The 71568-nt window shown below is 43.7% G+C and overlaps 2 protein-coding genes and 1 pseudogene across 6 annotated transcripts; 1 reads left to right on the top strand and 2 right to left on the bottom strand.

Annotated features, from left to right (window-relative positions):
- The window catches only part of LOC138993031 (large ribosomal subunit protein eL32-like), a 1913-nt pseudogene extending 1831 nt beyond the window's left edge, over positions 1 to 82 (top strand).
- A 1307-nt stretch (positions 83 to 1389) lies between these two features.
- ANKRD46 (ankyrin repeat domain 46) lies at positions 1390 to 19772 on the bottom strand. Its single transcript, XM_070392125.1, has 4 exons — positions 19684 to 19772; positions 10255 to 10585; positions 8692 to 8850; positions 1390 to 3395 (listed from the first exon to the last, which is right to left on the bottom strand). The coding sequence occupies exons 2-4, from the start codon at positions 10563 to 10565 to the stop codon at positions 3179 to 3181; spliced, it is 687 nt and encodes a 228-aa protein (XP_070248226.1). The 5' UTR covers positions 10566 to 10585; positions 19684 to 19772; the 3' UTR covers positions 1390 to 3178.
- A 9084-nt stretch (positions 19773 to 28856) lies between these two features.
- SNX31 (sorting nexin 31) lies at positions 28857 to 70318 on the bottom strand. 5 transcript variants are annotated; one of them, XM_070391834.1, is made up of 14 exons: positions 70030 to 70318; positions 69861 to 69935; positions 63649 to 63763; positions 61830 to 61894; positions 56789 to 56899; positions 54365 to 54455; positions 52934 to 53021; positions 49667 to 49736; positions 48816 to 48908; positions 47671 to 47874; positions 42552 to 42665; positions 39624 to 39701; positions 32968 to 33024; positions 28857 to 29930 (listed from the first exon to the last, which is right to left on the bottom strand). In XM_070391834.1, the coding sequence occupies exons 1-14, from the start codon at positions 70093 to 70095 to the stop codon at positions 29835 to 29837; spliced, it is 1323 nt and encodes a 440-aa protein (XP_070247935.1). In that variant the 5' UTR covers positions 70096 to 70318; the 3' UTR covers positions 28857 to 29834. The 5 variants fall into 5 exon arrangements, with proteins under 5 accessions (XP_070247935.1, XP_070247937.1, XP_070247938.1 ...); XM_070391836.1 differs by having other exon boundaries at positions 28857 to 29927; XM_070391837.1 differs by lacking the exon at positions 32968 to 33024.
- Between the last annotated feature and the right edge of the window lie 1250 nt (positions 70319 to 71568).

Genomic DNA, 71568 nt, shown 5'->3' with positions numbered 1-71568 from the left:
AGCCATTGTGGGAAGAGCAGCCCAGCTGGTCCTCAGAGTCACCGATCCCTATGCCAGGCTGCGCAGCGAAGAAAAGGAATAGACAGGTTGTGTGCACATTGTATTTGTGTTAATAAAGCCATAAAATTCGGCCCAAAATAAATAAATAAATAAATTTGCTTTATGTCACTTTGGGGTGACAACCTCTGGACTTCTAGTTATACAAAGCAGTACACTTCCTATAGTGTGAGCCACTTAGAATTTGGATTTGGGTTTCTTGCAGCTGAAGGCACTTTGATACATACATGGTTTCACAAGGCAAAGACCGAGGCCTGGTTAAAACATCACCACCAGGGGGCACTGCTCCGGGACGTCCATGCGAAACGGTGGAGAGCAGTATGCGGGCCCACAGCCTGATGCTCTCAGGTAAAGGGGCTTCACAGGACAAGTGGCAGGCATACTGTGGGAGGAGGACTAGCACAGTTCCCACCTGCATGCAGCATGTCGAAGGACACATGGGAACGATAAAAGCTATTTAATCTGAAAAGAAAACATGTAGCTACAGGTGACAACGTAATGCTATTAGTACTTGTGTACGAAGAGTTCCATAGGAGGCACTGTGGGCAGACAGGGTAGTAAAACTTGACCAAGATCCTGCTCTCGTGAACTTACAATTAAAGAGACAAATGAAAAACAGAATACCTGCTCATGACTATGGTAAACAATAATGGGACAGGAGTGGGCAGTCAGATAGGGTTAACTACAGGAGCTTTTCTGATCATGCCAGGGGTTTGAGCTTGAATTTTAAAGATGAGTAATATTAGGAGGATGTGGGGAAATGGCACGTTATAGAAAGAGGAAAAGGTAAGTATTTAGGAACAGGAGTGGAAATTCTAGTAACATGCTGCTGAGACGACAGCAGGCGAGGTTCTGGATGGCTCCACCGCCAGATTTATGACAGACAGCGGGGCTAAGAAAAAGAAAACTTACCGTTGGGGATAGAGCCTCAATCTGGAAAACCTGTTTCTCTATAGGCCCTAGCTTTGACCTTGGACAAGCTACTTATCCCTCCCTGTGTCAGTCCCCTCATCTTATAAAAAGGGGAGATGCAGTGGGGCTGGGGGGACATAAGGATGAAATGAAATGAGGCATGTAATGTGACTTGTATAACTGGGAGGTAGTTAAGCACCAAAGTTATTATCACTTTAAATCCACAAGCAATTCACCCAAATTAGTTTCAGAGCAATTATAAGGCAAACATATAAACTTGATATAACTATTAAACCACATCTGAAAAAAACCTCTGTTTTCTAAAAAAATTACAACCCATTTTTTAAAAAACAAACCTTAAAACAAAACAAACAAAAAAGTACACCTTAAATTAAAAGAAAAACTATGATACACTAAAAATTGGATTGTGATTAAGAGATTATATTTACATTTATTGGTAGTGTCACTAAATTCTGAATGCAGAGAATAAAATACAAAGAAATCAGTACTTAAAAGGAAACATAAAAGTGCAACATATGTACATATATATTTAGCCAACTTGCATATCTGTTTAGATTTACAATCAAATGTAAAGCTAGTTCCACAGCTTTCATTACGAATATACTTTGATGTCTAAGTGTTCTAGTGTTCTCTGTTCTAAAATCCAGTTTTTATTGTATTTACATCAAGTAAGGTTTATTTTGTTATCTAACCTAAAAGCAAGACTCTGAAGCAGCCAGATAAATCAGGAATTTTAAAACAGCTCTTTAAGAGAGGAAAGAGACACAAGAAAGGGAGGATAAAGCCTCCTCAATCTTAGATATGTAAATACAAAAAAGCTAATAACAAGAAGCAACAAGAATCACAGAAATACTAATTCTATTCTAAACTAAAAGTTCGAATTCTAGCAACAATTCAATTAGCAGTAGCTTAGAAGTCTTTGTTCTAAAAAGTAGAACCATTAGTTCTTTCATTATAGTTTTCTGACTATACCCAATGAACAATTATCAAGTCTTCATATTCTTTTTTAATAGCCCAAGAACATTTTTTATACATAACAGAATCATTAACAAAAGGGGCCTTCAATCATACTGCAGAATGCTTCAATATAGTTTAGGAGCCAAATTTCAATTTTCATAATATTACCATTCATAAAACATTTATGACACCCAGTACAATCGTGTTGAGATGTTAACTCAGACACACTCCATCCGTTCTTGCCTCTGGAGAATTACTGACATGGCTGAAAATTGTTATGACAATCCTACAGGGCCTCGACAAGGCTGCACATAAAATGAAATAAACATGAACTACAATACAATTGTGACAACATGGCAAGCTTATGGAACTGAATTTTCCACTATCATAATAGCACTACAAAATTACAGTGACCATTAAATATCAGTTATTTTCCCCTGCTAACTACTGAACAGAAAAAGTTTTCTGACTATATTTTTGATGAACAGACTGTCCTTGAAATAATCTCTAGGGGAAATTGAAAAATAAACAAGTTCACTTGTCACACATATTACAACAAGCAAAGCAGTTTACAAAAACAAACAAACATACAAAAACACAAAATTATCCTAAAAACAAATAAATATAAGATCAAATCAATAATTTTTGAAGAAAATATAGCTCACTTTCAAAAGTTCTATTTGGTTTGTGACTAAACTTGAAAGTACTAAAATAAACCAAACAGGTTCAACAATACTGATTTACTCTGTGGGATTTGAAAAAAGCACTTCAAGTTTTAAGCTGAATATTTCATTCTCTCCTCTATTCCAAGACTATAAATAAAGAGAGAAAAATAAACAAAAAACAAAATAAAACCACCAACCAAAACTAACCATGCAAGGAAACCTTTTTTCTTTTTGAGCACGTCACTTTGGTCCTATATTAGAGTTAGGTTTCCATAGCAAGGACTTCCCTTATCTTTCTTTCTTTAGTCATTTCCATGTTTTTATCACACAAGGCTGTGTGTTCCTAAGAAGTCAGGCTGAGTCACAGGTAGCTTTAGGATGCAGTATACTGACTACAGTATGTAGTTAGTTCAAATGAACATGTCATTCTAAAAGGATTACAATATGTAGAAATGCAAAAAGAAAATCATGTACAGACTCACTGCCTTGCACTAAGAGAACAACTTTGAGAAACTGAGAAACACTGACGCCGGGAAGCAAGCGTGTGCCCATCTTCCATGAGCTCCTTAATGCACCAGTTCCGGCTGGTTTTCCACGAAGGGCAGCACCCCACTCACATAGTAGGCAATTCCAAGAGACAGCAGAGCAATGACAAAGATCAAGAGCAAAACCCTCCAGAAGCCCAGATCCTCTACAAACTCCTGCCATGTGGTGCGGAAGCTGGACAGGACGCCTTCACCTTGCTGTAGGTTGGGGTTGAGGAGGGAATGGCTTTCCATGGCGCTGTGAAAAACACAAAGAGAAAAGAAACAGGCATGAAACAACACATACACCCATTTCAAAAACATAAAACAACAGAAACCATTATTTAGAAAAGAGCAACTTTACAACACAATTCTCACAAGAAGAAAACTGACGTATGTACATTTATATCTCACACACTCATGCTCTGATTTATGTATCTGGACAAGCTACCTTGAACTGTAAGTTGCTAAACTACAATAATTATGCTTCCTGGATTTGTATCTAGCAGAGTCAAAGTTAAAAGTCTTTTTCTAACAAAAAGTCCCAAGCAGGAGTCTTGAAGTAGATCAAATGAGTTGTTTCCATCATATACTAAACCAAATTTATTTTAAATTTAGAAGAATTCAAAACAAAGATTCATAATTTGAGAATTTGTGTTAATGAAAATAAGCAAAGATGGGCAAATCTAAAAAATCATTTAATTCAGTATGTGAAACTTAAAGTTAAAAGTGGATTATTTAGTTTAATAATCTGATCAATGAAGGAATTTCTTCTTTTATCTGTAATTCTCTAATAATGGAAGCTTACTTCTCAATCTGTTGTACATTTGAACCGAGTCTACTCATTAGGAATTCTTTTCAATAGTTTCCTCCCACTGGTTTTAGTTTTAGTTTGTACAATAATCCTATATAATAAAAGGCTAATATGCAAATCGACCAAACAGCAGAATGACCAGTTGCTATAACACACACTGACCACAAGGGGGGAGACACTCAATGCAGGAGCTGCCCCCGGTGGTCAGTGTGCTCTCACAGGGGGAACGCCGCTCAGCCAGAAGCCCTGAGCCAGGCTCACGGCTGGGCGAGTGCAGCGGCGGTGGCAGGACCCCCTCCCACCTCCGTGGCAGCACTAAGGATGTGCGACTGACCGCCATCAGTCAAATTTCGTGCACCGGGCCTCTAGTACAGAATAAGATTATTTCTCTTCTGCATAATGGCTGAACCTAGCTGAAATAAGGTAATACAAACACCATAAAAGCATTGACTCTGGCTTTCAGAACTCTATCAAGGAGAAATATGACTGCTATAAACAGAAAACAGTATATCTGACTTCCGTATCTGAAAGCCCGCACTATGATGAGTTCAAAGCTCGAAGGGATTAGCACCTGCAATTACATCACAACATGAAGGCCCAGCAGCAGGCTATCATTTAGATTAAAGCCACAATGACCATAATCATATGTTTCAACTATCTATTGCTTAGAAAAAATCATTACTACCCTCCCTAAACCCTTTCATATTCTTCCAACCACCTGAGTACAAAACAATGCAAACAGCATAAAACGATGTCTTAGAGTCTGGTTCACTATGTAAAATTAGCAGTTTTTTTTTAATCTACAGCTTAATTTTACTTCTTGACACTGTCAACCAGAGTCCTTCAGCCTTTCCTATGAGAGGCCTTCTCTCATCACGGGAAGCTGACTTCCTACTGAGCCAGTGTGCTTCACATCCACAATTTCTCATATTAAAAGATGTTATTCTCTGAATACAAGAAGACATTTTCAGTGGGAATTTACAATACAAAAATTTAGGAAAACCGAAGCAAGTTAAAAATAAGATTAGAACCTTAAGGTTTAAACATATAAAACCATGAACAGATAAAGAAGGTCAGAAGTTAATTCTGACATAAAATTTATTGACTATACCTGAGCTGACATGCTCTCATACTCAAAGTTGTTAGATGTGAAATGGGAATTCATTGAGCCTTCTCTAGGAGTTTATCACGCTCTGCCCATCAGCATTTTCTATAGTGACTCTATTCAACAAAATGTTTCTACTGTCCTCAGAATACCCACTTCTAGCATGACGGTGTGTGTGCATGTGAATTTTTGGGTACATTTGTCATCTACACTGTCTTAGTCATCCTGTACCTACAAAAAAAGGAACTAAATTAAACTTAGGATATAGGGAGAGTAGGGAAATATTTCTCACCAACTCGATTTATATAGGCCCTTAAGAAATTATGCTTCCTGGCCAGTGTGGCTCAGTGGCTGAGCACTGACCTATGAACCCGGAGGTCCCCGTTCGATTTCCAGTCAGGGCACATGTCCGGGTTGCAGGCTCTATTGAGGAGGTAGCTAATTAACGATTCTCTCTCATCACTGATGTTTCTCTCTCTCTCTCCCTCTCCCTTCCTCTCTAAACTCAATACAAATATTTTTTTTAAAGAAAGAAATTATGCTATGTCTCAAAGCCTAAGGGAAATGGAAAATACTATCATAAATGCATTCAAACTCTTGGTTTATTTTCTGCTCTAGAAAAGGTAAATTGTTACACAGCTATGTTATAATGCCATGTGCAAGCCAATTCTTTAAGCTTTTTCTCACTTTTTAACTAATATACAATTCTGATAGCACAAAATTTATCTTTTTAATGTGCACAATTCAGTGGTTTTTAGTATATTCACAAAGTTGTACAACAATCTCCATCTAATTCCAAAACATTTTTATCATTTCTGCAAGAAACTCCATACCCATTAGCAGTCATTACTACCCACTGTCCCTTCTTGCAGCTCCTGGCAACCACTAATCTACTTTCTATTCATCAATTCTGGACACTTCATATAAATGGAATCATAAAATACATGGCCTTTTGTGACTGACTTATTCTCATGTAGCATGTTTTCAAAGTTTTCCCATGTTGTAGTTTGTATCAGTATTTCATTACTTTTTATGGTGGGATAATATTCCACTGGATGGATAAGAAGACACTTTATCTATTTATCAGTCGATGGAACTTTTGGGTGATTTCCACCTTTGAGCTATTTGAATAATGCTGCTATGAACATTAGTATACAAGTTTTTGTGTGAACATGTCTTCAATTTTCTTCAGTATACACCTAGAAGTGAAATTGCTGGTTCATGTGGTAACACTGTGTAACTTTTTAATGAACTGCCAAACTGTTTTACCTTCCTACCAGCAATGTCTGAGGGTTCCAATTTCTCCACATCCTCACCAACACTTGTTATTGCCCATCTTTTAGAGTAGAGCCATCCTGCTGGGTATGAAGTGGTATTTCACTGTGGTTTGATTTCCATTTCCCTAATGACTAATGATGTTGCCTTTAAGCTTTTTAATTGAAGCTTAAACCACTGCATTTTTATCATGATGCTGAGGGGCAGAAGTAAGACAGGACAACCAAGATAGGACAACCAGGTAGAACAAATATTAAAATTCAATTTCTGAAGAACTGGCTTTACACATGATGTAAATAATATAAATTCTCGTACTGAAGTGAAATGGATATATGAAAGAAGCAGGAATACTGAGCTGCTCAAAAGACTAATTACTGCCGAAACCGGTTTGGCTCAGTGGATAGAGCGTTGGCCTGTGGACTGAAAGGTCCCAGGTTCGATTTCGGTCAAGGGTATGTACTTGGGTTGCAGGCACATCCCCAGTAGGAGATGTGCAGAAGGCAGCTGATCGATGTTTCTCTCTCACCGATGTTTCTAACTCTCTGTCTCTCTCCCTTCCTCTCTGTAAAAATTCAATAAAATATATTTTAAAAAAAAAAGACTAATTACTTCTTAAGTAATCACAACTGAGGCAAAATGAGTTAAAAATCCATTTCTGATAAAGAGATGCCAAGAAACGAGCTATTAACGAAATACTCCAAGCAAGATCTCAAAAATATACCTAGCAAAAACAAAAGCACATTCTTGGAAATTTCTCATGGGAAGAAAGCTTGAAGTAATTTACTACTATTTTATAGAAAGATGAAAATAACTTTCAAGTTATTCTGGAAGAACATAATCTGTCACAAATAATAGATAACAATGCTATTAAATTGTTTATGGCATTCTGACAGATCCAAAGTACACAGGTGAGAGAAGAAGGCCTTGTAAAAGCACCTCTGACTTCCTGCTTATTTTATCTACTTGTCAGCTTCCAATGATAACTCATGAGAAACATGCACTATTCTACAAGTAAAACTCGTTCATCTTTTTGACAGTAATAAATATTTGAAAGTATGTGAACAATACAGTCCTAAGAGTGGAATTAATGGTCCAAATGAATATAATACCAGCCCCACCCGAAGAGGGAGGAAAGCAATCATGTGGACAAAGGAATTGCAGGGTAAACTATGAAAAATAGAGAGGATTTCATGTAGAACTCAAAGAAACAATAGTCCTGATGGTCTAGGGCAGGGGTGGGCAAACTTTTTGACTCGAGGGTCACAATGGGTTCTTAAACTGGACCGGAGGGCCGGAACAAAAGCATGGATGGAGTGTTTGTGTGAACTAATATAAATTCAAAGTAAACATCATTACATAAAAGGGTACGGTCTTTTTTTTTTTTTTAGTTTTATTCATTTCAAATGGGCCGGATCCGGCCCGAGGGCCATAGTTTGCCCACGGCTGGTCTAGGGGGATATATATAATCCTAAATCCACATCTGATCACTCAGCTACTGGGTCAACACCTGATGAGAGCCCTTGAAATATATTCCACTGAACACTGCGGGGGGAGACTATTATAAGCCCATGGTGCTTCTTACCTGGTAAAATCTAGAAGGCTTACAGTCCACGGTGGTCAATGAAACTACATGCTAGCACAACAACATCTGGCTCACTGACTATCTGCTGAGCCAGTGAGGCCAGGAGAAAAAATGGTTTGTCACCTTTTCAGCACCCCCTGAACTGTGTTCTGAACTGCTTATAGATGAGAAATTAAGAGAGACTTAACGGCCCAGTCAGTCACTGTCTTAGCTTCAATTACTCACAGGAGCCCAAATTTTAGTTGTTCCAACTCATGGAAGAGTCACTTTCACTTTCACATTCACATTACTGAATTGTGTACATGTTAAATTTTGTCTCCTTTCTCTCCTCTTGTTTTACTTTTCCTCACCAGTCCACTTCCCTACCCTTGAAACTACCTTTTGGTCTTTTCTAATTGTCCAAGTTCTCAGCCTTACTTACCCTTCTCTCCCTTTTGTGACTTACCCTTCTCTCCCTTTCTGACATTCCATTCCTTTTGTGACTGTATTAAAACCCTGAAACTCCAGTGGCTTCCCTCACCTTCAGTTCTAACCACCTCTGCTCCCTGGCACTGCTATTGCAGCAGATTCCCTTGCACGGAACATTAAGAGCATGGGGCACATAGCGCTTCCTGTTAAGAGCTTCCCAACTGTAATCGGGAGCCACAGGGACCCATAGAATTCAAAGGAAGTATCAAAGCTCTGTACTTGAAAGCAAATAAACAGAAAACTCCAAAGTTATCATAAAAGATCCAGGGACTTAAAATGACTTGTCCATTAAAAAATTGTATCTTAAGTACCTTTCACTCTCAGCTGTCTGCATGGTCTCCAGTTTTGAGTGGGTTCCTCTGTTAAATCCTTTGACCTCCTGTTCTTCCAAAGATTCCAGCAATCGGATGACATCTTTATTCACTCCCCTGCGCTTTGCCAGAACTAAGGGTGTAGCACCTTGATGATTGCTAAAAAAAGGTAAAAAAAAATAAAATAAAGAGGTCATCACAGTAATTGCATGACATTGCTAGTACCTACTTGTGTAGATAGTGAAGAAAGTACAAGCCGAATTAAGTCAAAATTAAAACCCAGAGCAGAACCAATGATCAAGCTGAAATCTGAATTTTGAGTTAGGGAAAAAGGAAAAGGGAAGTATAGGCAAAAGAATGAATAAATGAGAATAAATAAAAGAAAAAGAGGGCATCCTCCCAGAAATTGATTGGAAAATCTAATTCTAGATCCATTTTCATTTGACATTTACATTTTATGGGAAGGATGTTTATATTTTTTAAAGTCTAACAATTAGCCTGGCAGGCGTGGCTCAGTGGTTGAGCGTCGACCTATGCCCAGGTCGAGGGCTCAATCCCCACTGTGGGGCATGCAGGATCAATGATTCTCTGTCATCATTGATGTTTCTATCTCTCTCTCCCTCTCTCTTCCTCTCTGAAATCAATTAGCATATATATATATATATATATATATATGTGTGTGTGTGTATATATATATATATATGTATATATATTTAACTCTAAGAATTAAAAAAAAATCCCAAAAGCAACCAAAATAAACTGCTTTGGTTTACCAAGCTATTTAACACTAACAACAGGAAGAGCCTGAATAACTGAATCCTGTAGTCAATTCCCACCACATACTGTCTTTATAGTAGCAGAACCACTTACTGTCTTATTCATATTTAGGGACATTAAAGCACCAATAAATTAGGGCAACATGTAACTGTGGTTTAAAGGCCAAGCTCAGCTTTAAAGGTGGCCTGACATCTTTCCCACGAAAGAAAGTATCTCTAAAACAAATAAAGAGAACCACTTCTTCAAATGGTTCAGTATAAAAAGGACTCTGAGCCTCACAGAGATTATGAAGCTGGCATAGAATATTATAGGATAGAAGGCAAACACGTTTTGGAATCAGGTGGAACTAGGTTCAAATTCTAGCTATGTGACCTTTGTCAAGTCATTTAATCTTTCTTGTCACAACTATTTTATCTGTCAAATGAAGATAATACCTACTACAAGAGCTATTCATTTTGAGCTAAGATAAGTAAACAAGAGTGCCCAGCCCATAATAGATTTTCAACAAATTTTATTTCTTCTTTTTCTCGTCTTACAATACACAATTAATAGCAGAACCTAGCCACTACTTTCCTAGAAGAACGTATACTGCTTCAGCATAAATCTAAAAGTCAACCCCTTGTTCCCTCATTCCCCTAACAAGACTCCATTGTTCTCAATGCCCTTCTGAATGTATCCCTACAGTTGATCAATGAGGAAACAAAATCAACAGACTCCAAGATTAGCCCACTGGGTGGAGATTCATGGGAAGAAATGACTCGACTTCAAAAACCACAGAGAACTTACCAAATATCAATTTTGAGTCCATTGGAAACTAAGAATTGAATAGTATCCACATGACCACAGAGATGAAGAGCTGTGTTCCCTTGATAATCTGTGGCCAGAAGATCCGCACCAAATTTATGCAACAACTGGCAGATGTCTACGTTCCCGCGGGCTGCAGCAAGGTGAAGGCCTGTTCTGCCCCTGCTGTCACGGATGTTGGGGTCAAAGCCACTCTCCAGAAGCCGCTTGGAATAGTTAAAGTCCCCGTCGATGCAGGCTTGCAGCAAGGGCACGTTGGTCTGAGAAGAATCATTTACAAAAACGTAGGACATCGTTCTGATGAGGTGGATGCCTGTAATGAAATATGAGGTAAGACTCAGTGAAGCCAAACTAAATCAAGACAATGAAGTCATTTAGAAAAGCGCTTTTTGTTATCCCTCTTGGCCTCCTGCCTCCAATGAATTACCTCTCCAAACAGAAACTGCAACCAAGTTATCAATTACCTTTTATTTTCCATTAAAATGTCTTATTTCCTTTGTATCTGTTGGGTCAAATTTGCAATTAAATTACTATAAAGCTTTATTTTGCTTTTCACCATGTAAAAAAGATTAAGCTATTTTTAAAGTTAAGCAAGATATAACTGCTTAGATTTAAGTTTAAAAACAAAGATACATGTAGGAAGATGCATTTAGAAAACAAAGATACACATCCTTAGACTTCACACACACACACACACACACACACATGCATGTACTCGCTCCTCATATTCTTACTTAAAACAAAGTAATTCCATATATTTGCTTCTTATTGTATTTGAGATATTCTATATGGTAAACAGAACTACCTGCTCAAAAGTTAACTAATCAGCATTAAAAAAAAACAAAAAACAGCAAAATCAATACCCAATAAGTTCCTGCTAATTGTTGTTAATAGTACAAACTTCAAATTTTAATAGAAAGAGAAAAGCTAAAGAAAGCAACAAACTCAACTTAAAAATTGGAAATATCATAAATTATTTCAGATTGTCCATCTTTTTTACAGTTTTCAACCTTTTCTCCTCTGTTCTATGGTTATCTAAATATCTGATTTTTTCCCTGGCCGGTGCGGTTCAGTTGGCTGGGCGTTGTCCTATGCACTGAAAGGTTGCTGGCTCTATTCCTGGTCAGGGCATTTGCCCAGGTTTTGGGCTCAATCCCCAGTAAGGGGTGTGCAGGAAGCAGCTGGTCAATGTTTTGCTCTCACATCCATGTTTTTTTCTCTCCCCCTTCCTCTCTAAATCTTTTTTTTAAAGCCCTAGCTGGTATGGCTCAGTGGATAGAGCATCAGCCAGTGACGGAAGGGTCCTGGGTTCAATTCCAGTCAAGGACACATGTCTGGATTGCAGGCTCCATCCCCAATAGGGGGCATGCAGGAGGCAGCCAATCAGTGATTCTCTCTCAACACTGATGTTTCTATCTCTCTTCCTCTCTAAAATCAATAAAAATATATATATATATAAAATAAATAGAAATTTAAGAAAAGATTTAATAAATAAATTAATTAATATCTGACTTTACCAAACTCCCATTGTCTGAAGACTCAGAGATGAGGAAAACCAGGTCTGTCCAGGAATAGAGGTGGGAAAAGGCAGCAATCCCACCTGTGTCCTCTCTAATAGTTCATCACCTGAGTAGTGCAGCTTCACCAGTCAGTTTGTCCACATCTCTTTCATTGATACTTCCCTGCCTCAGTAGTCTCTCTCTCTCGCTCTCTCTCTTTTTCAGTGTCTCTCTCTTAGCCCCCTCTTGGTTCATGTAAGAATAAGTTAAAGCCTGACTAATCTTTACTAAGAAACTGAAGAGAAAACAAACCAAAACAAGAAAACAAACCAAAACAGGAAAACGAAAGCGATGCCTCCCACGCTAAGGTGACTGGAGCTCAGTCAGAGAGGAGCGTGGCTTGTTACTTAGCAGCCAAGTCTTTCCTCCTGGAACACGGATGGAACTGGATGCAAGACCAATCTGTTCTTGGGCCTAACCTCCAACCTCCAGGTCTCAGGAGAGCATGGCTGTGGTTTGATGAGATTCTTGGCTCCTACACCTTTTAGCCGGGGCTCCCAGCAAAGCCACTGTCCCTCTAGTCCTGGGCTTCCTTACACGGGAGCTCTGCTGCTGCCATAGGTTCTTTGTGCAAAGGGAAAACATTATCGGATACTCAAGGCCTGTGCTGAGCCAGGCACTGCCCTAGAGCTTCTTACTGAATTTTATTTAATGTTCCAACAGCTCCATGAAGGTTTATTGTACCTAAATTTTAGTAAAGAGTCATTGAAGGATGTTAAGCCAAGAAAATGGCATGGTCATTACATTAGACTTTCAGAAAGATTACTTAGTTGGCAATATGGAGAGCTTAGATTGGAGGGGGTCAAACTGGAGACAGGGAAATCAATCAATAGATCGTTGCAGAAATCCAGATGAGAAATGATGAGAACCTCATCTAAAGCAGTGGCCGAGAGAAGGGGGAATACTGGAGAGGAATATATAAGATAAAATTAGCACAATTTAATGACCCATTGGATATAAAAAGTGAGAAGTTGTTAAAGATAATTCTAAATAAGGGGGAAACCTACTTATGATTAAGAATTATAGAGATCAAGATAAAGTAAACTTCATATTATGACATTATATAATGCTTTTAAAAAAAACTAACCCAATGAGAAGAAATTACTCAATAAAATTGTCAAGAATCTTCTTTTTGAGGATAATCTCCCTATTTCCCCCTACAGCATTCGTTGGATTAGATCATTAAAAAAGACAAATCCATCACAAACTTTAAAAAAAATAAAATACAACCTAAGTGCTTTTCAAGATGTAATGTGTTTTGGTTAAATTATGTATGAATAGATGCTGAAAAACAATTCACTCGGTGTTTTTTGTTAGAATTCTTGTGGTTTGCAGACTGGGATTCTTTTGAGTGTTGGCTCAGTTAATAAAAAAAAGAAAAGCCTTTCTGGTTTATTTTTTTAAGAAAGAATAAGAGTGATGTATCTTGTGAGTTCCTTTGTGCCCTTGAGAAACTGCTAGCCTTACCCCCAGTTTAATAAGCTCAGCGATAGATAACATTTCTCATTTTGATCACAGAACTGAATCTGTCTTAAAGCAAGGCCACCATAGAAAATATTGGTGTAAGCCTTACGATGAGATCTTTTTTCAGTGGTCACCTGGCAGTTCTCTGAATTCCTAAGAAGGTTCAACAGGATATCCAGAAATGTACCGGCGAGGATCTACAGTAAATAGAAGATTCAGTTATAACAAAGGTATAGTGTGAAAAAGACCTTGCTGTTCTCTTAAACACAGACAAGCTAGTGCGGCCTGTAGGTGTTCCCCAGAAAATCTATGGGTAAGGCATCAACTGATGAGGCTAGTAAAGTAACTGACAAGTAATAAAGGAGTGAAAAGAAGAACTTGGCTCTGTTGCCCACAAATAAGAAAAAATGTCAGGCATTCTGAATTCTGGTGACTTCGAGTGAATTCTGGGAGCGCAGTTTTTTCTCTGCTGATGACACACAATTTGATTCTTTTTGTTTTATCTTTCTGACATGTTTTTCTTATTTGTGGGCAACAGAGCCACTTTATTAATGATGGTTAGATCTCCTCCGATTGTCTTCCCTCTTCTTTTCAGTGCGAAAGAAAACCTGGCTCAGGTCTATCTGCGGCCTTTCCCACGCGGCTGACCCCCTCCTGAACTGCGTGGGGTGCTGCTCCACCTTCACGCTTTCGCTGGCACCAGTCACACTGAGAGATACTTCGAGAGAACCGTCTGTCCCACTGTGCTCTTATTCTTGAGGGACTATGGACAGGCAGTGTGGTCCATAAAAAAAAAAATCAACATAAATTTGTTAAGCAAACATTTACTGTGTGCCTGAAATGTGCCAGTGCCATGCTGAGTGGTGGGGTTTGAAGTCCAAATCCCAAATGCACAGCTCTGGCTGAAATCCAGGTTAACCTTTCACTGGTCATTCACGTTCACGGTTATCAAATCCTTTTAAATAAACTTGTACAGAGAAATAATTAGTGGTACTTTCCAAAGCTCGATGTACAATCTGTAAGTCAGGTGGTATCATAAGGGCCATCAGTGCTGGGTTGGAAGTGAAGACCAGGGCTGACAAACTATATGTGAGGACTAGTCCCACCATAGTGTCAACAAATAACATGACGACTGAGAAGACACAAAACATCTGCCCTCCTCAAGTGTTTCCTAGTTCTCTGCGATTCTATAGTACAACTTAGACAAGCTTCCTATCACAGAGCCACTTCATCGATTTCCTTAAACAAATACTCTGATTCACAAAGCCTGGTGTTTTCCTGCCTTGTCCTGAGCCCGGGAGCTAAGTCGCTGTGACTGAAGCCTCTCGCTAACACATAATCTGGCTTTAATTTTCCATGTTAAAATGGTGCAGGGTGGGTTACGCTGAAGATAGCAGGGTGCACATTATGAAAAGAACAAGTTTTGCTTCTTGTTTGGAGATAGAATTATAGATTATTAAGCCATCCCTGCCCATGATCTTAATGCTCCCTTAAATCCACAGGAAGACATTACTTTACTGCCATTTTCTTTTGATCTGACACGGCCCCATAAGAAAATAAACTTGAGCAAATTACAGATTTATGTGATGTCAAACAATATTATACAAATACATTAGATCTAATTCCTAGAAACCTGCCAAGAAAATGTCTATGACTCCAATTAGATCTGAACCACTAGAAATCTATTCAGAGCTTCCTCAAGAAGTTATGGAAGTGGATAAAATCAGGAAGATTGTCTTAGAAGGACCAGGGAAATACTAAATTATCACAGATCATATGGCTAGAATTCCAATTTTTAACCTTGGAGTTATCTAACCAAAATAAAAACACAATATGTGAGTATTTATTTTGAATTCTTAATGTAAAAAAAAAAAAGGTAGGCCTCTTTCTGAAAGCATGGTACTAAGTAAATTTAAAAAGGAATTGAGAATCTATCCTTTCAGGATATGCCAGTACTATGAAGAACATTTGAAGAAGGAAGTGTATAAATAGAATCTTCTAAATTTTACTTCCAAGGCTCAAAAAGAATTACTAGATGTTCAACAGGAGTAATTTTTATATAGAGCTGGAACCACCATGACAGATACAAGTTTACCTTATTTCTAAATTTGTGGAGAATTCACATTTTGTCTTATTTCCAACAGTTTAATCTAACTTTACTGGGTCTAAAATTCTTAACTTTATGCAGTAAAGGTGAGGTTAATGTGAAATGTGTGAATTACAGAATGCTACTTTAAGGAAGGCCAGTTCATTATGTTTAAGTTCATATAATAATTAGAAGTAGGCTAATCACATATTACTTAGTAGAGATTCTTAGAAATCGAAGCTTAATAAAAAGGGAAAAAAGGAGTGTTTGTATATCTGCTATGACTATGCAAACAACTATTTAGCAACATCTGAGATACATAATATTTAACATTTATTAAATTACTATACTCCAGGCACTATTTAAGTGTTTTTTTCTTGTAATCACTGGTATAATCCTCATAAAAATTCTGTAAGGTAAGTACTATCATTATCCTCATTTTATGAGTAAAAAAATTAAGTCACTAAGTTTGTTTTTTATAAGATTTTTTTAATATAATAAATCAGTTTAACAAACCTTTCTATCAAAGATTACATAAAGGGAAACATTAGTTCTAGTCCACAAATTCTGAATTAACTCCTTACAATTATTTTATTGAAAATAAACTTCTTTTTAAACTGTGGGAAAAAATATCTGGAAATGTTTCTTATTTTACAGGAAACATCAGTTCAGCTTATATATTCTGAATCAACTCTTTGCAATCATCTCACATAAATAAAATTTTAAAAGTGTGAAAAAACAACAATAAAATATTTGGAAATGTTTCCTACTTTACAAGAAGTGACTAAATTCCTGGACTCATTATTTTCAAGTCTTTCTTGTTCAATGAAGTAGTGAGAAAACACCTAAAATTTTCTTTCTCCATCAGGAAATTTTAAAAAAATCAAAAAAGGATTTCTGATATGCATCTCCTGCAATATTTGTATTACTTTATTATTTGTTTGCATTATTAAAATTTAGTTACAATCCAAGTTTTAGAAAGATATTGGCTTAAAACAAATCAAAGTTAAATTTTCACAAAGGGAATATTGGTCATCTTGAATATTTTATTTCACTCTAATACCTTTCAGTATTTTCCAAAATCTTTACTGTGTAATTTTACCATGTTTAAAATTCTTAGTAAGAGACTTCTCCCATTGAAAGTTTCCAGTTTATAACTTGTAATCCTATATAATAAAAGGGTAATATGCAAATTGACCCTAATGGCAGAACGACCGGGAATGACCAATTGCTATTATGTGCACTGACCATCAGGGGGCAGACAATCAATGCAGGAGCTACCCCCTGGTGGTCAGTGTGCTCCCACAGCGGGAGCTCCACTCAGTCACAAGCCAGGCTGACTGGCTGCAAGTGCAGCGGTGGTGGTGGGAGCCTCTCCTGCCTCCTCAGCAGCGCTAAGGATGTCTGACTGTGGCTTAGGCAGACATCCCCCAGGGGGCTCCGGGCTGCCAGAGGGATGTCTGACTGCCAGCTTAGGCCCGATCCCCTGGGGAGTGGGCCTAAGCCAGCAGGTGGACATCCCCAAGGGGTCCTGGACTGTGAGAGAGTGCAGGCTGGGCTGAGGGACTCCCCCGGAGTGCACGAATTTTAGTGCACTAGGCCTCTAGTTATATAATAAAGACATTAAATTAAGCAATGGGAGGTCAATCTTCAGCCTTTCATGCACATATAGTGCTTCTGTAAAAACTTATTTGATTTTTTTAAAGAAAATACATTTTTTCCCTACAGCAACACTTTATTTACATGGCCTAATGGTGCCACCTTGTGGTCTACCTGGGCTTCAAGTGCAACTTGAGCATCTAGTATAGGTATAAGCAAGAAGAGTGCCACTAAAGTTTCTCTTTAATTTCAGTTACTTATCATTACAATCCTCACTAATTCTGAATTTGTGAAAATTTAGAGTTGGGATGAAGTTAAATCTTCCTTTAAAAAAGTTTACCAAACAAATTAATGTCATAAATATGATTCCAGGCCTATTCCGAAATCTAAACCTCACTGAGCCCACTTCGGCAGATTTCATTTACACAGAATCAATGTGCTACAAAAATGGCATTCTTGATTTGTTTATTTGGTGTTATTTAAAAATATAGGAATTACAACTTTTGCAAATAATTCCTTATTTTCTAAACAGTCCACAAAATTTAAACCATGTTTCACCTAAAATAGTTTGAAGGCACACAGGATTGTGCTCTTAGGAGAAATTTAAATATTTCCATGAAAATTCAGAGGGGAATAGTCATTTAGGATCTTCTAACCTAATCTCCTTATTTTGCAGATAAGAATACCAAGAACCAGAAAGGCTGTAATTTTTTTTTTTTAAATCCTCACTGGAGAATATGTTTATTGATCTTTAGAGAGAGATGAAGGGGGCCAGGGGGTAGGAGGGTGGGGAGAAACACGATGTGAGAGACACATTGATTGGTTGCCTCTGGCACACGACCCCAACCGGCTGGGGATTAAACCTGCAACCCATGTATGTGCCCCTGAGGGGGAATGAAACCTGACTGAGAACCTTCAGCACATGGGCCAATGCTCTAATCACTGAGCCACACCAGCCAGGGTGCAGGGAGACATTTCAATGAAAGAGGCAGTACCATTTGGTGATACGAAAAAGGCTGGCTGAGATTAGACTAAAAATGCCACCAAAGTTAAAATGCCTAGATGACCTGTTCTAACAATGTCACGCTCAGGACTTAAAAAAAAAATTATATAAGTTCCAGGTGTACAACATTCTTAATTTAACACCTGTATACTCTAAAAGTAATCACCCCTGGCCCTAGCTGTTGTGGCTCAGTGGCTGAGTGTCGACCTATGAACCAGGAGGTCACAGTTCCATTCCCAGTCAGGGCACGTGCCCGGGTTGGGGGCTCGATCCCCAGTGCGGGGCATGCAGGAAGCAGGCAATCAATGATTCACTCTCATCATTGATGTTTCTATCTCTCTCTCCTTCTCCCTTCCTCTCTGAAATCAATATACACGTATATGTATATGTATATGTATATGTATATGTATATGTATATGTATATGTGTACCAGTGTGCATGTGTGTGAGTGTGTGTGTATATATATATATATATGCACACTGAGTGGACAGGTTATTATGACCACCCCATCAGTACTTCGTTGGGCCACCTTTTGCCTTCAACACTGCAGCGATTCTTCTTGGCACTGACTCCACAGATGTTGAAAGGTGATGCGAGGAGCCTGACACCATGCACCATGCCTGATGAATCGCACTGTCCAGTTCTGTGAGATTTGATGGTTGTGGAACCAGCTGCCTGGTGGCTCTTTCAACTTCGTCCCACAAACGCTCAGTTGGACTGAGATCTGGTGATTGCGGGGGCCACCTAAGCAAGGTAAAGTCTCCCTCATGATCCTGAAACCACTCCTGCACAATACGAGCACCGTGGCATGGCGCACTGTCTTGTTGGAAGAAGCCATCTCCATTGGGATACGCCATCAACACGATAGGATGAACTTGATCAGCAACGATACTTAGGTATGTTTGTGCTATTCAGACGTTTATAATGGTCTGGCCCTCTAGCAACTTCAGCGCGAAATTATAGCTAATTTGCCTACAAAGGTCAGGTGGTCATAATAATCTGGCCACTCAGTATGTGTGTATATGTGTGTGTGTGTGTATGTGTGTGTGTATATATATATATATAGAGAGAGAGAGAGAGAGAGAGAGAGAGAAAGAGAGAGAGAGAGAGAGAGAGAGAGAGAGAGAGAATGAATAGAAGTAACTTGTCCCGGAGGCAGAGCACTGTGTTGGAGAATCTGGGGGGTAAGCAACCTGCTTCTCGGCATCGATGTCAATTACCGGGCACACGCTGTTTTATTTTGTTTTGTTTTTTCTGACCCGGCACCGGGGCGGGGGCCATGCCGGGCATCCACCCCCATCCCGGCGGCTTCTGACTGCGGGCTCCTCGCGACCCCCCCGCCCGCGTCCCGCCGGCGCTGACGCGGCTAAAGCGCTGGCGGGGCCCGGGCCCAGGCCCAGCCCCAGGCCGGCTCCCTCCCGGACCCCGCGCCTCCGCGGCCGCGAACGCAACCAGGACGCCACGGTCCCCGCGGCCTTCCCCGGCCCTGACAGCCGCTCGGTGCCCCCAGCCCCCCTCCGCCCGCCCGCCCGGACCGGTCCGATTCCCTGCGGCCGCCGCGTAGGTGCGGGAAGCCCGGGCGGCCTCGCCCCTCGGCCCCGCGGCCAGGCCCTGGGCCGCCTCTCCCCGGTGCTTCGGGGCCGGCAGGGCAGGTGTCAGTGGCCTCCGCCCTGGGCGACCCAGGGCCCCCTCCCCGGTACCTTGGGATCGGCGAGCAGAGGTGACAGCGGCGGCACCTCCCCGGCGGCGAGGGTGACGGCGGGCGGAGGTGAGAGGCGGCCACCGAGACCAGCGGAGCCCGTCGGGGCAGAGCGGCCTCACGCGGCGGCGGCCGCGCGCCCCCTGGCGGCGGACGGCGCGCACGGCGGCTCGGCCGGCTCTCAATCGGAAACTCAGTCTCTTCTGAATATTAAGCAAAGTACCTAAACTGCGGCCTGAGAGAAGGGGAAGGCAACCTAAAAAATGTTTGTTCCGATCTGAGCCCGGGGGCATTTTGCAACTTTCACGTGCTTTTCTAAATATACATCCCACCCGCTCAGCTGAATGAAGGCTTCCCAGGCAAGGTCAGTTGTATGAAGATCTATAGGCGTCAATGAACAATTGCTGGCCGCTAGGTAAGCCTTCCCTATAACCCAAATAGGTATATTAGTAATAGCAACTAATGGCGGAGTGCTCTAACTCTAAAATAGCACCTTGAGTTTTTATTTTTTTCAAAAACGGTTTAAATATTTACATTCCATTTTTTTTTAGGATTTCCAGACTAAATGCAACATACAGGTGTACAGCCAAAACTAAAAATGGGGGTACTGGGGGGTGGGAGTTCGTTTACTGAAAATACGTCCTACCGCCAAGAAGGCTTCCCTCTGCAGAGTGGCCATCCCTCCCCTGAATTCTGGCATGCTTGCCCACCCATGCCACCCTCATGCCCACCCATTCAAGGGCTGTTATTCAGTCTAACAGTGTGTTCTTGAAAATGTCATGTAACTCTTTAGGATTATTGTCAAATTTGAGAAAACCTCTATCAAATTTCTTTCATGTAAGAACTGTAAGATTTCAGGGCATTCCACCTGTTCTTGTGCAGTGAGCGGCTAATCATAAATATTCTTCTTCTAGTTGATGACATGTATAAATCAACTTGTCACGGACGACCTTGCGGTTGTGTGTCAAGTTTATAATATTTTCATTGATGCCTGTTCATTATGTCAGATCAGCCAAGAATTTCAACCTTTTCCCAAAGCGTTCAAACAATTCACTCTTCTTCATTAATTGGTCTATTAAACAACCTGAGAGTCTATTCACTACTTCTGTTTACATGTATCTCTCCTGTCCTTCTTCATGAAGTACTGTTTTTGTTTGATCTGAAAAATGTAGGGACTATGCAGACAGCTTTTTTCTTTGATGAGATGAAGGGAATGAATTGCATGCTACACATATCTTGTGACTCCTTCATATCACCACACCTGGGGACGTGAGCATGATGGGCGTGAGGAGTGTTTACGGAAGCCACTCCCACACCCCAGCAGTAAGTTAGCACCTCGTGGAAGTGACCGTGAACCGCAGCATCTTGTCCCACTAACCAAAGTCTCCCCAGCTGCACTTATGCTTCGCCAGAGCCCCAGAATGTCCGCAGCTCCTCCACGCTACTCACCCGAAGGAGAGGAGTGTCTTTGAGACGCCTGAGTGAAGAGACAGCCACCTTCATCAATTGCAGTGAAAACATTTTAATTTTGCAATTTCATTGGACCCTGTGAACACACTCCCAGAGTCCCTTCCAGGCTCTTGGAAGGGGCTTGCCTAAGGGAGGCTGTATCAGTTCCCTCGTGTCGCTGTAACAAACGACCACAACCTTAAAGACGGAAAACAACACCAATTAATTCTCTTGCGGTTCAGGAGGTCAGAAGTCCAACGGAGTCTCACCGGGGTAAAACCTGGAAGCTCTAGGGGGAATCCATTGCCTTACCTCCGCCATCTGCAGCGGTTCTCAACCTGTGGGTCTCGACCCCTTTGGCGGTCGAACGACCCTTTCACAGGGGTCGCCTAAGACCATCCTGCATATCAGATATTTACATTACGATTCATAACAGTAGCAACATTACAGTTATGAAGTAGCAACGAAAATAATTTTATGGTTGGGTCACAACATGAGGAGCTGTATTTAAAGGGCCAGAAGGTTGAGAACCACAGAGGCTGCCCACACTCCTTGGCACGGGATGCCTTCCTCCGTCTTCAAAACCAGCAGCGTAGCAGTTTCTTTCTACCTCTGCTTCTGTCCTCGCATCTTCTCTCATTTTGACCCTCCTGCTTCCTCATAAGTACCCTTGGATCATATTGGACACACCTGGATAATCCAGAATATTATCTCCATCTCAAGGTCTTTAACTGAATCACATCTGCAAAGTCCTTTTTATTGTGCAAGATCACACAGTCACTGGCTCTGGGGGATCATGGACATCTTGGAGGGGATGTTATTCAGCCCACCACAAGGACCCTGAAGCTTAAACTCCTTTCCCTGCAGGTAAATCTGCCTCTTCTTCCTCATTACTGAAATCTAGTTGGTGCTGAGTTCTGATTGTGAGCGTTCCAATGGGAGGGAATACCTGTGATTACAACTGAGATGAGTGCTATGGAGGAAAAGAGAAGAGATGCTAGGAAGGTAAAGAATATTCCAAAATAGGGGACTTAATCTAAATGGAAGGGCAGCAATGTCTTTGAGTAAGGAATACCAGAACATCTGAGATGGCAAAGGATGAGGAGTTAATTATGCGATGGACAAGGGAAATGTTCCAGACAGAGGGGGCAATCTGTGTGGCCCGGGAAATGGCGATGTCAGAAGGTCAGTGCAGCCAAGCTGTATCCCTGCCATTACATCCTTAGCACTTACCACAATGAATGGCACATAGTAGGTGATTAGCAGTTCTCAACTCTGGCAGCACATTCCAAGCAACACAGGACTTAAAAATACCAACACCCAGGCCCTAGTCAAGACCAAGTAAGAATTGTTTGAAAGTACAATATAGCCCAGTATTTGTATTTTTTAAAGCTTCTCAGGGAATTCTGGTGCACAGCCAGGGTTCAGGATCACTCTATTAGATACAACTAAATGAGTGGATGGATGGATGGATGGATGGATGGATGGATGGATGACAGAAAGCATTTGCTTGGGGTAGGATTTTCTTTTAGGAGGTTTTCTTGTGCATAAGGAAAAGAAGGATTTTGGCTATATTGGATTATATATTCTGAAAATGCAGAAAAGACTTTCAAAAACATAATTAAATGCTCATCAGAAGAGACTCAAAATGATCTAGAAGTCATCTCAGTGTAACCAGTTGTCACTGTATAAAAGGCCTGTGTTGGAATGGGGAGGTGTTTTTTAAAAAAGCATACGTACATGCAAAGGAAAGGGCACTTGCTGTTGTTGTTGTTAAGCTCTGGTTTTATCCCAGAAGGCATGGGTTTTTTGTAGTACTAATGAATGACCATCAGAGGGAGACATGCTCCGAAAGTGTTTTGCACAGATGCCCCATCTCACACAGAACTAGTGTGAATCAGGTGTTTCTTAACGCAGTGGGATCTCAAGGCAGAACCATTAAATGAGTAAGTCTCAGGGTATGAGACAAGTGGCATATATTTATCTGCACCAGAGTTAGATTCATTTTGGTTCTCCAACAGTTTAAATAATTAAACCACTGAGGGTGGGGAGTGGGGGTCAGGGGGAGGATAAAGTGTGTATGTGTGTGTGCCAGCATTGTATTTGAAAAACTAAGGGGAAACTTTGAAGACTTAGACTTAAAGAATCATATTTTCCTTCAGCAACCAGCACAACTAGGAATTAAGCATTCAAGCAAAACCCCTCTCCCTTTGTTAATTGCAAAATAAGCATCTTAGATCGCCTTGCGTTTGCAGAGTTACCAAGATCACAGCTGGATCCCTGGAAAGAAGAACTTGGATCCTCACTGCAATACCCATTTGTTGTTTTTCTTCACACTTATCCACTTACTAGAGGCCCGGTGCATGAAAATTCATGTACGGGAGAGGGGTCCCTCAGCCCGGCCTGCCCCCTCTCACAGTCTGGGAGCCCTCAGGGGCCAGAGGCGACCTGGCCACAGGGGAAGGTGAAACCCCCATCACACCTCTGCTGCTGCCACTGCCGGCAGCGCAAGCCTCGGCCGGCCCTGGTTACCTGAGCCTCGGGCAGCCCTGGGCGGTTATGGGGCTGAGGGTGGGTCCGGCCACACCATGCGCCTGCCGCCCCCTTACCCCCCTCCCCCGGCTGGGCTGAAAGGACTGTGGGACTCCAGTGGGGCTGAGGGGACTGGGCGCCACCATCTTTGTGACGGTGTGACAGTCAATTTGCATATTCTGTCTTTATTAGATAGGATGCCAGAACCTGCACAGATTTTGACATGTATATTAGACAAAATATTGTATAGAGGGACTAGCCCTGATTAACCTTCCATTCTAAAAGCTAAGTAACTGATCATTAGTAAGGGGATACCTTTTGCAAAGTTTGAAGCAAATACATTGCTTTGCAAAGCCTTTAAAGGTGACCAGTGAGAGGCTGGGTTCAGGCAGGGAAGCCTTTACAAAACTGTGATGCCTAAGTCAAGATACAGGCCACGGCTATGCCACTCTGAAACTATTGTCTGCAAATACACTGGACTAATCCAACTTTTGAACCTAAAACTCCCGACCAACAATACAGACATTTTTTTTACATTTTTATGGGGGTGGGGGAGTGAGTAAGTAATGCAAATTGCTCTTAGTCTATGCATTTGTTTTACGGCAAACAGAATGAGAACAGACTTAGAAATGATCATGTTTTTTTTTGAAAAACCTGAGAAATGTATTTTACAATCTATCTTCCAAGCTTACAAGGCACATTTTAAAAAATGGAGTCAGTTGCTTTTAGTTTTGTTTTTTGTCTGTTTGTTTGTTTTGTCAATAATCCAGGAGGATTTTGTTTTTCAAGTCCAAGGTAAGGGAGTTTGCAATAGGGCTGTAAGGTTTTAGGGCCTTTCTACAGATAATTCGCTGTCTAAGGTCTCAGCCTATCTTCATTGTGATCCCCAGACTACATGTCACCGGCTTTAATTTTGACAAAGGGAAAAGAGGAGATGAGGCAAGAAAAAGGGGAAGCAACCCACAGTTAATTGCAAAAGACTAGCAATGCTTACATACACAATTGATGGAAATCCAGTTACCTGCAAGAATCTTAGGTGTAACCGCTATCATGCGATATTCAGTTGAGACGAGAAAATAAACTCTGAAATACAATCTTCTTATTTTCTCCCTTAACCTGGTGCTCTCCAGGGGCTGGGCCGTGGATCTGCTTTCCTTCTGCACAGGAGGTGGACTTGCTGGCCTCGTGCCTCCTGAAAGCGTGATGCTCCACCAGCTATTGCGGAGCAAAGTCTGCAAATCAGCTCTACAGCTAACTGAGTTTTGATTAGAACTTGTCTTCCAGTGGTTGCCTTTTGCAACGTGCATGTTGCATAACTGCCATTTCACTCGCTTTACTCGTCATTCTTGTTCTGCCGAAAATCAATTTCTGCGCTTCCCTTGACGGGGATCCAGAAACAGCAGATTTGCATCATCTCTTCCTCTGCACACGGGACCCTGTTCCAAAGGACTGGGGCGCCCCAGAGATTCTGCAGGGCCCAGTTCCCAGGGAGAATCAGAGCGCGCGTGTGCACAGCCAAGCCAACTCACACGTACCATTTTCAGCCTGCTGCTCCGGCGTCTCCACCCCAGACAACTGCTGCATCGCAGTATGTGCTCAGGGGGACAGATGGAAATCCCGTTAGGAAACACAGCCAACTCTGTGTTCCCATTTTCCAGGAGAGAAACCACATTCGGCGCGAGAACAGTGCAAAAGCCCTAGTGGCAGTGCCTTTAAATCAACTGAATGTCTAGCCTTTTCCAAGATGTTACACAAGCAAAGCCCATATGGTGAGCTACAGACTTTCCCCTACAGAAAAGACCTGGGCTAGGGAGGGCTACACCAAGACCCAAGTTCACCATGTACTTTTCCTAAAGCTCTAATTTTTCTTGCCTGGAAAATCGTTATACAAATGACTTACTTCTTAAGAATACAACAACAATAACAAAGAATACAACAAATAACTATTAGAAAGTAATTTATATGCCAAGTGCAATTATACCTCAGTAGAGTGTGTGATATATAATACTTTAACAATAAGTATTTTAAAAATAACAAAAGATTAACACAGAAAAAAATAAAGTGTGTGTGTGTGAGGGTGGAGGACTACAAATATAAGGATTAAAAGCCATTTTATAAGGGATTATCAGTTACCCATCCCATACTTTTTGTAAGTTAACTCAGCACATCTTATTTTGGGGTGATGAGAGCCATCAAAATACACCTAACTTCTGCCCCACCGGTGTGGCTCAGTGGGTAAGTGTCAAACCTATGAACCAGACGGTCACTGGTTCGATTCCCAGCTAGGGCACGTGTCCAGGTTGTTGGCTCAATCTCCAGTAGAGGGCGTTCAGGAGGTAGCCAATTAATGGTTCTCTCTCATCATTGATGCTTCTATCTCTTTCCCTCTCTCTGAAATCAATAAAAACATATTTTAAAAATTACACCAAATTTCTTAACATTTTTTATTTCCTGGGATCACTGATGATAGGATTGAGACCAGTGTAATAAAGGAGGGAAGTTCTTTTCCTTCCATTTCCCGCCATCCCGAGTCCTCAGCAGCCCGGTGGACCACTGACCACACACTGCAGGAGGAGGGATGACCGAGAAGCATCCAGAAAAGTGGAGCGGTCTCCTTTGCTGAGTTTTGTTGTGTTTTGTATTGTAGGATCAATTTGGCCGCTATTTTCTCACCAAGGCTTGGCACCTGTTTGGTTTTCCACAAATTAAGATCCCTTAGCTCTTCTCAAATTTACCTTAAGGGTGAAATCAAGGTGATTTCTAACTTAGATATGGAACATAAAATTTGCTTGCCCATCCTCCGTGGGGGGATGTGTGCAAGCCATAAGCTTAGCGCATACTGACCTAGACCGAGACCTGGCTTTGGCGAGCATGTCAGGTCCTCACACAAAGCCTGCATGGGCTTCCTGCCACAGGACCCAAAGAGCTCAGGCCTTGGGCCTCACCACAATTTACTCAGCTCTGCCCTTCATTCTCATTATGATTCTTGTGAGATTTTCAAACTCAAGTGTGTTTGTCTATGGGCCGAGAGCTTATGCCAGTTTATTTTAGGAGTATGAGCAGCAGTAGAAACAGATACATGTCTGGAAGATGTGGGAGCAGTGATACTGGTGCATGTAAATGTATCCGGAGAAAATCTGGCTGACGGGGGACCGTTTTGCAGGGGTAATGAGGAGCGAATCTATAGACTGAAGGCTATATTGGTAATTTCCCAAGCCGTGCCACACCCCTTAGAAGTGACTTGAAGGATTTCAAGAGTTGCCTACCTTTTTATTATTGTTATTTTAATTTTATGTTGTTAAATTATTTTTCCACTGAGGATATTTTTCCGTTGATTTTTAGGGAGAGTGGGAGAGAGAGGGAAAGACAGAGAGAAACATCGATGTGAGAGAAACACATCGATTGGTTGCCTCCTGCACACGCCCGGACCAGGGCCCGGGCCGGGGAGGAGCCTGCAACCAGGGTATGTGCCCTTGACCAGAATCAAACCTGGGACTCTTTGGTCTGCAGGCAGATGCTCTACCCACTGAGCCAAATCGGCTAGGGCCAGAGTTGCCTACCTTTATAAAGGTCATGCGCTGCCTGAGGTCTTCTGTGCTGTCGGGAAGGTCACGCCCCAGCAACACCACCTGAAGACTGAGGTCCTCACGGGGAGGGGTAATGGGGTCTTCTCCCACGGCCTGCAGCAGGGAAAGCCACTCCGGCAGTGGGAGTTCAGACTTTTTTCCCAATAATGATAGGTGTTGACCCAGAAGTGATTTCAACCCACCAACTCCCCTCAGTGGTCTGCAAACTGCGGCTCTCGAGTCACATGCGGCTCTTTGGCCCTTTGTGTGTGGCTCTTCCACAAAATACCAACTTCTGCGCATGGGCCACGAAGTTTCAATCGCACTGTACATGCGTGCCCGCATGTGATATTTTGTGGAAGAGCCACACTCAAGGGGCCAAAGAGCCGCATGTGGCTCGCGAGCCGCAGTTTGCTGACCACGGCCCTAGGTGAAAACAGGCCCAGTAATCCCGAAAGAGGCTAATGGCCCTTCTTCTCTCACAGAACTGTTAAGAACAGAACGTGCCATTTTGCAAAGTAAATTTTGAATTGTTTTCTACTATCCCAGTTCCTTTATCCTTCAGAGAATATACTGTGAATGCCCTTCATTACTTGTATTTTCTTCCCACATTCTGATATATATTGATGATCATCTCTACGTGTTAAAAAAAAATTAACAAATACCATGCTTCTGTGCCTGCCACCCTCAAATAAGGGATAAACTGCTTGACTTATGTGACGAGGCTGCTGCCTTCGCATGCACACTGATCCCTCTTCCTCATAGCATTCTCTCTGGACTGCTCCCTGAGCCTAAAACTGCTAGCACGAAGCGGCTCATTCTCCATCTCTTCCCTTTCTGTGTGTGCCCCGACTCTGCCTCCACTCTTTCTTCAAAGTCCGTGTTCCCCTTGGGCTTTCTTGACCATCCCCAAATTCCCTTCACACACAGGCCCATACTCCACATCGGACCCCTACTTCACGCTGCCTGGGATTCCTCACTCTTATGTGTCAAGTTGAAACATAACAAATTGACAACAGTCAATTATTTTTGGCCTCCACAACAGCAAGTGCATATAGTTCAACCTAATATATGCATCTTCTCACCACCCCCCATTCAATTTTTCTTTACATTCCTAGTGTCTACAATAGTCCCTTACACAGAGTAGGTGTTTGCTATTAAAAAAAACAGGCTTCTCCCTAGCCAGCTTGGCTCAGTGGATAGAGCGTCAGCCTGCGGACTGAAGGGTACCAGGTTTGATTCCGGCCAAGGGCACATACCTGGGTTGCGGGCTCAATCCCCAGTAGTGGGTGTGCAGGAGGCAACCAATCAATGATTCTCTCTCATCATTGATGTTTCTATCTCTCTCTCCTTCTCTCTTCCTCTCTGAAATCAATAAAGAAATACATTTTTTTTAGAAAAAAAGGAGAAATAGGCTTCGACTATTCTTAAGTTAGCCAAATAGTAGATAAGTTTCCGTTTTCATCTAAAAATGTATTCTAACCCCTTAATACACTTACCATGGACAATGTGGGATGTTGATGCCCCCTTCCAAAATTTCCTACTGCAGTCTAAAACAGAAATATGAAACTTTATGGTACTAGAAGTTATGGCTAGAGGCATTGCTTTGTAAATACTATGGGCTTTAATAGATTCTATATTTCAAAATTATTATTCGGGGAATTTCCATCAGTAAATTCTATATTCACTGGAATATATTTCATATTTATTGCATCATTAATTACACAACCTAGTTAGAAAAGAACATCAGAATATTACACTTCATCTAATTACATTTCATAGATTCTTCTGTCCTTCTTCCTTATTGGGGTCATAATTCTATATATATTACCTTAATTATCATCATAAACTGAAACTGGATAAGGAAAAATCTAATGACTAAGTATACGGATTTGTAAAGCTAAGAGACTTATAAGGTATCTGATACTGGTACCCATTGCTTTCCAAAATAAAAATAATCAAAATAGCATGATGACCACTGAACTGAATTTAGTATTCTAAGGGCAGAATACAATGACAAGAGTGGAGAAATAGAGAACTCTGTATTACTGTGAGTAACACCCACAGTAGTAGGCTCAGAATTACGTAAGGAAACAAATCAATATTTCCTCCTCTCCTTGCTCTGATGCTGTGGACACACCAGTAAAGTCCAAATTTCTTTTTCAATGATTCCATTTCTTAGAGCCACCTTTTCCTCAGCTGATGAGTCATCTTCAGAACTTCATTCTAAATGCATTTATAGCGCTTTCTGCTGAGCCTTTCATTCGTGTCGTGTCAGAACATATAAAAGAAGTCACGGAGCCAGGTAAACGTCTATTTTAGGGGAATGGAGGAAAGAACAAGCTTCTTACTAATTGATTTGGATTTGCCACTTGTCATTTATGAGTCATGAAAACAAACAGGATAGCTTTGGCTCGCATTTCTTTTTCATCTTGAGTTTAACAAAGTTCTGAAGTAGTCTTGATGAAGAGGGTCCATCTTAATATCACAAAAATAGGAAGGGGTCAAATTTCTTTTATTGATGGTAGGGTAGGAAGCTCACTTTCAAAGCTTAAGCACGGTCAACACAGCCTTAGAAGACATTTTAGAAATTGAGACTTTCTCTTCAAAGATCTTCTTCCTCTGGGGTCCCTGAAACACACTGACCTTCAGCTGTCTTAATCTTGCTTGTTCTTGGTAGAAAACTAGAGTAGTCTTTCTGCTGTGAAGTAAACAGAGAGGTCAGAAATATATATATGGGAGGAAAATAATTTCCATAACAACAATAACAAAGTCAAGGATTTTCATATTTAAAAGGCAACAGAAAGTTACATCAGTTTAAGCAATGGTTATTCTAAGGTTTTAGAAGCTACACTTAGGGCTGAGAGCGCCCCCTGCTGGTATGTCAAGGTAGCCCTTTTCAGACCAACCCTAGGCACTGGAATGTTTCCAGGAAACACTTGAATCTGCCTCTCTTGTCTTTTCCCCTTCATATTTATTGCATCATTAATTAGAGCCATGTGACTTTCAACTTTTAACTTCACCCCAAATCTTTACTATACAATTTAGGAGGTTCTGATTGCTATAAACCTTTAATGAGTGAGAAATCAGCCTTCAATATTTATGAAATCTCAAAGACAGGGGCCATGGAGAATATGCTTTGGCCCCGGTGAAATAAATACTGGCACCTCAATGGCAGATCAGCTGAAATTTGTTTTCTATGAGGCCAAGTGGTTAAAGGAATAAACTTGGGTTTGGACCTTGGGTTTGAACATGGGCTCCATCATTTACCAACTGTGTGACCTTGGGCCAGTTACTTAACCTTCTTGTGTGTTTTCAGTTCTCTCAGCTATAAACCAAGGATAATAAGCCCTGGCCAGGTGCTCAGTTAGTTAGCGCATCGTCCGATATGCCAAAGTTGCAGGTTTGATCCCCGGTCAGAGCACATACAAGAATCAACCAATGAATGCATAAAAAAGTGGAACAACAAATCTTTCTTTCTCTCTCCTTCCCCCGCCTCTCTAAAATCAATCAATCAATTTTTAAAAACTAAGGATAATAATAAGAGTACCTGGGCTGTTACGATGACTAAATAGATTATATATGGAAAGTAATTATAACAGTGCCTGGCTCAGAATCAGCTCTATAGAAAGGTTTGCTATAATGTCTAATCATTATGCTATAGTCCTGAGAGTAATATACTATTGTATGCCAGCTATACTTTAATAAAAATTTATAAATAAATAAACAATAACAAGGAAGAAGAAAAGAGAAAGGTTTGCTAAAATAGGTTGGAATTCAGTATGGTGGGACACCAGGCCCCCTTCCCATGCTGGCCCTGCCCAGAGCCTGAAGGAGGTTTGGTTTGCCTGTTGGCACTGCTGTTCATCTGAGAGGATAACTGAATTAGCATCAATGTTGATCGCAGTTGTGCTGTGTGTGGTGTTGCCTATTGTTCTAGGACAGTGGCTCTCAAATCTGAACATGCATCAGACTGAATTGCAGGGTTTGCTAAACTCAGGTCGCTGGTCCCCAGGCCCAGGGTTTCAGGTCCAGCAGGTGTGGGGCCTGAGAATTGGAATTTCTAGTAAATACCCAAGGGATGCTGATGCCCCTGGTCCAGGGACCACACTTTGAGAACCACTATCCTAGAGCAATGGTTCCAGTCCTGGCTGTACATTAGACCATCTGAGAACTTTTAAAAATTCTGTTGCCAGGCCCCAGCCAGCCATCATTGGTTTTTACATATCCCCTGGTGATGCTGATGTGCAGCCAAGGCTGAGAACCATGGCTCTACACTGTTACTATGGTGCTGAAATGGATTACCCCGTACATTCTACAGTTAAAGGAATTGAAGCTTGGTGCAGCGTTTCCCACTGAAGTGCTTGTTATTCACTCTGATGCAGGGCCCCTACCCCAGATCTATTGCATCAATCTTTTGGGGTGAGCCCCAGGAGTCTTCACTTTAGTAAGTACCTCTGGAGCCCCTGTACACATTTTTTTTTTTTTTTTTGCATGGAGACACACAGTAAGTGGTGGAGTTCTCATCTCATGTCTCTGGTCTAAGCAGCCAGAAATCTATATATATAAAAGCCTAAGCGACTGTTATGACCAAATAACTGGAACGACCTGAATGACTGGCCGACTGGTCTCTATGACGTGCACTGACCACCAGGGGGCAAATATTCAACACAGGAGCTGCCCTTGGTGGTCAGTGTGCTCCCACAGCCAACCTCCCATGGCCCCTCCCCCCCACCCCTGGCAGCCGGCCAACCTCTGTGGCCCCTACACTCCCCCGACCCCCACCAGCCATCCCTGATCAGGACTGGGTGAGAAGCCCCGATCAGCCCCAATCGCCAGCCAGGCCAAGGGACCCCACCCGTGCACGAATTCATGCACCAGGCCTCTAGTTATTATAAAAGAGCAAAAGCTTTGCATTTCATCTGTTTTCAATTTTCTGGGCTTATTCACTCAAGAAAGGACCTTATATATTTATGAATACCATCCCTATATACTACGTATTTTTTAAAGTATGTTTTTATTGATTTCAGTGAGGAAGGGTGAGGGAGAGATAGAAATATCAATGAAGAGAGAGAATAATTGATTGTCTGCCTCCTGCACGTCCCCCACTGGAGATCGAGCCCTCAATCAGACATGGGAACCCAACTGTGACCTCCTGGTCCATAGGTCGACACTCAACCACTGAGCCAAGCTGGCCAAGCTATACTAAATATTTTTTATGTACATAGCAGACCATGTGACAGGAGTTGGACCAATAATAAATTCCATTCAAATGTTACAAAGAGGTCACCTTTATTTCATTCATCTACTGTAGGATTTGAACTTAGAAAGAAAGAGTTAGCAAAAGTAGTTACGGGCACAGCTCTGGAGTCAGATGCCTTCTTCTTTCCACCACTGATTACTGTGCAACCTGGGGCAAGTCATTTAATCTCTCTGATTTACAAGATGGTGGTGAGGATGAATGTGTTAATCCAGCGGTCGCCAACCAGTGGTCCATGGGCCACTGGTGGTCCATGAGGTCCGAAAGGTTGGCGACCACTGGTTTAAGGAAACCTTTGGAGCAGTGGTCGCCAACAATAAACAGGCTATACTTCTTGGCCTAACCTACATGGAAGAGCTTCTGAAAAGAAGAATTCTGGCTTATTATTAAAAGTAGAATGACTTTGGTTATTTAAAGGGGGAAAATGGCAGATTTATCAGATTTATAATGTATCAGTTACATAATTTTACTCACAGACCTGGCTTTGTTGAATGTGGTATTTTTTACTTTTGCCTTGTTCCGGAACTTCAATCTGCTAAAGAGATTAGGAAAATGTCGGTCAGTGCAGCCTGGAGAAGCAAGCACCCAAATAACCTATTTAACCAGCACATTCCCGCTTCCACCATAATCCTCTTAAAGGCCCCGAAGGCTGGCAGGCACACCTACTTGTTATCTGCAAATTCCCTCTTTATTTGCAAGTGTCTACGTGATACAGTAATTGAGTTGCCAAAAGTTAAGTGAAGCTTGATTTTTAACATTGGTAGTTGCCTATGGATATTGCGATTTAACACAGATTCTAAAGGGTCTTCACCCAAAATAAAATGAACTGCTAATTCTGAAATAATTCACGGAGCTCCAATCCATATGCTGAATCAAAGCCAAAGGGAGCTCTGATTAATCAAAAGGCACCATTAGTCAAGGGAAGAATCAGACTGAAGTTCAAGACACTTGAATCTACCTCAAGTTCGTAAGGTAAACTCAATGTAGCAGTCAGGGTCCGAGCAGAATACAGATGGCACCTTGGGGTGATTGAGGACAGTTTTCAAGAGGAACTATTTAATGGAGGTGTGGGCAGGATTAAAGTGAATCAATGGAGGGATGTTGGAGTCCCCAGGGACTAGGGTGTGGGGGTGATTCTTCCCCCCTCTAGGCCTGAAGGGACAATGAGAGCAGGTGGTACTGGAAGGGGAGTAGCAGACAGGAGAGGCCACCCACAGAAGCGTGACCTTTGTACAGGGCTGTGCCAATGGCGGAGATTCAGGAGGACAGAGTGGAGAAATAAATCCCCAATCTCACTTTTCTCCCACCCTCCACTCTCCCTGGGTTTCCCCAATGGTGAGCATGATCTAAGGTCGGAGATCAGAGGACAAGGTCACAGTACACAAAAGTCAGTCTCCAGAGCGTGGAAAGGTTGGAAGAGAGTGAAGAATGAACCTGGGAGGGTAAAGCCAGCGCCTGGGAGAAAGAGTTCTTAGGCTCATAGGAAAAGAGGAGAATTACTATGAAACAATGGTGTGCATGTCTCAGCTCATCACTCAGTAACTGTAATTGTCTCTTTACTAATTGCCTTTCTCCTCCAACAAATAAACTCCTTGATGCTAAATCCTCAGTTTCTAACCACTGCATGGCAAACACAGGCATTCAGAAAGGATAGGATGAGGGGTGATTTAATTAAGTTGTTTGTTATTGCTCATTATTCATGAGAGTATAGAGCAAGACATTTCCAATTAAGTGGGATAAATAACATTGACACCACAAAAGAACATTATTTGTTAACTATGGTTAACTTAATTTTGTTGTAAAATATATTGCTTTGAAATATGCATAGGACTTAGGTTAGTATGGTTAATAGAAAGTTCATATATTTGAGGCCTATTTCAGCAATTTAAAAAAATCAGTTATCAAGTTTCAGAAATGAGAAATTAATGCTCTGACGTTTTATGTGTTTTACTATTATGATTATTCTTTTACAACATTACATCATAGCTTGTAAATAATCTTGGGCAAAGAACTACAGAGTTGGGGGAAAACTCAGAATTGTTCTCTCTCCTAGTCTCATTCCCCTCCCCCTCCCTAGGTAAAAATAACTAAAGTAGAACCCACTACAGATGTGAAGCGATTTCTGATGTAATCTATTTCCTTGTTTCAATAAGGCTTTAAATATTTTACATCCTAGAAGGAATAAAGTTGAGGGGGGGGGAAGCTAATTCTTTTTCATAAGGCAGTATTCCTGCACTTTCTCCTTCATCAACAGAGTAGTTTCTATTAACAATCTAACCACTTACTCCGGCATCATTCTTCCCCCTGGCTCTCTAAAACTCGGTCCTCTGTATGTTCAGGCCCTTCTCACTGCCACTGCAACATGTCTGTACTTCTGTCTTCTGAACTGGATGAGCAATTCAAAGGCTGGCATTGCTGCGACATCAGACAGCGCCGCCCCTAGTGCATTACCACCTGCCAGGAACACACTTCAAAGCTCCCATCTGGGAGCCCGGCAGCCTTTTACATGGTCTGATCTTACCCAGGATGAAAGCGAAGTGGAGAGAAAAACAGTGCATATGTGATGGGAGTTTGGGAGGGGGTGAGAAGCATGAGGCAAGCAGGAAGCAGAAGGCCATCTTATTCTCTGCCATGTCTCAGAAAACCAATTCAGAGAGTCGGACGCACTTCAAAGTGAACAAACTAATAAGACAATCTATGGATTATTACAATTATGAAATGTGTTTCAGGATATTTTAAAAAGTTGATTTTGGAGAGAGAAAGGGAGAGATAGAGAGAAACATCCATCGGCTGCCTGCCACCCGTGCCATGACTGCGGATTTAACCCATAACCCAGGTATGTGTCCGACCAGGAATCGAACCAGCTACCTTTCGTGGGTGTATAGGATGATGCTCCAAACAACGGGGCCACATTGGCCAGGGCAATGTTTTTTATTTCTTTTTTTTAAAAAAAATATATATTTTTATTGATTTCAGAGAGGAAGTGAGAGGGAGAGAGAGATAGAAACATCAATGATGAGAGAGAATCATTGATTGGCTGCCTCCTGCACACCCCACACTGGGGATTGAGCCCACACTCGAGCATGTGCCCTGGTCGGGAATTGAACTGGGACCTCCTGGTTCTTAGGTTGATGCTCAACCAACCACTGAGCAATGCCAGCCGGGCCTGTTTTTAATTCAGAAAATTATTCATCAGTGTATTCCTGATACCGCTCATGTATTCAGATTATGGTTCAATACACAAAATTGAGAAACTCCTTAGGAATACCTCTACTGCATAAAACACATGTTTCCTTTTCTTGGTGTCTTTCATACATTTTATATTTGCTGGTAGCTTACTCCATTATCCATTCTGTCCTTCTTTCTTAGTAATGTGGGATGTGAGAAGGAATATATCTGTTGAGAAGGACTCCTTGCGATTAATTGGGCTCACAGTCATAATCAGAGTCTAGGAGTCATTGTTTACAGAAGCTAATACACATACTGCACATTAGGGAAAAGCCACAGACTGAGTCACCAAGTCTCCTGCGCTGCATTTTCTGCAGTCTGAGCCTACGCTTACGAAGGAGTTCCTGGAATCATATTTTGACCAATGAGCTGAGACCTGCCCTGTCCAATTGGAGCTGTGCAGCTATATCCTCATTTGCATCCTTAACAACCGATCAGAGAGGCTCCATAATAACCAATCTGTATGTACAGTTCTGGCCAATCAGAACAGTGCTATTTGGGCCAATCAAACTGTGCACATTTAGGTCCCTCATTTGCATAAAAATGAACCAACAGGGACCAGGACTGGCCTCCCCTTTGCTTTGGTGGAGAGCACTTTCAGTTTCCACTGGAACCTGCATTTCCTTAGTTTGCAAACTCTTCATCTAAATAAAGTTTCTCCTCTTTCTGCCCCCCAGATTGGGGAGTCCTGCTGGCGTTCGATTTGGTGGCAGGGACCTTGTGTTGACAGTAATAACACCTGAGAAACAACAACATACCCTACAAAACGACTAAATAACCCAGCTCCCTTGCACCCAGGTGTGGGCCTGAGGTGTGACTAACTCTTGGCCAATGAGCTGTAAGCAGAATTCTGTGGGGGACTTCTAAGATGAAGTCTTAAAGAGAAGAGATAGGTCCTTCTAGACTTGTTGCCTAGAATGTGGAGGTGATGACCGGAGCTCTAGCAGCCATCTTGAGCGTGAGGTGAAAGCCACTGAAGAAGGCCGAGCAGAAAGGTCTCTGGTGAAATCATGGAGCCACCGTATCAGCCTGGACTGCCTACCTCTGAGCCTCTTTTGGATGAGAGAGAAACAAACTTTTCTTTTGCTAATGATACTTGTTTGGGGTTTTTTTGTGATACGTAGCCAAACCTATTCCTAATATACTCTATTTTCAAATAAAATAATCCTTATAATTCTGTCCTAGCTAAAAGTAGCAAATATTAACAAAATTTCTTTAGGCATTAGTGTAATTGCATTTTTTAATTCCTTCTGGTTTGCAGTTAATACTGCCTTTAAGAGTTTAACATGACTTTTTTATTATTGACTATTGACATTTTTCTTTAGCACATTTGTTTGACTTAAAATTTTAATGGTCTCTTCATAAATGTTTCAAATCTACCTTTGAAAGCACTGCCTAAAGCTAACTAAGCCAATTAACTTTACATTGGCACTGCATTTTTTCTTTTCTCCTTTTTTCTTACTGGGACACAACAGTGCTGTTTAATATGCATCCAGGGACCATCTGCTTTATTCATGGGCTCATTTGGTTACAGTTTCCTCAGTTTATCTCTCCCTCCCCAGATTCTTCATGATTATCCAAATCTTGGAATCACCCTGGCACAGGTGGCTCAGTTGGTTGGAGCGTCCCAAGCATGTCAAACTTGGCCGGCCGGCAGGCCGCATGCCTCGTTTATTTGCCACCAAAAAGGTTTTGGTTCCATTCCCCTTCAGGGCACATACTTGGGTTTCCAGTTTGATCCCCTGTTGGGGCATGTATAGGTGGCAACCGATCGATGTTCCTTTCTCACATCAATATCTATCTCTCTTCCCTTCCTCTCTCTCTCTCTCTCTCTCACTCTCTCCAATCAATAAAAACATATCCTGGGGTGAGGATTTTTTTAAAATCTCGGAATCTATTCTGCCTTGCAAAATAGATGTCTCTGTATCCTGGTCTATATGAACCTTCTTTAGGCGATATGCATCAGTTTAAACTTTATGTGGCAGTGAATTTCACAGTCATACATTTATCATTTTTTATTTATTTTTTACTGCTGACACTATTATAGATGTCCCTCACTCTCCCCCCACCTCTTGGTTTGCCCCCCTCCATCATGTCCACAGGCCACCCCAGCAGTCATACATTTATATGGCTCCTTTAAGCCACAACATGACTTGTTCTCATCAATTGTACTTGGAGAGGAGGCCCAGAGTCAGCTGAAGTTCAAACAGCTAATCTGATTTTTCCCCACCAGGGTCCCATTCTTCCCAGGGATTTGTAGCTGACATTCCAGATTGAAATGTGGACTATCCCTACAACATCTTCTTAAAAACCCAATTTTCAAGAGGAAGGGTCTTAACGTGTCTTTTTAAGAACAAAAAAATAAAATAAGATAAAAAAGTCTATGGCAATAAAACTGGAGTATTTGGGTAAAGCAATATTAATACTGGCTAATATGCTGATTTTGTGATCAGCCATAGGGATAAACTGTACATTTCCATTTGTGTGTAGCTCTAAGGAATGTAGTGAGTGTGGTTGCTTTTTTTTTTTGAAAACTTTAAATAGATGACTACCTTCTCCTATTATTGAGCAAACTCTTTAGCTAGTCATTGTACAACTATTTCCTTGGCATCAAGTAGCTAACATTTTATTCAACTACACTTGAGGGCACTTGTCCCTTTTAATAGGACTACTTCAGTTAATTTTCTTTTTCTTCTTCTCCTTTTTACATACATAATAATTGGAGCCTAAAGGGTTCGATTTTATTACTCTTTTCAAAAGAGCATCCTTGATTCTTTTATTGCTTTGCTTTGCTGCTCCAGTACATTTTGAATTGTTTAAACACCAATAGGCAAGTACATTTTATTTTCCCTGGGAAAACATTTTCAACTTTGAAAGAGAAATAAAGGTAAAATGAAACTATTTTCTTAGAAAAAAATCTTCAGTCAAGAAAGAGCAAGATTAAACTGAAGGTGTCACCCATCCTCTTATGAAAGATTACATTGAAATGAAAACATTAGAAAACATTTCCAAATGCTCTCTGTTGTATTTTTAAAGGTCGGGGTGATATCCTGCAAAAGAATTGTCTTTTGTTTATAAATGTCAACCAGGCACTGGTATTTGTAAACACTTAAAAAAAATCAAACTATCCTGTCTTATTAGGGGCATCCTTATCTCATACTGTGACAAAACAAGTAGAAAAGCAACTCTATCTCAGGGAGCCTTTTTTCAGCCAGCCCTTTCAATGAGATGTGAGGCCTTTAATAAACTTGCAAAACAACGTTTAATTTCACATTGAGAAATATTATAGGCTTCAGAGCTTGTTTACTTGATGTCTTCTCCCGACTGCTACAGGCATTTTAACTTGGCGCAGGGGAAGTGTCAGGAGGCTGGGGTTCTTTCTAGGGACAAAACTGCAGAGCTCCTATAGGGTCATTGCTGCTGTGTCACAGGCCGCTCAAGACCCTGACTTTATCGTGTAGCTTTTATGGAGAAGGCAGAAAAACAGGATTCAGCGTCGAGCAGGGATGGGGACTGTCCGGCCTGCAATAAGGGCCATCAAATCATTTGGTCTGGCCCTGCCAAGGCGTTAAGGGTGAGTTCATTAAATGTTTGACCAAATATAGCAGGCTCATTTTTTAAGTGGATAATTTTGTATGGCCTGTGAATGATGATATAAATATCCAAATGGCCCTTGGCTGAAAAAAAAAGGTTCCCCACCCCTGGTGTAGAGGGTTAGAGAGCTCTCAGCCACCCAAGGATGATTCTTGTTGGAAAAACGGCTTGAATTCTTAAAGAATGAGCCCACCAGAAGGCAGAGGAGCTCACTGCTCAAGTCCTCTCTCCAGGCCCAGGGATCAGCCTTGTTTAGTGTCAGCAGATGGTTGGAACTTAAAGGGAAAAATACACACAGAGAAGAGCACTTACCATTTCGGGGTTCTCCGCAGCTCGCTTTGCCATCTTTTCTGAGATCATTTTTTTCAAGCAGCTGCTCAGCAAAAAAGCCTAAGAAACCCAGAAAGAGCTGAAACCGGTTTGGCTCAGTGGATAGAGTGTCGGCCTGCAGACTGAAAAGTCCCAGGTTCGATTCCAGGGGAGTGTGCAGGAGGCAGCTGATCGATGTTTCTCTCTCATCGATGTTTCTAACTCTCTCTCTCCCTTCCTCTCTGTAAAAAATCAATAAAATATATTTTTTAAAAAAAAGAAACCCAGAAAGAAAGGAGTCTCCCAGTGAAAGAGATCTTTCTCCTCTTCCTTCCCACCTCACACCACCCAGCAGGTTTTGAGCTCTGCCCTTCAAAAGTGCGAGTTTATGTTTCTTTCTTAACTTCCATGAATTTGCATAAGATGTAATTAACATGTAACAAAAAATTTTCTCAATAGTGGATCTATTTAGAGTACATTTTTTAAAAGACCGGCAAAAAAATGGCCAGGATCTCATTACTAATCATTTTCCCTCTTAAAACTTACCCCTCACATCCCATTTTTCCTATTACTTTGTAAGCATCTCGTGTTTTTACAATCAACAAATAGTAAAAACTACTTTTTATTGTAACCAAATGAGCTGAAGTTGGTCAATCTTATAGTTAACTGTATGCATAGCAGGAGGCATAAATAGCAACCTGTCTCTTTCAAAGAATACATTAGCACCTAATGGCTTTTACTGAACTAAAAAAAATTAGTTGTTTTTCTCCACTTCCTTATTTTTCTGGTATCTTTCATCATTCACTTTCAACACTGACACCTGTCCCCAGTGTCACCTGGGGCTTTGCTGTTGGCTTATCACGATTAGTCCAAGACACACGTTACATATCGTGTTGCACAAAAGCCGGGGTTTCCTGGTTACAGGCTCCTCACCCCTATTTGCCAAATGCAAGGTTCCTTGTGATTTTCCCACTTGCTCCTTTCCCACTAACCCTTTTTCTCTCTTGTCCTGCTCTCAGTTCTCTGCTTGCTCTCTTTTCTTTTGGTCCTACCAAGGTTTGAGACAGACGAAGCCCCAAGTTTGAGGTTATAGGGTCTTAGTATTAGTTTGTGCTCAAGGATGGTCACTCTACTTGGGGTGGGGGTTGGGGGGCTGATAGAGAGGAGGAAAAGAAAGAAAACTCAGGTTAGGGTAGCAGCCCCTGTAGAAAACTCTGGAAGGATAGTTCATAGAAATACTCAGAAGGAGAGTGGGCTCCTTAGAGGGAATAACCTGAAGTCCTGCAGGACTGTGGAGCATGATGGGAATTCATTTGATTTTAAAGGAGAGAAACGTGGGAAGAGGGAAGAAAGGCACTGCCACGAATAAGAAGACCATTCCTGGTTTTGGTAAGGACTAACCCTGTTTATCTGTGCACATGTGTAACCTACACAAAATCAGGGTGTGGAATGGCTCAACAGCACCCCCTGAGCTGATGCAGCCAGGAAGGATGCTTACCGGAGCCCCCCAGGTCCGGACCGATTCCATACTACTATACAACGTACATCGATATGTAGGTTAGGGCTCTGCTGTACACCAGGTGAGGTTTATTGCATATAAAGGGACTGAGCTTTTGTTTAAGGACTTAAAGGAGATTTGAACCAAAACCCTCATTTGTAGTTAGTTACAGGTTAAGGCACATGAGCCACATTTCTGCCTTTTGCAAAAGCAGTCCCTGGTGCACATCAATAAACCCACACTCCGAAGGAATAAGACCTCGCTAGGAGTCCTTTAAATGTTTATCACCCCTCTCTATAGCGGTTTAAGCTCATTTGCTACAGCCTAGATTAAAAGACCATAAAAATATTTAACTATTGCACTTAGCATTCTAGGGGAGGAAGCGTGGTTTCCCTACCAAAATCTCTCTCTGTCTCTCCCAGTGACTGCAAATCTTGCCTCAGCAAACATCCTATCTTTTCCCTAAGAATGTTTCATACTATTGAGTAGTTGCAACAGAGACCAAATGAACCTCAAAACCTAAAATATTTACCATCTGGCCCTTTGAGAAAAAGCTCACTGACCTCTGCTTTAAGCCACTGTTAGTCAGGGGTCAGGAACATCTGGTCTGCAGGCCGTCTGGCCCTGCCAAGGCATTAGAGGTGAGTTAATTAGATGTTTAACCAAATACAGCAGGCTAATTTTTAAGTTGATAATTTTGTATGGCCCGTGAATAACGTTATAAATATCCAAATGGTCCTTGGCAGGAAAAAAGGTTCCCCACCCCTGTATGGTAACTAAATTCATTTATAATTGACTAGAGGCCTGGTGCACGAAATTCATGCATGGGGTCGGGGGCGAGGGTGTCCTTCAGCCTGGCCTGCACCCTCTCCAATCTGGGACCCCTCAGGGATGTCCGACTGCTGGATCCTGCAGGATCTGGCCTAAACTGGCAGTTGGACATTCCTCTCACAATCCAGGACCACTGGTTCCTAACCGCTCGCCTGCCTGCTGGCCTGATTACCCCTAACTGCCTCTGCCTAACAGCCTGATTGCCCCTAACTACCTCTGCCTGCCGGCCTGATCGCCCCCAACTGCCCTCTCCTGCCAGCCTGATTGCACCCTAGCTGCTTTCTCCCCTGCCAGCCTGATTGTCCCTAACCGCCTCTGCCTCGGCCCTGCCACTGTGACTTTGTCCGGAAGGAAGTCGGACGTCTGGAAGATGTCTGGTCAACCCAGTCTAATTAGCATATTATCCTTTTATTAGTATAGATATGAAGGCTGTGTTGACTAGCAAAAGAAAACAAAATTTTTTAAAAAAGAGTGTTACAGCCCTAAAAGAGAGTGCGTAGCATACTCTGGTAATTAGCAAGGGTTAGGGTGATGTGCTGTGTCCACCCCAGCAAGTAAGAGGGCATCTCAGCACAGGTTTCTTGCTCCTCCCGAGAACTCACCTGTTTGGTGTAAAGGACGAACCACTGCCAGCGACTCTCCTCGCTGTACTGGAATCGGAGCTCCAGGTTCTGGTTGAGGGTTCGCTGGGGCCCATCCATATCCAGCAGAGTCCCCTACAGAGGAAAAGACATTATTTGATATTTGATAGAAGTTTAAGTGGCACAGGCTGCAAGGCAAGTGGGGGGTGAGAGAAGAGGCTTAGAGAGTAGGCAAGGGCAGATCCTCATTTGTTGTTATTCTCCCCGATTTTTGCTCTACAGCATCCATCCTTCTTTCTCCTAGTGATGGAGCCTCATATTCCCTTGGGAAAGCCATCTCTCATCCACTGTGGCTATGTAGATGGGACTATCAGGGAACGCTGCCTCCCTGAGGGGTGTCACGTGACCCAAACTCAGACCACTTGAACAAATACTCTCTGTGCCCCTCATTTAGTTCCACAGCAGAGCGACCAAGGAGGAGGCCCTGATAAAGAATCCCTAGGAACCCTAAGCTCCTGTGGCTCCTGACTTTCCTAAGCCTCCGTTTCATCCTTTCCTTTAAATCAGTGGGTTCCCGTATCCCTCCAAAAAGTCCCTTTTTCACTAGAGCCACAGTGTTGTTTTCTATTGCTTGCCACCTAACAACCCTAACTGTTCCAGGTTTTATAAGCTAAATTAAGGAGTCTGGACTTGATCGTCAGGGCAACAGGCATTTATTAAAAGATTTTAAAAGCTATGCAATAATACAATTATCTTTATATTGTAGAAATATTGGTCTGACAGCATCAATGTAAAAACTGAACTGGGAAACAGCTGTTTTCTGACGTTGAATGACAGACAACACAGAACTGTTAAGTGAGGGAGAATAATAACCAGTGAGGTGAGCCCTACAACTACCCAGCTTACTACCTGGAGGACTTTCCAGGAGGCGGCGTAAGGAGGGAGAACCCAAAGAGAGCCCAGAGGTCATGCTGAGTTGAGGAGAAGAGAGAGACATTTGAAGAAGTCCAGGTTAGCATTTGTGGGGCAGACGACCAAAGACAAGGGCTTTCTTTATACAGAGAAAAAGCTCCAGAGAGCTCATTTCAAATCTTTGGCTGAATAATGATAATGTGCATGTATGGGGTGTACCGATGCTCATGCACATCTGTGCATGAGAGGCTGGGGAAGAGCCACTGAAAAGCTGTAGGCTGAACAAATCTAGGAGCTCACAAATTGGGCTGGAAATGGGTTTGTGTTTCTATCAACCAGAGCAGGGAGACCATAATAAACAAAACACTGGGAGAGTCCGAAGAATGACTGACAGCTAATGCGTAAAGGATTAAATTAGCCCTCAAGACTGTTCTTGACCTACCTTAAGAGAGCTTAAAAGCAAGCTTATAATGAATTAATTTAAAAACCAATCCCAAGGAACTTAATTGCATGCCAGAACAAAGTCTAATTACTCTTTAAAGGAATACCATAAAATCCAGCATTCGACAATGCAAATTCACAATGTTCAGCACACCATAAAAAATTACCTGGCTTACAAAATAGGAGAAAAGTATGCTGTGCAAACAGGAGAAAAATCAATCAGTAGAAACAGACTCAGAAGTTACAGAAATCATGGAATTAGTAGACAACAATATTAAAACAGTTACTTTAAATATATTCCACACACTCAAGAATTTAGAGAAAAACATAGAATGACAAGGAAAAAAAAATGGAGATGTGAAAATGACCTATATGGAACTTTTGGAGATGAAAAATACAATAATAGAAATAAAAGATCAATAACCTTAAAGCCATAGCAACAGAAACTACTGAAAATGAAGCACAGAAAGAACAAAGACTGAACTAAAACCACAATGAGATACCACTTTACATACATGAGGCTGATTATGATTTTAAAAATCAGACAATAACAAGTATTGTCAAGGGTGTGGAGAAACCAGAACCCTCACTGCTGGTGGGGATATAAAATGGAGCAAATGTTTTGGAATTTCCTCAAAACCTAACCATAGAGTTACCACTAGGGCAAAGTTACCAGAAATTCCACTCCTAGGCATAAACCCAAGAGAGATGGAATCATATGTCCACATTAAGAGTTGTACACACATGCTCATAGGAGCATAATTCACAACAACCAAAAGGCAGAAACAACCCAGATGTTCATCAATGGATGAGTGGATAAACCACATTTGTTATATTTATACAATGAAATACTATTTGACCATAAAAAAGAATAGAGTGCTAATGCACACTACCACAAGGATGAACCTTGGAAAGATGGTAAGTGAAAGGATCCAGACACAAAAGACCACATATGATTCCATTAACATGGAATGTTCAGAACAAGCAAATCTATAGATGCAGAAAGTACATTAATGGTCTCTCAGGGCTGGTAGGGAATGGGGGGATAGAGAGGTAACAGGTAAAGGGTGTGGGGATTCTTCTTGAGGGGATGAAAGTATCTAAAATTGATTGTGGTGGTGGTTGTACAAGTCTGTGACTATAAGAAATGCCATTAAATTGTACATTTTATATGAACTGTATAGTATGTGACTTATATCTCAATAAAGTTATTACAAAGGTAGAGAATGACTGTGTGGTATTGATGGAGGGAGAGAGACATAGGTCAGTGGAAGAGAACAGAGAACCCAGAAATAGACCCACACAAATATGCCCAACTGTTTTTTGACAAAGATATAAAAGTAATTCAATTGAGGAAAGATAGCCTTTCCAATAAATGGTCCTGGAGCAACTGGACTCCCAGCAGCAAGAAAAGGAACCTTGTTCTATGATCGACACCCTATACAAAAACTAACTCAAAATGGATCACAGACTTAAATGTATAACCTATAATTACAAAACTTTTAGGAATAAACTCTAGGGAAAAAACTTCAGGATCTAGAGTTTGGCAAAGAGTTCTTAGACTTGACACAGAAAACACAACCTATAAAAGGAAAAACTGATGAATTAGACTCCATCAAAATTAAAAGCTTTTGTTCCGCCAAAGACCTGTTATTAAGAAGACAGAAAAGAACTACAGAGAAAGTACTTGTAAACCACAAATATCCAACAAAGGAATAATAGCTAGAATTTATTAAGTGCTCTCAAAATTCAACAGTAAAACAATCCTATATAATAAAAGCCTAACATGCTAAGTGTCAGGTCATCCAGTCAGTCGTTCAACCAATCAAAGCGTAATATGCTAATGATATGCTAAGGCTGCTCAACCACTCGCTATGATGTGCACTGACCACCAGGGGGCAGATGCTCTGGCCGGTAGGTTAGCTTGCTGCTGGGGTCCGGCTGATCAGGACTGAGCAAGATGGGTTGGACATGCCCTGGAGCCCTCCCAAGGTCCCTCCCCGGCTGGCCACCCTCCCGGATCCCTCCCTGGCCCCGATCATGCACCGGTGGGGTCCCTCGGCCTGGCCTGCACCCTCTTGCAGTCTGGGACCCTTCAGGGGATGTCGGAGAGCTGGTTTTGGCCCGATACTGCAGGCCAGGCCAAGGGACCCCACTGGTGCACGAATTTATGCACTGGGGCTCTAGTCCAATTAGAAAACGGGAAAAAGATATGAAAACAAGATACACAGATGGCAAATAACCACATGAAGAGATGCTCAACATCACTAGCCTTGAGGGAAATGCAAATTGAAACCACAATGAAACACCATTACACACTTATCAGAATAATTAAAATAAAAAATAGTGACAGTGCCAAATGTTGATGAGGATGCAGATAAACTACATTACTTACACATTGCTGGTGGGGATGTTAATTGGTACAACCAGCCACTCTTGAAAACAATTTGGCACTTACTTAAAGAAACTAAACATGCAACTTCCATATGACGCAGCAATTGCATTCCTGGGCATTTATACCAGAGAAATAAAGACTTGTGATGAGACAATAACCTATATAGGAATATTTATAGGAGCTTTATCATTGCAGCTAAAAAATGGAAACAACCAATACCTTTCATTGGGTAAATGGCTAACCAGGAGGTCAGGGCACATGTCCGGGTTGCAGGCTCAATCCCCAGTAGGGGACGTGCAGGAGGCAGCTGATCAATGATTCTCTCTCATCATTGATGTTTCTCTCCCTCTCTCTTCCTCTCTGAAATTAATTTAAAAAAATATATATATATATATGTATATATATACATTTTAAAAATTATCAAAGGGGGAAGTGCTCACAAAAATAGGGGGTGGGGGGGAGGAGGAGGGAGATGTTGAGTATAATGCCGGGTCTGAAATTCCCTTGGATTCTGTGGATTTAATAACTGGGTGCCATGGCTGCTCTACTAGAGTTTGTCCTCTACTAATTAACCTCAGTTTCCTGTGTACAGGGGATAATTCCATTGAATTCACTGAGTTTTTCTAAGAATTTAATTAAATAATAGACGTGGCAATGCCCCGCATAGCACCTGGTACAAAGTAGGCACCCACCGAATCCGATCACCAGGGTTTCTCTAGGGAGGAGATGGCAGTGTAGGTCTGATGGATGCCAGGGATCCTTAAGTACCGCTCACTGCTCAGCATCCACTTTCCACGGGAGAGATCTTGTCAGGGCTAAGTACATGTTCAGTGCTCTATGCATGAGAGCTGTTATTTCTATTGCTGTTGTCACTGCAGCCCCCCTGCAAGCAGCGGGAAGCCTGGTGTTGGAAGGTGGGAGGCTGGGTGTCTGCTGCTCTGGGTGGGGAACTTGTACCGGGCGATAAATGCGATTGACCACCGGGCGATGCCTACTGTGGCTCAGATGTTCCTTCACTTGAGGTGCTGATTCAAATGGCAGACCTGTCTCCGTGTCAGCTGTGTCATCCAGCAACAATAGGGTTTTGCCCTAGCTGGTTCGGCTCAGTGGATAGAGTGCGGGCCTGGGGACTGAGGGGTCCTGGGTTCAATTCCGGTCAAGGGCACATACTTCCAGCCAGGGACGCGTGCGGGAGGCAACCAATCGATGTGTCTCTCTCACATCGATGCTTCTCAGTCTCTGTCTCTCCCCCGCCCTTCCACTCTCTCTCTAAAAATCAATGGGAAAATGTCCTCGGGTGAGGATTAACAACAACAAAACATCAGAAACAATAGGGTCTTCAGTCAGGAGTGGAAACGTGAAGCCCTGGGTGAGGCAGTGCCAGATACTCACCAGGAAGGTGACCTGCCAGCACTTCACTCTGCTCATCGGGAAGACGACATGCTGGGTCTGGCTGCCAGGCAGGGTGACGCAGCAGCTGATCTCGTTATTGCCCACGGAAAGCACAGCCCCGCAGCCCGGCTCCGGGTAGTCACAGGTACAGGGGTCCAGCTGCACGCAGCCATAGTGCCGCACCTCCCGGGACAGCTCCAGAAACTGCTCCAAAGGGAGGTGCGGGGAGGGAGGAGGAAGCAAAAGGCCACTTGAAACAGAGGCAAACCTCATGTGAGAAGCGACGGCCATCCTAGTAGGACACATGCCCCTGGGGGGCGTGAGGGTGTCTTTTTCTTTTGCACGATGGGGAGGAAGACAATGCCTCGTGTGATCGCTGGCAGCCAGGCCGGGGAAGGTCGTGGTGCGTCCTGCCAGGGCAGGGACCACTTCTGCCTCATCCCCCATGTGTCCCTGCTCCCGTGACAGTGCTCAGGAACGGTGGGAATGAAAATATTCGATGCCTGAATGGTGAATGAGGAAGAGCGACTCGACCAAGAAGTTATAATTCCATCTCAGCAAAATAGGCAAAAAGTGTACATTTAAAATGTCGTCTTTTCGAGGGCGGGCTAGAAGGGGTCAAGGGGGGGGGGGGGGGCGGGCAGAGAAAGGGATACATGTAATACTTTCAACAATAAAGATTTAGCCCCACTGGTGTGGCTCAGCGGTTAAGCATCAATCCAGGAACCAAGAGGTCACTGGTTTGATTCCCAGTCAGGCCACATGCCTGGGTTTCGGATTCAATCCCCAGTGGGGGTCATGCAGGAGGCAGCTGATCGATGTTTCTCTCTCATCAATGTTTCTATCTCTCCGGCCCTCTCCCTCCCTCTCTCTAAAATCAATAAAAAAAATATATTTTTTAAATGTTGAGGGTCTGTATTAATTAACTTGATAAAGGACTCATAGTATATTGTCTGTATTTTTCAAAATCTTTAAACAAAAAGCCTTTATTAATTTTATAGTCAGAAAAATCAATAAAAGTGTCCTTATTTTGTAAGGCTGTCTTCAGTGCTTGGTGGGTTTATAAGTTCTAGAAACAGCCCCATTCCGCTGGGTATCTTTAAGTCCCTCCAAGGGGATTTCTTTTGGTGCAACATTTGGTTCACCTTTGTTTGGTTGCCTTCTTCCTGGAGAGCCTCTAGTTCCTGCCTCTGTGCCCGTGTGGGTTTGGCCCACCCTTCCTGAATGTCCCGGATGGCCTTAAAACAGCACAAATTGCAAAATTAGCAAACTTAGAAGAAATGAATTCTTCTGACAAAAACATACTCATGTATGAAAGGCTAGAAAAACAGACCCAACTATACCCGGTATGTTTTAAAAGGTTACTTTTTAAATTAGGAGAAAGAGATTGTTCGGTGGTTTGGGGACAACTGGCAACACTTGGAAAAGAAAGTAAAGTTAGCTCTTGCCCCACACCCCCATTCAAGTAAATCCAGATACATTAAAGATCTAAGTGTAAAATCCACAAAAGAACCAGAAAAAAATAAAGGTGAATATTTTCTATCTGTTCTTGAGGTAGGGGTAGCTTTCTAAAATACAAAGACAAAATGTCATAATGAAGGAATATATCATACGTGAAAATATAAAACTTCTGCCTATAAAAACCACCTAAAACAAAACCAACAAGTAAATGTCAAACCAGGGAAAGTGAGTGCACTATATGAGACAAAGAGTTAATATTATTTATAGAAAGCTATAGAACAATGTAAGCCTCCTTAGTAGGAAAATGGACAGAAGATATAGCAATTGACAGAAAGGAATTACAAATGACAAATATATATATATATATATATATATATATATATATATATATGTATGTATTTTTTTTTTCTCTAGGGAGGAGATGGCAGTGTAGGTCTGATGGAGGTAGATTTCTTATCTACAATTTTTTTTCTAATGGTTTAAACCCAAGTGGCCTATAATACGTGGTGTTCTGATGGGTCCTGGTTACCCTCACCTGCATGTAGATCAGATTCACAGCTGCTCTGCAGTCCATCAGCAGGGAGTCGAGGGATGGGTCCATGTACCTGCACGATTCAGGAGCATTAAGTTAATTCACAGGACACGGCTCACAGGCTCCCCTGGGCGCCTGCGTGCTCTCTGGAGCGATGGCCCTCTTCCTTCTGAACCAGGACCCCTTTCCTGACGAAGCCCCACCCCTCGACTTGCCTAGCCTTTCGTTTGTCCCTCCACCTCTTCTGTTCCCTATTTTCTTTATCCTGTAAGCTCTTGCCTGGTGGGCACTGAGAGAGAAGGTGCAAAAATATAAAACTTCAGGGGAATGGCCCACGTCCCTGTTCACACCCAGCCCCACTGTGGGTCGCCAAGTCCTGCCTGAGTGGTCCCCACCCCTCAATACCCGGCGCTCTCACTTGCCCGGACCCACACCCGAATGACCTCCCGGTGCCCAGGCCACCCACCCTCCTCTCTTGCCTGAGCTGCTCTGGTAACCTCCTCCCCAGACCTTCTGCCTCAGTTGTGTTCCCTCGTCTCACGCTCCACTTTCTAACAGGAGTGGCCTCTCCTGGGTAACCTTTGAGACCCTCCTAGCCAGAAGTCAGGTCATCTGTCCTGCTCCCCTCCGAGGCCCTCCATAGGACCCCAGCTTTCATTTCAAGTTCCAATTCTTACTCTCTCCCCCCGAGACCCTCTCCAGCCCAACCACCTTTTCTCTCCTCCCCTCTGCCTGGAAGGCCACTGGCCTCACCAACCTCCACCCCTGACCTGTCTGCTCCTCCTGGCGAGCCTCGCCCTCACGTCCCCTCCTCTGTGCTTTCTCCACACCCCGAGTTCATCCTGATCACTGCTCTGATCAAGCTGATCTTTTTTTAAAAATATATTTTATTGATTTTTTATAGAGAGGAAGGGAGAGGGATAGAGAGTTAGAAACATCGATGAGAGAGAAACATCGGTCAGCTGCATCCTGCACACTCCCCACTGGGGATGTACCCGCAACCAAGGTACATGCCCTTGACCAGAATCGAACCTGGGACCTTTGAGTCCGCAGGCTGACGCTCTATCCACTGAGCCAAACTGGTTAGGGCTCAAGCTGATCTTGATACCAAGTAGGAGGACCCTTGAGCCCAGGACCTGGGTCCTCTTCAGAGCTGCCCCTCTGGGCCTGGGCAAAGTGACTTGCAAATAGCAGGGCTCCATGTCCGACTGACGGATCCAGAGTCAGCAGGATGAACGGAAATGACAGTCACTGTCTAAGCACAGTCACAGGCTAAGAATAGACAGAAAGTCAGAATAGGGTGCTGGCAGAGGCGAGCAGAGCCACAGCACTCAGATGTGTAGGGTGAACAGACGATGGGATTGGTTTAGACTAGGAAAAGGATGGCAATCCTCGTTGAAGATCAACTTCATTCTGGGGCGTGGGCCAAGCAGCTGAAGCATTCCTACTCATAAGCTACTATTTCGCTCATGCATCCCAGGGGCAACTGTTACATCAGAGAGTTAGAGAGCCCCCAGACCCATCCCACACTGGGGCTCAGAGAGGCCAGGGCGGGCCAGGAGAGGTGCACCAGGGAATTCATGGGCAGAGGAGAATCCCTAAGACTCCGATGAGGCCTCACCACGAGGCTCGCCTCCTGGGAATCCCACAGCTCCCGGCACCGGAGCTCGCCTCCCCGCCCCCATCCTGCAAGACTTCACCGCTGAAGTGGAACAGGCACCTGCAGGATCCTGCTCCAGGCTCTCCCCGTCTGGTGACCTGATCCTCGCCTCTAACAACTGAAGTGAGACCTGCTTTCCCCCCAGTTCCCATGAGCAAAGGCAATCTGCCCGGATGTGAGATGCTGGCTTGTAGGCAGACATTTCATCTTGCGCTTAGGATATAGAATTTGCCTGTTGAATGAAGACATAGGCAAAGCCCAATGTTCTATTCAAGCTTCAAGGTGAGGAACAGAGTCCTCATCTCTCCTTTGATCTCATGCTCTCTGAAGAGCTCATGAGCAACAAGACTAAGCCCAAGGCACTGTTGTTCTTGTCATGATTATTATCCTCAAGATAACAATAATAAGCAAGGCCAAAATGTATTGAGCATATGGGATCATTTTATTTAACCCTCACAACAATCCTATGAGGTAGACTCTATTACTATTATTCCCATTTTACAGATAGAGAAACGGAGTCTTAGAGAGCTTAAATGATTTGGCTAAGGTTATTTGGCTAAATCCTGAGAGAGTTGAGACTTAGATTCCCATCCTGTGACCCCAGGAGTAACTGTGCTCAGCCATTCGTTATACTACGCAGCTTCCAGAAGAGCAGCTATTCTATAAACCCTTAGATGGAACTGCTAAGGGTTTTTCCTTTTTCCTTCTCAGCATTCCAGATTTTGACCGTTTCTCAGAATACTTCTGAATAACCGTAAACGAACTTCTAGCCTTGCTGGGAATATGTTTCCAAAATTCAAAACCGCAGACCAGAGTTCTCACAGGGTGACACCGGGTCAAGATAACGACTATTCCTAGATTTCAAAATGCCTTTCTTTCAAGCTTCTGTGCTCAGATTACGGAATAACTGAGCTGGGAGAGAGTGAATCAAAGATGCAATCCAATACGGCCTTGGTAGTGACTACAGGTTATAGGTTATGTGTGGGGGTGGGTTAGGGGAGCCTCCTGCTTCTTTTTTTTCCTGTTAGTTCACTCTCTATAGGGCCCTCTGTTTCTGGGGGAAATGGTAGTATTTTCTGCCAGGTGCCCTATTGATCTAGGAACACGGCTGATCCTGGTATATAAGCGTTTATTGTTGAAATCCTTTAGGAATGTAAGCCAACCACTTAGAGTTCAGATGCACGGCAAGTTGGCTGAGTCCACCCTTGGCCTTCAGGGAATACCACAGTTCAACAGATGAAGTGATCTGCTTGCAATCCTCAACCAATTCCTTCAGTCAATACAGTCAGTAATTTCTCACCATTACCTGTTTCAATCCCAACCCCAGCGGCCCTTCTTGTTCGAGCTTGACCTTCATGGCCACCATCTTCATGATAATACCCGAGTATTTACTAGAAACCAGTGAAAATCATCCTCCACACCCTTCCTTGAGGGCAAACCGTCTGGTCATCCCCCTCTCTGTCTTCTTCACTGCCTTCCTCTTCGCCTTCCCCAAGCTCCCCCTGGTCTCTGGCTAGCTGTGGGGCTGTGAGCCGACAGGTGAGGATGGCCAGTTCTCATCAGCCGCGGCAGAACAGCCTCGAACGCCCACCGTCGCAACGCCTACTCACCACTTCCGGAGCCCGACCTTGCAGTTTTCCAGTTCGGAACTTCGGAGACTCACATAAGGGAGTTCAAAGTCCGCTAATTTTTTCATGACTAGAGAGAGGGGAAAGGGCATCTGACTGGTTAAGCGAGCACAGGTAGTTTATTTTACATCCAGGGCTTTAACATGAGAACATAAAGTATTACTATTGGAAAGAGTAAAGTATCATAATAATAATATTCTCTTGCATTTGTATGTAATTTTTAGCTTTCTAAAACTAATTCAAAAAATAACATTTTATCTTCATAAAATACCAGCATCTTGAGTGAGCTCTATGTTACCCTGGGATGCAGATGGAGAGACTGCGGTCCAGGGAGGCCCGGTGCCCTTGCCGGCACACCACAATCCCAGCGGCCAAGCCCGCTCACAGAGCCCTTAACTTCACCTGCGAGCCACCTCCCCGCGGCCTCTCGAGGACAAATGTAAAAAACTCTGAGATACAGTGGGGCCTTGACTTATGAGTGTCCCGACTAACGAGTTTTTTGAGATACCAGCCGTCTCACGGTCGATTTTTTTGCATTGAGTTGACAGAGTAATTTGAGTAAACGAGCTCCTTAACGAGCTCGGTCTCGGAACGAATTAAACTCGTAAGTCAAGGCCCCACTGTAATCTATAGCAGTGGTTCTCAACCTTGGCTGCACATTAGAATCACCTGGGAATCTTTTAAAATCCTGATTTCTGGGCCTCATCCTCCAGAAATTCTGTTTCTTTGTTATGGGGTGGGGCCACAACATTAGTAACAAAGAAACAGAATTTCCGGAGGATGAGGCCCAGAAATCAGGATTTTAAAAAGATTCCCAGGTGATTCTAATGTGCAGCCAAGGTTGAGAACCACTGATCTATAGCATTTCACAACTAAATATCTTGCAGTATCTAGAAATGCACTGTAGAGAAAGCAAAGGCTATGTGAATGGGACTGTCGTCTTTTACTCTCTTGTTATATCTTTTTTAAAAATCTAAGAACTTAGTTGTGTCAGCTGAACTTGTTAGCAAATATTCCTTGACAAGGAGAAATGATGGTGTGATCGGACATCCCGATGCCTGGAGCCCTGCGCCCCATTCGGAAGGGGGTTCTGAGGGGCCTTGAGGTCAGCACGGGGCGTGTGGGTAAAGGTGAGGCAGACATCGGCGTGGGGCTGGGGCAGGCACAAGAGGAAGTACGGTCACTGGAAAGACCCGACTTCCTGCTCCTGTCCATGCCACCTCTCAGGGCTACGTGACTCCAGCTCACCCTGAACACAGACACAACCTCTCACCCCCAAACTTCCCGTCCAGGAGTGGAGAACAGCGGTAGGACCACACACTGGGACTTCCCCTGAGGGGTGCCCGCCCCTCAGCTGTGCTCCTGCATCTCTGGGCTGAGCACCTGCCTGCATGGCATTCCCTCTGCCCTTACCAGAGAGCTTGCCCTCCTTGCAAAACCGAATGAGAAAGAGGCCGAAGTAGCCCAAGAGCTCCCGACACAGTCCAATTTTGTGTGACACCACCTTGAACCAAAGACAAGAAAAAGGGGTACAAGTTAGAAGTGCCCACCACGTTTCCTGTGATGTGCAGAATTTGAAACTGCCTGTAAACACAATAAGAAGTTCTTTAATGGGCTAGCAGACCTTTAAAGAAATGTTTCCTGAATCTAAAATGGTATATACTTGTTTTAGAAAAATCTAGAAATTAAAAAAAAAATAGAGTGAAGAAGAAAGAATAAATCTGTCCCACCTCCCACCACAATGGACAGAGCTGAGGCTGGTTGTCCCATGTCAGAGGTAGGCGTGCCTCCCGGGTCATTTTTTTGGACTTTATTGTCCACTGGAGGGCAGCACTCACTCTCCACGAACATCTGTCCCGGGACATTTACCTTCCTGTGGGCTGAATTACCAGGTATCGGGGGAAAGGGGTAGTCCCCGCTTCTTGGCTGCCATATAAAGGCCTATGAGCTACGAGTCTTTGGTACCCCAGGCCTTCTTCTCTCTGATGCCTCGTGAAGTTCAAGTCTAAGGTGCATGGGGTTTGCACAGTGAAATCTTGTATCCCAGACAAGAGCTGCCCTCATTTCATATTCCTTTTTGACCTTCACATCAAAGGGCTTTCATGTGACACCAATGGGTGTGTTTTTACCAATGGGTCACAAGGCCGCAACGTTCCCTTAGCAGGAACTTGCATCCCCACCCACCAGCCCGCCCGCTGCCTCTATAGCAGCGGTTCTCAACCTTTCACAGGGGTCGCCTAAGACCATCAGAAAACACATATATAATTACATATTGTTTTTGTGGTGAATCACTGTGCTTTAATTATGTTCAATTTGTAACAATGACAATACATCCTGCATATCAGATATTTACATGACGGTTCAGAACAGTAGCAAAATTACAAGGATGAAGTAGCAACGAAAATAATTTTATGGCTGGGGGTCACCACAACATGAGGAACTGTATTAAAGGGTCGCGGCATTAGGAAGGTTGAGAACCACTGCTCTATAGGACTGGGCTCCTGAGTGATTTCTTTACACACCCCACCTGAATTCCCTAGGTCACCTCTACCCCCCAGGAACACCTCTAACACGCCTTTACAGCCCCATGCGTGAGCCGACACTTCAACCACGGCTCCAGGTTCTCACGGTGGAAGTGGTAGACACCAGGCTCAAAGCAGGACTTTCCTCACCAAAAATCCCTCATGCGGCAGTCTTATGAGGTGGACGGCAGGAGTGGGTGTTCTCCGTGTCGCCTTGCAAATAAAGAGCCTGGGCACTTTTCACAACTTCTCCCCAACACTGACCCCCATTCTCCCATTCTCCTTTCCCCCTCATTGTCTTTCCCACGCCCTTGCAGAAAACAAAAACCAAAACCACAGGACTCCTCTATTGGGGGGGAAGGAAGGGGAGAGTGTGCTGGTAACGGATTATATCTCGTCCTGAAGTAAAGATGACCCATGTCCACTCGAATTCAATTTTCTCTCTTCTCTGACTCATTCATTCGGTGACAACACAAGCTTACATGTCAACGCAGAGGAGTGAGGAGGGAGAACGGGGCAGCTTATAACTTACCAAGACCTAAGTACAAGCATCTTTTTGAGCGGAGCAAGCATTAGGAAGTGTGTATGTTTGCCTGCGGGATTAGAACAAAAACCCTCCAAAGAGAAGGGGCCTGGGACCATGCGGGTGTGAGGAGATGGTGTCCCCTCCCCAGCCCAGCTCAGAGGGAGGGCAGGCCCAGGGCAGAGCTGAGCACCGCCATGTCTGGAGGAGGGACCAGTGCTTTCTGGGCCACATCCTGGAGTCCTCAACGAACTCACACTCATCTCTGGCTCAGAATCAGACCTGCTGGGCTGCTGGCTTCAGGGTTCTCGCTGTGAGGGAGGAGGGACGACTGGTTTTGCCTTTGAGAAACCCATGTCACTCTCTCCCAGAACCTGTCACAGCAGCAGCCCACCTGGGTGCGGCCTGTTTCAGCCTCATCTGGGCCCCACTGTCCTTCTGTCCCCAACCACAGAGCACCCCGTAACAAAGCACTTGGCGTATTTCCAGGGCACATCCCCGGCCGAGTGCCAGGGGACTGACCGCTGGCGTGGGGAGGCCCTAGGAGACGCTGGAAAGTCGGTGCCCCTGGGGAGAGGGAAAGCAGAGGCCTGGGGGGCAAGCTGGAGCTCGGGTTCTCGGCCAGTCTCCCCGAAAATCCCAGCATCTCCACAGGTAGATGACCCAGCGTGGAAGGGTAGGTGGGAAGCTTCCAAAAGGTGACCGTGTCCTAGTCCCTGCCTTCAACAAGGCTCCCTGCCTTCAACAAGGCTCCCTGCCTTCGTCTGGGGCTGCAGTGTAGGTGACGTTTACCTCCAGGACCCTTTCGGCCGTGTCTGATGTGAGGATGTCGACTTCCATGCTCCTTCCATCGGGCAGCAGTACGTCCAGGGCGGCTTTCTTGGCGGTGATGCTGAACGTGTCCTGTGAGCACAGGGAAGGCACGGTAAGCGCCGCGGGTCCCAGTGGGGCCCTCCCCGGGGACAGTCAGCAGCGTCCTCTCCCCAGCCCGGAGGGTCACTGTACCCAGAAGCACACAAGATCCCAGGGCAGAAATTTGGGGCCTGGAGTTTGGGGGGCAGAGAAAGAGCTGGGAGGGGTCTGGAGAGGTGCCAAGGCAATGCAATGACATGGAACTTGAATAATTTCCAAATAAACAACAAGGCATCCATTTTAGGGGGAAAAATCATCCACATGACCTTTGGTGGTCTCAGATTTTAACTCTCATTTTTAATATTTCCAAACATCCCTAAACGTCCACGGAATGCAATAATGTAGGATTCTGCTACAGCAAAAACCTGAGCATGTAAACTGAGGCCTGCATGTGGAGCACATTGCTATCTGTGCGCGGGCGCCCGCTGAGGGCAGCGCCCCAGCTCAGCGCGCTCTGCCCGTGTTCACGATTCCCGAGGGGATGCGGGATGCCGGGTGGAGTGCACCCCGGGCCTGTGCGGCTTCTGGATGGAGGCTCCAAAGTGTCAGGACACACGAGGGACACCGAGGCCACCGGGGTTTAGGGAAGGTCGAAGCTGAGATTGATTGGGGCTCAGTTTGTAAAGAGGGAGGCACCTGGGAGGAGGCACGGCCAGGGGCTGCCCCAACGGCCCCACAGGGTGGCTGTACCTGGTGGGGCACGGTTTCTAGCACCTCCCAGATGGGGTCCTGTCAGTCACAGAGCGACCCAGGTCACAGACTCGCATCCCGGGTCTATGACGGGCTGAAGCCCTGATCCCCAACACCCACTGTATGCAGCGGGTCCGCGCTCTCCTAGGCCCTTAGAATGGCACTCGTCATGGCGCATCCTTGGGAGAACTGGGAGCCCCTCAAACCTCTTTCTGTGTCCTGAGCCTACTCTCTGAGCCAGGGTATTAGTAACACAGTAAGAGTGACCCAGGGGCGGAGTTGGGGGGGGGAGGGTAACCTCATCTCAGTGACTAACGCCTGTGCATCCAGCCCAGGTCACCTTCCTTCTTGGCATCAGGAGAGGAGTCCACAGGGCCATCTGAAGACGGTTTGGAGATCACAGAGCTGGGGCTCAGGTGGGCTGACCAGGTGAAACCTTCCCCCTTAACAGGCAAACTCCCCTTTCCTGCACCCGCCCCCACCCCCACCCCATTCACAGACACAACAGACGAGACATCCGGCTTTTGGGGAATGGAGGAGGGACCCCAAACCCCACCACGTCGCCCAGTTACCTCCAAAGTCCAATCCCTCTGGTGACAGGCCTATTGTTTCTAATGCTGTTACCAAAAGGCAAGCTTTGGCTTTAAATTTTAACTCTCCCCCTTCACCCCAATACTTACAGTTACTAAGGGTCTGTAAGTCTGAGCCTGAGTACTTTAGAAGAGAGAATCTACTGTTTTCCAAATTCAATGGACTGGTTCCCCCCCAAAAAAAACAACATATCTTTTTGTTTGTTTTGTTATCCTCACCTGAGGACATTGTTTCCATTGATTTTTAGAGAGAGTGGAAGGGAGTGAGGAGAGGGAATGGGAGGGGGGAGAGAGAGAGAGAGAGAGAGAGAGAGAAACCAAAGGGGTAGGCGTTCCCCCAGGGCAGATAGTCGCTTTCTAGGTACACTTGGGTTCTTAAAGTCCTTGGCCTATAACCACAAACATCTCTTATCTCAGGGGAAAACCACTCACAAAATGAATGGGGGAAATGTCACTGCTTTTTGATAAGATTCTAAAGAAAAGCTAGTGTTCACTTAGGTTACCTCAAGGTAACTCCCAAGGCAAGCCAGATGGCAGACCATTAAGACATCTAAACTACAGGAACAGTGAAAATGATATAAATGCACATCTTTATTCAACTCTTCTGCAAAAGAAAAGCGAGGAAGCATTTGGTAGAGCGAGTCAGATTATGGGTGGTCCTGAAATCAGGCGACTGAGGGTTTTATTTAAAAGGTGCCCTGGTGGTTCCGGATAGGGAAAGGGAAGGGTGGAAGGGCAGTTACAGAAAGGTTTGGCTGGCAGCGGTGAGAATGGCCTGGACTGGAAGAGAGCCTGGAGGATGGGGGAGGCCAGAGAGGTGGGCTGCAGTATTCCGTGTGTCAGCACTGAGGGCCCGGGCCAGACCACGTGGTTCAGAAGCGCCATCCGCACAGCAGACTGCTTGGGTTGCCAGCCTACCTCCCGCACGCGCTGCATGCGACCTGTGTAAAGCTGGACAGGTTGCTTCCCTTGTGTCCCTCTCCTTGGCTCTAAAATAAACTTGTGGGCTTGATTCCCAGAAGGGGGCGTGCAGGAGACGGCTGATCGATTATGTTTCTCTCTCATCAATGTTTCTCTTCCCCTCTCCCTTCCTCTCGCTCTTACCAAAAAAAGCAATATGCCCTAGTCGGTTTGGCTCAGTGGATAGAGCATCGGCCTGTGGACTAAAAGGTCCCAGGTTCAATTCCGGTCAAGGGCACATGCCCGGGTTGCAGGCTCCATCCCAGTAGGGGGCATGCAGGAGGCAGCAGATCAATGATTTTCTCTCATCATTGATGTTTCTATCTCTCTCTCCCCATTTCTTCCTCTCTGAAATCAATCAATATATATATATATATATATATATATATATATATATTTTAAAAAGCAATGAAAACATTTTAAAAATAAATAAAAAGCTAGACGATGATATGAGGAACTGTTTCACTGCTACACACTGTTAGGGCCTGAGGGCAGAAACCAGACAGAGGCGGATGACTGAACTTCGGCTCCTCCCCAGCACTGCGTGTCAGGGAACAGCTGGCTCACCAAGCACAGAACCTTCAAAATTGAGGGACTGCCCGGGAAGACCTGGCCAGGGACCTGGCAAAACCCTGAAATAAAGGAGGAAAGAAACATGACCAACTAAGGGTAAAACATACGCATCCAAAAAATGATGCCGCCAAAGAGGTGAAAACGATGGATGTATTAGTAAGAATATGGCTTCTCTGAACTCAGATCTCAAAGAACAGATAAAAGCCTCAGAGAAGAGGCAAGATAGTGAAAGGATATAAAAGCAAGCTGGCAAAGTTCACAGAAGAAAGGAAAGGGGGAAATAAAACCATCGTGAAAACCTTATCAGAAGAAGCAAGAAGAGACGCTGCTGAACGCAGCTGCAGCACAAGGCTTTGGCATGACGTTATAAAGGAAAAATACTGAGACCCAGAGCACGTAGAGATCTTTCAAATTACCTGGAAAAAAGAGGCACTCAAAACAAAGCTTCAAATGATCGATATGGAATAATTTTTAAAAACCATAATACACACACACAAAGATGATAGAGTCAAGACCAAACACCCCTCTTGTGTACTGACACAGAATGATTTGCAAGATGTAAGTTCTAAAATATAAGATTCAAACAGTGAGTAGGTGTGTGTGACTATTTGTAACACAAACTGATATACATACGTGTGAATGTTTGTATGTGTATAGAAATGTGAAGAACACACACTGAACTGTGAACCACAGTTGGCTCTGAGGTCTGGGTGGTTACTTTTATCCTGGACCCTTGTGTGCTGTTTGAATGTTACCACTATCATCACCTCAACAACTGACTTTTCAAAGAAAGTGCGTGTGTGTGTGTGTGTGTGTGTGTGTCTGTGTGTATTTTCTTATCCTTGCCCAAGGATACTTTCATTGACTTGAGAGAGAGAGAGAGAGAGATTGAGAGAGATGGGAAAGAGAAACATCAATCGGTTGTTTCCCACACATGCCTGAACTGGAGATCAAACCCACAATTTTTTGGTGTATGGAACGATGATTCAAACAACTGAGTCACCTGGCCAGGGCTGTGTGTGTATTTCTTAAACCATCAAGTATATGTGTAAATTCAAATGACTACACAATAGAAGCTCTACGGTCATTTCTTACATTGAGTGGATCAGTATGTATATCAACACAGTTAAATGACTGAATAAGTAAAATTTGCTCCCACGTTTTACAAATCAGATCAAGGTAATATTCTTCCCCGAGCTAGAGACCCAGGTCAATGCTATCACATTGTACAACTAAGCCTTTCGAAATTTTTCCATTCAGTCAAGAACAGAGCTTCAGGCAGAAAGATGTCCCCATCTGTACAACCAGAAGGAGTGGTGTGCTCAACAGCGTACTTGGGAAAGTTTCAGCCTCTCTCTGTGCACGGACAGAGAATGTGGTCACGTGGGCAGTGGCTGAGCCCAACGAAGGAAAGTGAGCTGCTGTACTAGCATGTCACTCTGTTCAGATGGATTTTCTCTGTGATCCACTTATAATACAATCAGGAGCAGAGAATGTACAAGTAATGGTGGCATGGCCATTACTGCTGCCCTGCTGGCTCCACCATAACACAGGTGGGCATTTCAGCTACAGAAGTGGCATCCCACCCGGCTGGCAAGGCTCAGTGGTTGAGCATTGACCTATGAACCAGGAGGTCACAGTTCGATTCCAGTCAGGGCACATGTTCGGTTGCAGGCTCGATCCACAGGAGGGGGGGTCTGGGAGGCAGCCAATCGATGACTCTCTCTCATCATTGCTATTTCTCTCTCTCACTCTCTCTTCCTCTCTGAAATGAACAAAAATTTAAAAAATTAAAAACAAAGAAGTGGCATTGCTGCATTGTCATGGGGCCCTTCATGATATAAGATTCTCGGACCAGTTTTGAGATGTACAAATACTTAATAAGGTAACTGCTTTATTAAATGAGCGAAAAGTCAAGTGACACACTGAATTTTCCATCCGGAATCTAAACCTCCAAAAGAGCAAAATAGGAACCATCCTCCCAAGTGCTCCACGTGAATGTGTGTTACCTGAGTCCAGGCTCTGTGGGGCCAGAAACACACGCGTGGTTCACGTAGAGACCTGTTCTGCAGCGAAACAAGGACCTTAGCAAAGAAGAGCAAGCTTACCAGCTGCACCCGCTTTAAAAATTCAACGAAGACATCACTTCTCAACATGTTTGGGTCCACGGTTACTGAAAAACACGGACATGGAGCCAGTTAGCATGGGGCCGGGCTAACTTCCCTATTAAACTGCTCCCACCTTCGGGAACCCTCCAGGCCTTGCTGCCTCCTTGAAGGCAGTAGAGCTTTGACCTCTCAAATACATGAAAATCTGCAAAGCCTGCTGCCTCCAGGCAGCCCTGACGACAACACGAACCCATCACAGCAATCCCAGGCGACCGTGTCCCGGAATCTCACTTCGCTCACGCAAACCCGAGTTGCTCACTAGCCACCTGCCAACGAGGATGCACGAGTCACACTGAGGCCACGGATAAAGGCCAGGCCTGGAGACTGACCCCATAAGCACTGAGATCATCTGTGAAAAGGCCAGCGGTGAAACGAGTCTGTCTCTAAGATGTGAGGAAGCAAACCAAGAGAGAATGAAAATTCAAAAAGTATTACATTGTGAGCTTGAAAGGCTTATTTAGCAGGTCTGAAAGGGGTATATTCTCCATTACAAAAGACAGATGGGAAATAGATGACTGCTAGAATTTTCATTGGCTATGCTTTAAAAAAAATGTGCAGCCATGAGAAATAAGGAAATAAACGGCTGACCTAGAATGATCTGTAAAATATATATTTTTAAGAGGGGGAAAAACAGCATACAGAAGAAAAAAACTTTTTTCTTTTGCTATGAAGGACATAGTGGGATCGTTGGTGAGGTTTGAATAAGGTCTCTAGGTAACATTGTATCACTGTTAATTTCCTGATTTTGATAACTATACTGTGGTTATAGAAGGGCATGTCCTTGACCTTAGGAAGTACACATAGAACTATGCAAAGGCAAAGTGGCTTGTGTGTACAACACAAGTATCTCAATAAGTTATAGACAATATATATGAATAGGTAGACACACGTGCAGGGAAAGCGAGAGAGAATGATAAGGCATATGTAAAATGTTAACATTTGGGAAGTCTGGGTGAAGCGTTCACAGGCATTTTTGCATTACTTTTTGCAACTTTTCTGTAAGTCAGAAAATCTTTCAGAATAAAAAGCTTTTAAAAATCAGATATAGACAAATGTATAGAGTAAGTTTCAGTTAGTGATGGACAAACAGGGGTGTACACACACGATAGTATACACGCAGATGGTTTCTGAGGAATCCACTTGTAATAATGTGTACTTCTAGAAGTTTGGGGGCCTGGGGTGGGAGGGAATGTACCTTTCATTGTATACAGTTGACCCTTGAACAATGCAGGGGCTAGGGGTGCTGACCCCCATGCAGTCGAATGTCACAGTAGAACTTTTGACTCCCCCCCAAAACTTAACTACTAATGCCCTACTGTTGACCAGAAGCCTTGCTGGTAAGATAAACAGTTGATTAACATGTATTTTGTATATTATGTGTATTATGTACTATATTCTTACTATAAAGGAAGCTAGAGAAAAGAAAAGTATTTTTAAAATCAAATACAAAGGTCACCTATTACATGATTCCGTTTATCTGAAATGTCCAGAAGAAGCAAAGCTATAAAGACAGACATGAGTGTAGTGGGTGGCAGGGGCTAGTAGGGGAAAGGACTAGGGGGTGACTTATAACAGGCATAAGTTCCTTAGTCAGAGGTGAAATGTGCCAAAGTGATAAAAATGTTCTCAAATTAGACCATGGTGACCGCTGCACAATCCTGTAAATATAACCACGGAATTGTCCACTTTAAATGAGTGGATTTCATATTGTGCAACCTGTATTTCATTAAATCTATTTTTAAAAAACCCAAATACCTACCATTTTGCAAATAATGTTCTAACTGGTCCCTCCTCTCATTAGCCATAGATGTGGTCATCGCGAGATAGTACTTTGGTGGGAAGGGAGGCAGGCAATTTCCAAAGACCCGTCTCAGCTGAAAGATCCAGAAAACACACATTTATGGCAAAGAGCCTCCACTTCAAGGTTGGTGAGATACCAAAGGCTCCTCTTAGGGCACATCTCATCCCAGCACTTTATTTAAAATTAACTCTCCCTAATTAAGCAAAAGCAAGCAAACAAACACACCTCATAGATAATAGTATGGTGATTACAATATGAAAAGGGGGAGAGGGTAAAGGGAGAGGGGGAAGTAGGTGAGGGTAAAGGAATAAATGGTGATGGGAAGAGACTTGCCCTGGGATGGTGAACACACAATACAACATACAGATGATGTGTTGTAGAATTGTGCCCCTGAAAGCTGTATAATTTTATTAACCATGTCACCCCAGTAAATTCAATTTAAAATATTTTTAATTAACCCTTCCTGATGGCCAAAGGAAAGGAACAGGGATACTTGGATTAGCTTAAGGAGGAATTTATTTCAGTGTAGGTTTCTAGAAATACTATTACACATGTCACAGAGTGACAACTCCAGTCTGAGTTTGATAGATTTGAGGTACATTTTAATTTTTCATTTGTTTTTACAAGATTGCCCACCACTCACATCATACAGTATTTCTTCAATGCATACCCCAGTAGTACCTGTGATATCAATGACAATGGTTAGGAACTTAATCACCCCATCCCACTTCCACCAAATGTTTGCAGCTGTGCTAATATGGTAGCTGGTAGCCACTAGTCACCTGTGGCTAAGGAGCACTGGAAATGTGACTTAGTCAGAGGTGAAATGTGCCAAAGTGTAAAAACACAACCCAGATTATAAAGACTTGGTCTCTTAGGAAAGAGAATGTAAAAGATCACGCTAATAATTTTTATATTGATTACATGTTAAAATGATAATATTTTTAATATACTGGATTAAATACAATATATTATTAAAATTAATTTCATGTTTCCTTTTATGCTTTTTAAATCAGGCTACCAGAACATTTTAAGCCCTACACAGTTTTGCTCAGTGGATAGAGCACTGGCCTGAGACTAAAGGGTCCTGGGTTCAATTCTGGTCAAGGGCACATGCTCAGGTTGTGGGCTCGATCCACAGTAGGGGGCATGCAGGAGGAGATGATCAATGATTCTCTCTCATCATTGATGTTTCTCTCTCTCCCTCTCTCTTTTCCTCTCTGAAATCAATTTAAAAAAATAAAATAAAATAAGTGTGTGTATATATATATATATATATATATACATATACATATATATGTGTATATATATATATTTTTTTAATCATGTAGGAAATGGGAAAAAACCCAGATGAAATGCAGAATATAAAAAAAAAATAATTTAACTATATTACAAATGTATGAAACATTGCAACAAAGGAAAAAGGCACCCACCTAAGCAACTTTGCAAATGAGTGGAGTCTGTAAAACCTAAGGCAAGAAAAAGGGCACAGAAGGACTGTACCCTAGTTGATCAAGTTGTTTCCCAGGGGGTAGAAGTTCATCCTAATACCGCTCTATGTGTGGATAGAATCAAACAATTTAGTCAATAGGTGGCAGGTGGTGGGAATCGGGTTTCTCATGGCTGGAGTGGGAGTTTTCAGAAAATCAGGCGAGTAGGCTGTAATGGTCCATGTGGATTGTAGTTGGAGATATTGGCCTGAGCTCATGTTTGGTTTCATATAGAGACAGACAGTTGCATGCTGAACTCTCTACAGTTGTGCTATACACACATGGATTCCTCACTTTGTCAGCTGAGGGGCTAGAAACAACAACGTCGCAGTGGCAAAAACACACGCAGTGCCCGGATCGGGGCTTCCAATACCGTTCTCCAGTAAAAGCTACCGGCGCTCCATGGAGAAATGGCTCATCTGGGACTGAGGCCGGGAATATGCAAGATGAGTCTGAAGCATCTCGTAGCACCAGCAAGTAGGGAAGTGCTCAGGGAAAAAAACCATCAGCAATAGGGATACATCACAGAGACACAGGAGCAAAGTGAAAGAGTTCCCACGGGCTGAGCTGGGACAATTTGAGCACCAAAATAAAGCGGTATTGAAGCACAGCCCAAAGTATAAAGTCACTATCCAGGAGTCCATACAAATATAAATGAGTGAATAAATAAATAAGTAAATAAATGAATGAATAAATAGGAGAGAATAGACAAATCTGTGCAGAAGAATCTCATATGACTTATGTAGACACTCATCCCACAAGGAGAAGGAGTACAGTGGGGCCTTGACTTACGAGTTTAATTCGTTCTGAGACCAAGTTCATTAAGGAGCTCGTTAAGGAGCTTGTTAACTCAAATTACTCTATCAACTCAATACAAAAAATCAGCCGAGAGACAGCTGGTATCTCAAAAGACTCGTTAGTCGGGACACTCGAAAGTCAAGGCCCCACTGTATAACTCCCAACTCTAACTGTGGGCCACACACAGCGACTTCCTTCCAAAAATACAGTGTGGGAGGGGAGATAAAAGGGTCACTTCATAGTGGCCAAACCTGCCAATCACTACCTCAGCCAGGAGATCAACGTTAACGCCAACAGGGACGGGTCACGTTGATAGTGGCTGCCCTTTCTAGGGTGTGATGACGAGGGACCTGGACCTCCGTGGTCTCCCTCCCAAAAACACATCGCCGCAGTCCAGGCGTGTGAGAACATCAGATTCCGATGGAGGGACCGTCCACAGAATACCTGCCCAGTACGCCTCAGAACAGTCCGCGTCATTCATAACCACGAAACCTAAGAAACTGTCACAGGTAAGAGAAGCCTGAGGAGACGTGACAATAAATGTAACATGGTGTCCTGGATGGGGACACCAGGTAAACCCTGAAGTCTGAATAAATTATAGACTCCAGTTAATAATATTATAGCAACACTGGTTCATTAGCTGTAAAAACGCACCATGCTAACGGAAAACAAGAGGGAAAACCGGGTGCCGGGTATCTAGAAGTTCTGTACTATCCTTGCAATTCTTCTGTAAACCCACAACTGGTCTACAAAATTAAAGTTTATTTTGAACAAACTGAATTCTGGCTTCTCTTGAAAAATCAGAATATCTGGAATCACTGGGCTCCCATTCTCTCAAGCAACCATCCCCTTCAGAGACTAGGCAGTTCCCACGCCCCCTGGCCTCTCACCTGATCTGTGCCTCTCGTTTAAATTACCAGTCCCACTCCTGTAGCCACTTAAGTTTGCAAACTTTCTTCTAAATCTGGCAGCACAAAATTCTGTTTCTTTTCCATTCCAGGACATTTTCCTGCCATGCCATAGACTGTCCAAAGGCACCTGCCCCACAAGGCAACTCAAACTTCCTGGGATTTATACACCACCACCACCACCACCCCCACCCCATCTCTGCTAATTCCATTAAATAGAAGCAGAACCCTGTCTTCTTTGCATGCAATTATTATTTTTTATTAACTGACTAAGTGATCTTTAAAAGGCCGTTGTCTTCCTTGGCACATGTTCATAAATGTCGCAGCTGCTCCCAAATTGGTTGGGATCACAGCAGGGCTGCCTGGGTTAAGCATCTCCAAGAGAGCAGCTTGCAGAGCCTCCAGAAAGTCAACAAGAATTCAGGTTCCAATACCCATCACAGAGCAAAAACTCTCCCAGCAGGTTTTACAGCCTGAGCTGACTTCTCAAAGAATCCTTCCCCTCCCTTCTCTAGTACTGCTGGAAGGGTGGAGATAAACATACAGCTTGTAGGTAAGTCTGCCAAAAGTCACGGTCAACTCACAAGTTCTTCAACTCTATCGAAATAGAGCCTTTCCTACTGGCATCAGACAGCACACAGTTTAGGTATAAAACCCAGCCGCATCCTAAGGAAGAATTACCTGGTATGATAGGTTAGCCCAGTGGTCGGCAAACTCATTAGTCAACAGAGCCAAATATCAACAGTACAACGATTGAAATTTCTTTTGAGAGCCAAATTTTTTAAACTTAAACTATATAGGTAGGTACATTGTTATTAACTTAATTAGGGTACTCCTAAGGCTTAGGAAGAGCCACACTCAAGGGGCCAAAGAGCCGCATGTGGCTCACAAGCCGCAGTTTGCCGACCACGGGTTTAGCCCACTCTCTCAAAAAATTATTTCAAGCCCTAACCGGTTTGGCTCAGTGGATAGAGCGTCGGCCTGCGGACTGAAAGGTCCCAGGTTCGATTCCGGTCAAGGGCATGTACCTTGGTTGCGGGCACATCCCCAGTGGGAGATGTGCAGGGGGCAGCTGATCGATGTTTCTCTCTAATCGATGTTTCTAACTCTCTATCCCTCTCCCTTCCTCTCTGTAAAAAATCAATAAAATATATTTAAAAAAAAATTATTTCAAGAGGACAAAAGGAAAACATATCCCTTCTGTTCTTGTATTATGACGTATTTTTGGACATTTTAAAGAAGACAATGTTCAGATAATATGTACTTTAAAATATATTTTTTTACTGATTTCAGAGAGGAAGGGAGAGGGAAGAGAGATAGAAACATCAATGATGAGGGAGAATCATTGATTGGCTGCCTCCTACTGGGGATTGAGCCCACAACCTGGGCATGTGCCCTTGGCCGGAATCGAACCCCGGACCCTTCAGCCCGAAGAACTCAGTAAACAGTTCTTAAGTACATGAATAAGTCAGTTAATTCTTAAGACAAAGTTTCTATTCTATGGGGATGCAGAACTTCCCAGGAAACCAACTGAAAATACACTTATACTCACCACACACACACACACACACACACACACACATGCGGGAGCGGATTGGGCTTTTATAGTTTCCTTCTTTATAGTGCTTTGTATTGAATCAGATTAAAAACCCTGAGCTATTTCACATCTTCTATAGAATAGGAAGAATAGAATCTAGGTGCCAAGTGGCTATGAGAGATCACCTTTTCAGTGTCAGGCTTAGGGTTGCCAGATAAAATGCCCAGTGAAGCATGTCCCAAATATTGCTTGGGACATACTTATTCTAAAAAAGTGTGTGCTGTGTATGGGACATGGACTGGGCGTCCTGTGTTTGTATTTGCTATGCCTGTCAGCCTTACTGTCTATAAGACGTGGGTGATGACGAGGATGCAAAACCAGCCTTACAAGGGCTTGCTGAGCAGCTGGAGTGAAATCCTGGGCCTGGGGCCCTGTGACAGAAAGCAGAGCCTGGTTGCCTGGGGCCAGAGGTGGAGGGATGGGATGGAGGGCAAAGGAGACAAAGAACTTTTAGAATGTGGGGCCTGCTCTCTGTCTTAATTATGGTGTGGTAATTGTATACCTTTACCGAAATCCATCACCCTGCACACTCCAGATCTTACTGAGTTATTCCAGAACAGAGAAAAGCGTGGCAGTTTAGAACTCGAGCATTTGACTCAAGCGTTAAACTGATACAATTTATTTTGTCAACTTCGGTTTTTTTTTTAAAAATCGACTGAGTCCAAGCAATTATAAAGATAAAATCCTGCCTCTGACATTGACCAGCAGTATGACTTTGGGCACGCTGTGCCCCCGTGTTCTCATCTGCTAAGTGTGGCTAGCTGTGTCCTAGCTCATAGGACTGTCGTAAAAGTTATAAGCACGCCATTCCATGCAAAGCCCGCGGGCATCAGTAACTGCCTAATTGTTAGTGACTGTTTTAAATCAATAATAAATACCAGTCCTAGCCAGTTTGGCTCAGTGGAGAGGGCGTAGGCCTGTGGACTGAAGGGTCCCGAGTCCAGGGTTCAATTCTGGTCAAGGGCACATGGCTGGGGTTGCAGGCTCCATCCCCAGTGGGGGACATGCAGGAGGCAGCCAATCAATGATTCTCTCCCATCATTGGTGTTTCTCTCTCTCTCCCTCTCCCTTTCTTTCTGAAATCAATAAAAACATATTTTAAAAATAATAATAATAAAAACCAATAGCCACCTAAGATCTAAATAGTTTCTTTAAAATGGAGGTGTTTCTAAAGAAGGGGGAACAGTAAGTGCGAGGTGTGAGGGGCAGCGGCAGGTGGACGCACTGAGTTCTGAGCCGGATAATCCACAGCTGATCCTTCCCACCACGTGTTCCGCGGATCCGGAGCCTGAACTGCTTTCAGGGCCCGGAGCCCGCGGGGCGCACCCTCCTCACCTGCGTCCGGGGACCGGGCTGGACCGCCCGGGGCGCGCTCACCTGTTCGTTCCAGCGATGCAGCTGGCTGTAGCGCACCCTGCAGAACAGGAGCCCGTCCAGGTACACGGAGTACAGCTGCAAACAGAGACGCGGCCGGTGAGCCCCGGAGCAGGCGCGCCCCGCCCGTCACCGCTTCCCCCGGCCCAGCGGGACCCCGGCTCCTGCGCACCGTGTAGCGGCCGCCCAGCGCGTCGGGCCGCTGCTGGGACACCGGGATGCAGAAGTGCATTTTCATGGCTCGCGGCGCGGTCCGCGGTCCCGGGTCCGGGTTGGGTTGCTGCGGGGAAGCCCGGCCTGCGGTCCCAGGCTCTGAGCCCCGAGCGGTGGGCGCAGCCGGGTGGCCACGCCGTCGGGGCGGAGCCCTGCTCCCGCGCCCCCAGGTCCCCGACGTCCGCAGGTGGGGCCGGGGCCGCGGCGCCTCCTCCGGGTCCCCGCCCGGCCCTGGCTGCGCTGCTCAGGTCCCTGGACCCGTGGAGGGTGGAGCAAGTCTGTGGGCCTGAGCCGAGCCCCGCAACCACCCCGCCCCGTGCCCCCCACCGCCGCGGGCAGCCAGCGCGGGAGGCAGGGCTCCCAGGTGCCGGGCAGGGCCTGGCACGGAATTCAGGGTGGAGAGACAGACATCTGAGAGGGTGCCAGAGCCTCTCTCCGGCCAGGGGTTCCCCCTGGAGTCTGGAGGCTCCTGGGGCGGGAGGTTGTGGGGGGGGGGGGGATTTGCGTGGATGAGTAGGGGTGGTGAGGTAGAATTCCTATGGGGAGCAGGCCAGGTTCTTATCCGATTTTCAGAAGAGGGAGAAGTCACAAATCGTTGCTCCAGCTGCACAGATGTTCTGCAAACTACTTCCCATCGCCCCCAAATCTCAGAGTTGGCTACTTGCTGGAGGTTAGGGGTTCTGGGGTGCACAGCCGGAGAGAAACCGCCTTCTCCAAGCGTACCCTTCAGGTCCGACTCTCATCATGGGCTTGCAGAATGTCCAGCTCCCCCTTACCATGGGTCCACCATGAAAGATAGAGACAGAGGTCACGGTCAGACCTACCCGCAGAATACAGATGTCCGGGCCTTGAAAAGTTTTCTCTGATTGCCCAACCCTGCCTGCAGGGCACTATGGATTATGATTTTCTCAAAAAATGCATAATTCGAGTCATTACTCTGTGACTGCCGAAATTATATTAGGTTCAGTTTTTTGTGCTAACATTGGTTAAATATAACTCAAGGATTAAAAAAAAATCCGTGTGTAAGTGAACCAATGCAGTTCAAACCCGCCTTGTATTTTGGATGTGAGGCTGGGAATCCAAGTATTCAAAGGGCTGACACTTTATACCTGGATGAAGATTTTTTCAAGGGTCTTAGGGTTTGCAAAGTGAAAGCACAACTAGGCAATCCCCAGGGTGTTCCTAAGAAAAAAGAAACACTGAGGGTTCTTATAAGGAAAAGTACGTTTTTGAGAAGAATGGGTCCTGCATGCTAAGCCTCTGGGTCGGTCTGCGATGGCAACACTTAAATGTCAGGGGGTCTGGATACATGCACACTCTTTCCTTAGGTCTTTAGGGGGAACCCGAGGGTCATCTGGAGGTTTGATGTATAGCCAGGCATTACTGCAGGACCGGAAAGTTCAAAAGTTTAAGTTCCCAGGCTTGTTAAAGTAAGGATGGTTTCCTTGTGCCTTAAGCTACTATATTTTTGCTAATTTAACAGCTTGACTACAGTGAC

The sequence above is a fragment of the Myotis yumanensis genome, unplaced genomic scaffold, assembly GCF_028538775.1.
Source record: "Myotis yumanensis isolate MYYU_CA2020_CCGP unplaced genomic scaffold, mMyoYum1.0.hap1 SCAF_15, whole genome shotgun sequence".
Taxonomy (NCBI): Eukaryota; Metazoa; Chordata; class Mammalia; order Chiroptera; family Vespertilionidae; genus Myotis; species Myotis yumanensis.
Note: the sequence above shows the minus strand (reverse complement) of the source record. Positions and strands in the feature narration are given on the sequence as shown.

What these genes read in the sequence shown, in the direction of transcription:
- SNX31 (XM_070391834.1), bottom strand. Translation starts at nt 70,095, where the DNA reads ATGAAAATGCACTTCTGCATCCCGGTGTCCCAGCAGCGGCCCGACGCG. An exon ending in AAGAAGGCAACCAAACAAAG is followed by an intron (nt 47,875 to 48,815) that starts GTGAACCAAATG and finishes CCTTTGGAGCAG; the next exon opens with TTTCTGGAGCTGTCCCGGGA. An exon ending in CTGCGGAGAACCCCGAAATG is followed by an intron (nt 33,025 to 39,623) that starts GTAAGTGCTCTT and finishes TAATCTCTTTAG; the next exon opens with CAGATTGAAGTTCCGGAACA.
- ANKRD46 (XM_070392125.1), bottom strand. Translation starts at nt 10,565, where the DNA reads ATGTCCTACGTTTTTGTAAATGATTCTTCTCAGACCAACGTGCCCTTG. An exon ending in GGACTCAAAATTGATATTTG is followed by an intron (nt 8,851 to 10,254) that starts GTAAGTTCTCTG and finishes ACCTTTTTTTAG; the next exon opens with CAATCATCAAGGTGCTACAC. An exon ending in CAGACAGCTGAGAGTGAAAG is followed by an intron (nt 3,396 to 8,691) that starts GTACTTAAGATA and finishes TGTTTTTCACAG; the next exon opens with CGCCATGGAAAGCCATTCCC.